This window comes from Ipomoea triloba, chromosome 6 (genome assembly GCF_003576645.1).
Source record: "Ipomoea triloba cultivar NCNSP0323 chromosome 6, ASM357664v1".
In the NCBI taxonomy this organism is placed as follows: domain Eukaryota; kingdom Viridiplantae; phylum Streptophyta; class Magnoliopsida; order Solanales; family Convolvulaceae; genus Ipomoea; species Ipomoea triloba.
In genome coordinates this window covers 6,420,296-6,491,229 of record NC_044921.1, presented here as the reverse complement: position 1 = coordinate 6,491,229, position 70,934 = coordinate 6,420,296, and the positions used below count along the sequence as shown (strand labels likewise).

The 70,934-nt window shown below is 34.9% G+C and overlaps 7 protein-coding genes and 1 non-coding gene across 19 annotated transcripts in view; 4 read left to right on the top strand and 4 right to left on the bottom strand.

The window, feature by feature from the left end:
• The first annotated feature begins 761 nt into the window (after positions 1–761).
• LOC116023409 lies at positions 762–3,151 on the top strand. The gene is made up of 5 exons (XM_031264409.1): positions 762–955; positions 1,021–1,144; positions 1,228–1,527; positions 1,603–1,707; positions 2,867–3,151. Exons 1-5 carry the CDS (start codon positions 762–764, stop codon positions 3,149–3,151), a joined length of 1,008 nt encoding a protein of 335 aa, XP_031120269.1.
• Positions 3,152–8,155: 5,004 nt separating this feature from the next.
• On the top strand, positions 8,156–10,160 carry LOC116022734 (S-adenosylmethionine synthase 3-like). 2 transcript variants are annotated; one of them, XM_031263583.1, is made up of 2 exons: positions 8,156–8,288; positions 8,681–10,160. In XM_031263583.1, the coding sequence occupies exon 2, from the start codon at positions 8,689–8,691 to the stop codon at positions 9,859–9,861; it is 1,173 nt and encodes a 390-aa protein (XP_031119443.1). In that variant the 5' UTR covers positions 8,156–8,288; positions 8,681–8,688; the 3' UTR covers positions 9,862–10,160. The 2 variants fall into 2 exon arrangements, with proteins under 2 accessions (XP_031119443.1, XP_031119444.1); XM_031263584.1 differs by having other exon boundaries at positions 8,183–8,288; positions 8,686–10,160.
• A 1,291-nt stretch (positions 10,161–11,451) lies between these two features.
• On the bottom strand, positions 11,452–15,047 carry LOC116021532 (thioredoxin-like 3-3). 5 transcript variants are annotated; one of them, XM_031261953.1, is made up of 5 exons: positions 14,793–15,047; positions 14,034–14,221; positions 13,130–13,361; positions 12,966–12,991; positions 11,452–11,905 (listed from the first exon to the last, which is right to left on the bottom strand). In XM_031261953.1, the coding sequence occupies exons 3-5, from the start codon at positions 13,253–13,255 to the stop codon at positions 11,686–11,688; spliced, it is 372 nt and encodes a 123-aa protein (XP_031117813.1). In that variant the 5' UTR covers positions 13,256–13,361; positions 14,034–14,221; positions 14,793–15,047; the 3' UTR covers positions 11,452–11,685. The 5 variants fall into 5 exon arrangements, with proteins under 5 accessions (XP_031117813.1, XP_031117812.1, XP_031117814.1 ...); XM_031261952.1 differs by having other exon boundaries at positions 14,034–14,137; XM_031261954.1 differs by having other exon boundaries at positions 14,034–14,127.
• A 1,890-nt stretch (positions 15,048–16,937) lies between these two features.
• Positions 16,938–23,907, bottom strand: LOC116022330 (FAD synthase-like). 5 transcript variants are annotated; one of them, XM_031262984.1, is made up of 17 exons: positions 23,680–23,907; positions 23,231–23,362; positions 22,803–22,848; positions 22,534–22,703; positions 22,263–22,380; positions 22,070–22,152; positions 21,454–21,513; positions 20,970–21,227; positions 19,848–19,944; positions 19,525–19,575; positions 19,337–19,417; positions 18,798–18,869; positions 18,411–18,473; positions 17,945–18,097; positions 17,618–17,675; positions 17,475–17,527; positions 16,938–17,388 (listed from the first exon to the last, which is right to left on the bottom strand). In XM_031262984.1, the coding sequence occupies exons 2-17, from the start codon at positions 23,329–23,331 to the stop codon at positions 17,305–17,307; spliced, it is 1,548 nt and encodes a 515-aa protein (XP_031118844.1). In that variant the 5' UTR covers positions 23,332–23,362; positions 23,680–23,907; the 3' UTR covers positions 16,938–17,304. The 5 variants fall into 5 exon arrangements, with proteins under 5 accessions (XP_031118844.1, XP_031118845.1, XP_031118846.1 ...); XM_031262985.1 differs by lacking the exon at positions 23,680–23,907 and adding an exon at positions 23,468–23,672; XM_031262986.1 differs by lacking the exon at positions 23,680–23,907 and adding an exon at positions 23,479–23,672.
• Positions 23,908–37,432: 13,525 nt separating this feature from the next.
• TRNAY-GUA lies at positions 37,433–37,523 on the top strand. Its single transcript is given in 2 exon segments — positions 37,433–37,469; positions 37,488–37,523. It is a non-coding gene; the product is annotated as a tRNA-Tyr (tRNA).
• Positions 37,524–40,766: 3,243 nt separating this feature from the next.
• On the bottom strand, positions 40,767–47,499 carry LOC116021965 (E3 ubiquitin-protein ligase RFWD3). The gene is made up of 14 exons (XM_031262501.1): positions 46,935–47,499; positions 46,600–46,675; positions 46,408–46,497; positions 46,247–46,291; positions 45,559–45,639; positions 45,030–45,096; positions 44,879–44,931; positions 44,629–44,739; positions 44,401–44,537; positions 44,274–44,313; positions 43,102–43,164; positions 42,828–43,024; positions 41,503–41,998; positions 40,767–41,021 (listed from the first exon to the last, which is right to left on the bottom strand). Exons 1-13 carry the CDS (start codon positions 47,399–47,401, stop codon positions 41,509–41,511), a joined length of 1,917 nt encoding a protein of 638 aa, XP_031118361.1. The 5' UTR covers positions 47,402–47,499; the 3' UTR covers positions 40,767–41,021; positions 41,503–41,508.
• A 16,371-nt stretch (positions 47,500–63,870) lies between these two features.
• Positions 63,871–67,775, top strand: LOC116021581 (probable disease resistance protein At4g27220). 3 transcript variants are annotated; one of them, XM_031262016.1, is made up of 3 exons: positions 63,871–65,121; positions 65,212–66,908; positions 67,557–67,775. In XM_031262016.1, the coding sequence occupies exons 1-2, from the start codon at positions 63,924–63,926 to the stop codon at positions 66,831–66,833; spliced, it is 2,820 nt and encodes a 939-aa protein (XP_031117876.1). In that variant the 5' UTR covers positions 63,871–63,923; the 3' UTR covers positions 66,834–66,908; positions 67,557–67,775. The 3 variants fall into 3 exon arrangements, with proteins under 3 accessions (XP_031117876.1, XP_031117875.1, XP_031117874.1); XM_031262015.1 differs by having other exon boundaries at positions 63,871–66,908; positions 67,564–67,775; XM_031262014.1 differs by having other exon boundaries at positions 63,871–66,908.
• Positions 67,776–68,331: 556 nt separating this feature from the next.
• Positions 68,332–70,934, bottom strand: part of LOC116023322 (heparan-alpha-glucosaminide N-acetyltransferase-like) — a 12,882-nt gene continuing 10,279 nt past the window's right edge. Inside the window, exon 13 of the mRNA XM_031264311.1 lies at positions 68,332–68,710. Coding sequence (XP_031120171.1) covers positions 68,564–68,710 — 147 coding nt within the window. The 3' untranslated portion in view covers positions 68,332–68,563. The remainder of the gene's footprint in view (positions 68,711–70,934) is intronic.

The window sequence follows — 70,934 nt, the reverse complement described above, 5'->3', positions numbered from 1 at the left end:
ATATAGATGTATATATGGTGCTACTGAGCTTACATTTTTTTTTTTGTTTTTTTTTTGAAAGTCAACTTTTCAAGGTTTTCATACTATTATTAGTTCCTTTCCAACTCCCCTTGTTATCACTAGATTTCCAACCACCAGCATCACTGCCTGACCCATTGCCTTTCTCACTGCCACCCCAACTCCCCTTATTATCATCACTAGCTTTCGAACCTCCAGCATCACTGCCTGATCCAGACTTCATGTTTTTGTTTTGGGGATGAAATCCAATGGAAAAAAGAAGTACATATTGTTTTGCCTCCATGATCTGTCACTTTTTCAGTTCAATGCAAATGCATGTTATTTTTTTAGGGTCTTCTGCTCTTGTAGGGTTGATATAATGTCTGAAATGTGAAAACAGATTTGAGGTTTCTTAGTGAATGATTATGTCCACTGGAATATACTAATGCTTATAATGATGATCCTCATATTAAAATTGAGCAGGTTGATACTATGAAATGTGAAAACAGATTTGAGGTTTCTTAGTGAATGATTATGTTCATTGGAATATACTAATGCTTATAATGATGATCCTCATATTTAAAATTGAGCAAAGACACAGAAAAATTCCTATCCAATTCATATCTTAGAATTTTGAAACAAATATTCTGCTCCTAACTCATAATATGATTAAGATGTACTTGATTTATCACTATTTTCACTTTGTTTTATTACAGTGAGACAAAATGCCACAACGCAATGCAAAACAAAAGAGTAAAAGACCGATGTCCCAACCTCCAATACTTCCTAATTCCAGCTCACTACCTAGTCCTACGCCACAGTCCAACTCACCACCACCTCGAGAGCTGCATGATAGTGACTCACCAAGTTCAGATCGCACTGTCTCGGAGTCAACAACTTCTAATTCTAATTCATCATCAAGTCAGAAAAGGATCACAATACGCCCAGTAGGCACATCGTAAGTCTTATATTGATAATTGTACTATCTTTACCTTTATTTCTAACATTTATACGTTGTTGCAGGTTTGAACCATTCGGAGCGCATAGGGGAATTATCAAAGCCATTACTCGGATATTCCCCGATGCTATAAAAACATATAGGGTTGCCCCTACACATATGAAGAACGTGTGGTTTAACGAATTCAAGGTATAATACTTTATAATTACTATTGGGACAATCTTACTTACGTTTACTAATTTCAATTTGTTTTCTTTTTAATTTTATAAAAGAAATTTTATGAGTGGAATCCTGAAGACGAGGCAACTATTGAGAGTATATTTCACAAAAGAGCTCCTAGAAGATTGTCTGACACGTTGCTAGAGGTGCGCAAGAACTTGGAAGAAGGTAAGGCAAAACCAGATTGGATGAATGATCATGTTTTGGCTCAATACCGCATCATTTGGGATTCAGAGGGTTTCAAGAAGAATGCTATGAAGAATAAAATAAATAGAAATTCAGATTGCGGGGGGTTGGGACCGTCACTACACACTGCAGGTTCAATCCCCATTACTGAGCACAGGAGAAGATTGGTAAGTCTTTAAGTGATTACTATTTAAACTAGTTAAAGAAACAACATTAACATTTGGTTTATTGTTCTTGAATAGAAAGAAAAGTTAGGAGTGGAGCCATCTCATGCAGCGTTGTTCCAGGCCACACACAAACGCAAAAAGACAGATGAGTTTGTGTGCAAAAAGGCTCAACAAGTAATGGTAAGATATTAAAACTTTTCCTAGACACTTGTAATATTGCTTTTACTATTTTTCAGATTGATACCCCTAAACTTACTAGCTACTAAAGCCATCTAGCTAAATTAGAGTGAGAGGGGTGAGGCAGAGAGGATTCTATATAATATTTGATGAGAATATGAAAATAATGAGGGAAAAATGGTGAGTGGAAATATGATGAGGAAATTAGGATAATTTGTTTGTTTTGCAGCTGCAGGTGCATACAGATTACAGAGTTGAGGAATTGAGGCAGTAAACTAGCAAGATAGGCTGAGGTTTGCTCCTATGAAGCAAATTGGCTGAGGAGGGAGCCTTGGCTTTATTTTTTTATGAATGCAGCAGTGATACTCAAGATGGGTTGAGCTGGTTTGAGTTTTGTTGGAGTTAGTTGATAAATTGATTTTGTTAGATGGTTTAGCAGTAAGTAGTTGATTGTTTAATGAGCTGAACTTGTGTTGAGGGACTTGGGGGGTTATTGCATAAAGGGGCTTTTACTTGCATACATCTTTAGTCTCCCTTAGCTTGTCCATTTTTTAATCGGCTGAGTGCTCCTCTTGTTTTTGTATAGCATACAGTGAGGTGGGAGTACTCTAGAGTAGATATTGATTTATTATGATTGAAAGCAGTGTTGAAAGTTGATGAGGTTGATGGTGGTATAAGGACTAAAGTCATCTAGCATGCTACAATTTGTTTTAGTTCCTAGTGTTGACTAGCATGCACCCATAACCCCCACCAAACAGCTAAGCCCTTTTTATATTTTATTTTGTCATAACATTTGAGTAGACCAAATTGTTAAAGTGAAGAAATAGGGAGAACAGATTATGATAGAAAAGGGAATGGTATAATGCTGTCTTAGAAATGAAATGAATTGCTTTTGTTGATTTTTAAATTAAATGATGTCTTTCTATGGAAGCAAGCTATTGATTCATATTTCGAAATATTTGTATGCTTTTGTCTGCTTTTGCCAATCAAGTGTAATGCTTTCTTACATATTATAAGTCTAAAAAAATGCTTATCAATATAGGAGACTGTAATTCAAATACAACAAACTCAACCTGAGCTTGAAGACTCGGTTGCATGGTATGAGGCTGCCGGTGGTCTCAAGAAAGGATGATCAGTTTTTGGATTCGGATCAGATTCCCAGCACTACTTCCCGGAGGCTGCGAAACAAAAGAACTCAAAATCTGGAGAACCATCTACAGATTCAGCTCGTGATGAACAACTTATGCAATTAAAGGAAGAGAATAAGTATATCTTGGAGAAAGTTCAAATGCTCGAAGCTCAACTTGCTGCACTTAGAGGTATAAATCTGCCATCGTTCCAATCTTCTCCTAATTTGCATGGGGCCGGTAGTCATGAAAGCAGTGGTGTTGCGTTAGATGACATCGGATTGAATGATGATACACAATTTCCTTTGCAAGAGGAATAGATCAAAGATTCTAACCTTTTTTTTGTGATGCTACTTGTTATTATAAATGTATGAAGACTTTGATCTGTAAAGTAGCATTTAGAATCTAAAACTAGTATTTTGAAGGTGAATATTAGAATCAAAACATTGTATAACTAAATTTGCTATTTGAATGTATAATTTTTGTAGCGATATTGTATGGTTTTGTAATTCTTACTTGTTTTAAAATTGATAAAGCAGTGTATAATTTATATAAAAATGCATACTGAAATTGATAAAGCAGTGTATAATTTATATAAAAATGCATATTAAAAATGCTACAGTCAGGCTGGAATTTTCCGACCACCAAGTGAGCGGTAATTCCGACCATAATTCGAAAGTGGTCGGAGTGAAAACGATCATCACAAAATATGATGGTCCAAATTTCCGACCACCAGATGGTCGGAAATACCGCAAATGGTGGTCGGAACGTCTGGACCACCGTATTTTGTGGTGGTCGTTTTCACGCCGACCACTTTCGTTTTGTGGTCGGAAATACCGACCACCTCTCCGCATGGTCGGTATTTCCGACCAAGGTTTTTCCGGATACCCATTTTGGTCGGAAAGTGGTCGGAAAGTGGTGATTCCGACCGGGTTTAGGGTGTTTCCGACCACATTTTGGTGGTCGGAAACAACGTGATTTCCAGCAGTGGTGCCCCGTGGACAGAATAGAGGTCGTACAATTGGACGGTTTTTGGATTTGCATCTGTCAAAGCACACTTTAAAGGTAAAAACATTCTAACTCTCTCTTTAAACGTAGAATCTAGAAAAAAAACATTTGATACTTCCGCTGCGCATATATGAATTTTCCTAACAATTAGCTCGTCATTTACCTGTCTCGAAAAATTATTGTGTGGACCATAATAAAAAGTACATTTTTAATATATTAAAAGTACATTATTTATGTACTAAATATACATTATACAAAATAATGTACTTTCAATACTCAAATATGTAATTTTCCTGAATACAATGTACATTTTTAATATATTAAAATTACATAATACACACAATAATGATTCACCCGACTCAGATTGGGTATATTTACTCCAGATTCGGATATCCATTAAACAAAGCAATTTGAATTTTGATTTTGTCAGGTTGTCAAGTTGGGCGAATTCTGCTCAGTATGATATATAAGAGCAACCTTAGGTACATGCCAAGAAATCTTCTAGGGAACCAAGTCACCTAAGGAAGCAATGGGTGATAAGTGCCAAAGATACTAACTTTTGTGGGGTATTTAAGAGACATATTATGCTATAAATGGAGTCCCTTGAGTGTAATACATGTTTAGAATAGCTTATTTTGACTAAAGATATGTGCAAGGACTAATTGTGGTTGCATTTGTGAAAGATAGGGAAAGTTGTAATTTTCAGGTTATTTCGGCGACAATTCGGTAATTTGAGCATATCTTGAGCTAGAAGAGTCTAAATGTGGTGATTTAAGCGGCCATAGAATGGTAACTTAAAGTGGTACAACTTTGATGAAGATCGAAAAGGCAAAATCAGGTTGTGGCACGGTTCACGAATGGTCCACGTTCGTTGATCGCGCGTGAAGAAATTCCAGAAAGTTCTATGAACCCGTCCACGAACGTGGACGGGCTCGTGGACTAACTCCAGCGCGAGTTTTAAAAAGAATGCTTTGGAGGGAAGGAAGTTAGGTTTAGACATTTGGTAGGCATCTTAGCACTTAGAATTTAATTTACATTCAGATTTCATCTCTCATTTGAGAGCTTAGAGTAGATTTCTTTCTCTCTCTAAGAGATATCAACTAGCTACAAGTGATGTACTTTGGGAGATTCAATTGAAGACTTCAATTTGGTAATTCATCTCTATTTCCATATTCATTTCATTCCATTTGTGCTAGATTGAATTCTTTGCAATTGCTATTTCAAACTCATCATGATTTGTGGCTAGATTAACCTAGGAGTTGGATTTGATGATCTAGAACTGATGCATGTTGATCCTTAATTGTTGAATCGATGATATTCTTGCTATTATGTCTTAAATTGCTTTTGTGTGGATGATGAGATGCTTTGATCCTTTGTTCATTAATGGCCATAATGAGTGAGGAGTGAGAGAGAGTGGTTGTAGCAAGAGATTGTCCCTCCACGTAGTCTTACCCATACACATTCCCGCCCTAAGTCCGCAAGGACTAGGCCCGAAAGGATTGGTACACAAAGTGTTTGATAAAATACCCCAACCGAATGAGGGAATGGGAGTCCAAGTTTGACATAGCTTGCTGTTTGTGCCTTGCAATCCCTTAAGTCTAGACATGATTGTTATGAAATATTACTACGAAAATAATATTTCTGGAAATTAACAAGCACAAATACGAAAGGAATTTTTTGGAAAGTAGTTAGCTTGAGTCATGTACTCACTACACTATCCTTAAAACCTTATTTGCTACCTCCCTTGGTGCTAGGAGCGTTGTAGCCTAGGTTTCACAGGATAAAACAAGCTACGATTTCGAGTTTGAGCACTCAAACTACGAAATCCGGCGAACAAGAACAAGAGCGTGAAACAGTAGGCTAAGAAATGAGTAGAAGCAGTGTTTCGACAGAGAAAACAATATTTCTTGTTATGTAAATCTGCTGCTTCTACACTCAACTTATATAGGAGTTGAAGGATTAAATAGCATTTAATCATGGCACTTAATCTGATAATAAACCCAGACTTGTAACCCCTGTAATTGTAGACCACTACTTGAGAATTGATTCAGATAATAAAAGTTGGAATTAACCCGGCCAGAAGGCTGAACTGTTAACGACTCTGGTTCACAATTAAGGCCGAGACCACGAGTCCATGGCCGAAAAAGCCGACTCTGGTTCACGATTAAGGCCGAGACCACGAGTCCATGGCCGAATCGTTAGTGTCTCTGTATTAGAAAAAGTTTCAAAAATTGACGCCAATGTTCTGAACGACATTCATGCCAGCACACACAAGTCAAGCCTTTTCAGGCTCATTTTGGGATTTGATTTGCCTCCTCTGCGCGAGAGAGAGAGTCTTTATGCTATACAATTCACTAAGCATAAGAAAGACTCTTGTATAAATAGTGGTGCAAACCCACTTCCCAAACCAATGTGGGACAAAGCCTTATTCTAAAACTTTTCTCACCATTTTACACATGAACTTAAATTGAGACCTTATAAATTTGAAATATGAACTAAAAATAAACCATTAAAAAATGATTTTTTTTTTTAATCAGGAAGAGAGGAAGATTCCCCACTCAATCTAAACGCATTTCAAGTGCAGAACATCCCCCTTATTCATCAGGCAAAAGTTACACAGATGAGTGAGGTAGAACCTGCATAGTCCACAATCTTTATTCATGACAGAGAGAAACTAACACCTACAAAGTAATTCGTTACCCGACCATCATAAGTGGATCTCCTTTAAACTAATAATCAATTAATAGTCAACTATTATTTAGTGTGATGACAATATGACACCAGCCTCTGTTACCAATCTAAATTAGTGGTTACAAGATCGAACCTCAGTGGTAAAGGCATGGATTCTTTGGGTTGAAAAAGATGGAGAAAATATAGAATAAATATTACCTTATAAAAGATCATGAGTGTTTAAAAAAAAAACAATTAATACCTCAAAAAGTTAAAAATTAACGGGAAATGTTAAAAACCCATCCAAGATAATACTCCTACCTCCCATGGAGATTGGGCGGGAATAGAAGGAAAAAAAAAAAAAGATAAATAAAATGTTACATTTTAACATCATAGACAGATACTACATTGTAATAAAGCCAATAGTACTGAAAAATATCAATTAATGATCAATCATCATATTAAGGAGATTAAATGATGTTGATTGCTAAATAGACTTTCAATTTAAAATACATTAATTAATTGGGTCACACTTGTGTGAGACCGTCTCACGGATCCTTATTCGTGAGACGGGTCGGGTCAAAGCACCATGCAAATATCATACTTATATGTGCAAATGTCATACTTATATGCTCAAATATAACACTAATCAAGAATACAGTTTTTGTTACTTATAAGAGAAAAAGTAATACATTTTTCATAATAAGTAATGTTGACAAGTGCCCCTTACTTATAAGGGCAAATATAATACTTTTAAGAAAAAATGTAATACTTTTAAATCGAAATGTAAAAGTATTGTATTTTCCCTTTAAAGTATTACATTTACCATTATAAGTAACAAAAATTTTATTGTTGATTAGTATTGCATTTGAGCATATAAGTATGACATTTGTGTATATAAGTGTCACATTTGTATCTTTACCCAATCCGACCCGACCCGTCTCATGGTGAGACAGTCTCACACAAGTTTTTGCCTAATTAATTTAATCAAGATCTTATAATTTTTTTTTAATTTTAAATTAAAACTAAATAATCATTTAATTTCAAACCTAAACATGTGCAGGCCAAAATTGCACATGCATCCTAATAATAATAATAGTAACCTTGCCTACACGCATTCCTAAGAAAATACTAATACGGCATTAGCAACAAGGCCTATTGTTCCCACTATGAAGGAAAATGAGTTTGACCAAACAAATAACAACATGAAATTTGTGTATAAAATTCCACAAAAGGACAGATCCAACAACCCCCACCAATCACGTACACCCATCAAGGCATGAAGTACTGACCCATAACAGCACAGAACAATCTACCTACTCCAACGGATAACCATATGTCCACGTCCCACACCCATAGCCAATAGCTATTAACTACTCCCGAGAATTAATGTAGTTGGTTCGTTTCTAACCCAAATGTAGATTAAATTTCTTGTATAGTTATGTATACATAAAAATCAAAATTTAACTAGTGGGCTTATTGTACGATTCACAATTTATTTTTATAGTGGCTCTAGAAGCAAAGTCTTGTAGATTTAAGATTAGTTCAGCAAAAATGGGATCTTTAAAGTTTTTTTTTTTTAATTTAAAAAAAAAAAAGAAAAAGGAAAAAAAAATCTATGAAGTATAAACCACCAACTCTTTTATGGTGCAGAGTGAGTTCCTCAATCTCGCTGTATATATATACCCCAAACATCCCCGCTTATGCCATAACCTTCTCTCCCTCACCTTTCTTTAAGTGGTTTTCTCTTGGGCCAGATCCAAACTTCATTCAACTCAGGTATGTTAAGATCTAGAACTTGGCATTACTTTTTCGTGTTCATAGAAATGTTTTCTTTAGTGGGTTGTTTCTATATGAATTCAAAGGTGTAAAGATCGAACCTTTGATGGGTGGCTTAGGTAGTTTGTATTGATTAATGCTAATGTTTTGTAGGTTCATGCGAAATTAGATCTGATGGGTCTATTTATTGAAATGTCAAAGATAGGCTTAAGTTTAGTGTGTGTGGATTTAGGTTTTTGAAAGAAATGAAATGAAATGAATTGAATGTGAATTAGGATGTATTAGGATCTTGAATCCAATTTTGGGGAAAGAGATTATGCATGAAATTTTGTGATGTGTTTTAAATTTGATGAGATAAGAAACTGATAAATTTGTTTCTTATTTGTGAATAGAGAAGAAAATGGATTCCTTCTTGTTCACCTCAGAGTCTGTGAATGAAGGTCACCCAGACAAGCTGTGTGACCAAGTCTCAGATGCCATTCTTGATGCTTGTCTGGAGCAAGATCCAGACAGCAAGGTGGCCTGTGAGACCTGTTCCAAGACGAATATGGTTATGGTGTTTGGAGAGATCACGACGAAGGCGAAGGTGGACTACGAGAAGATAGTTCGTGACACCTGCCGAGGGATTGGGTTTATCTCGCCAGATGTTGGTCTTGACGCTGATAACTGCAAGGTCCTTGTTAACATTGAGCAACAGAGCCCTGACATTGCCCAGGGAGTTCATGGGCATTTCACCAAGAAGCCCGAGGAAATCGGAGCTGGTGATCAAGGCCACATGTTTGGTTATGCCACTGATGAAACCCCCGAGCTTATGCCTCTTACTCATGTCCTTGCTACCAAGCTCGGTGCCAAACTCACCGAGGTGAGAAAGAACAAAACTTGCGCGTGGCTCAGGCCTGATGGCAAGACCCAAGTTACAGTTGAGTACAGAAACGAAAATGGTGCTATGGTCCCGGTTAGGGTTCACACTGTTCTCATCTCGACCCAACACGACGAGACTGTTACCAACGATCAAATCGCCAAGGATTTGAAGGAACACGTGATCAAGCCTGTGATCCCGGCTAAGTATCTTGATGACAAGACCATCTTCCACCTTAATCCATCAGGCCGGTTTGTGATTGGTGGTCCACACGGAGATGCTGGACTAACTGGCCGCAAGATTATTATTGACACATACGGAGGGTGGGGAGCTCATGGTGGAGGCGCTTTCTCGGGGAAGGATCCAACGAAGGTGGACAGAAGTGGTGCCTACATTGTTAGGCAAGCAGCCAAGAGTGTGGTGGCCTCGGGACTTGCTCGTAGATGTCTTGTGCAGGTTTCATACGCCATTGGTGTGGCAGAACCTCTTTCGGTGTTTGTTGACACTTACAAGACAGGGAAGATTCCAGACAAGGATATATTGGTTCTGATTAAGGAGAACTTCGACTTTAGGCCCGGAATGATCACAATCAACCTCGATTTGAAGAGAGGGGGTAAGTTCAGGTACCAGAAGACTGCTGCATATGGTCACTTTGGCCGCGAAGATGCTGACTTCACCTGGGAAACCGTCAAGATCCTCAAGCCCAAAGCTTGAACTTTTCTGCAGACAGATTGATTAGATTATCCTGCACCCATTGTTCTGGTTGCACACGAATAAACGAACACATTTGATAAATGTTTGCATCCAAGCCTCCACTATGGCAGGAAGAAGAAGGGGCTATCGGGTTGTTAGAGGATTTTAAGATTTCTCAGTAGTTTTTTTTACCTTTCCAGTGTTTATTTTTGAGGCAACAATCACTGTGTTTTTGGATTGTTTCATTTTAATTAGGTTGAGTTTGTGAAAATGATTTCCTCTATTGTTGAGTTTGTGAAAATGCATTCGGTTTGAAGTAATCTTTCTGTCCTTTTTTTTTTCATTTTCTTTTTCCTTGCTATTTTTCATGCATGAAGCAGATAAATCAGGGCATGGAATCAGTTCCTTCACAGATCAATTTATATATAGGCCATGTTTAGATAACATAGCTAAGTTAATTTTGGCTGATTTAATTAAGTTTGGCTAATTTGATTCGTTAATAAGCTACATTGATGGACTGTTTGGTGGATATGAATTGCATTGCAATTCCACCATAATTTTTTAGCCACCCCAATTATTTAGTTGGAGAAATTGACACTACTACCCTGGGTTGTTATTATTATTATTGTTATTATTATTATTATTATTATACTAGGACATTTTACTCTTTATACCACTTCCTTTCTCAATTTTAATAATTCTATTAATCTATACCGAACAACGTAATTTGAATTTCCGGCTTTTAATTATGAAACAATTTGAAAAGCTAAAAAGAGTAGTCTTTATTTACCTTGCCCCTTTTTCTTTTTGTTTTCATAACAACATTAATAATGTTTTTGTTTATTTTTTATTTCACTCATCATCCTTTATGTTAGTATAATAAAGCCCCACAACTTTTGTAAAGATATAAGTAGTTTTGATTAATTTATACAACATTAAATTGTAGGTGTGAATTGTTTTCACATTTACTGCAACAGACAAAGCATGTTTACAAATTTCAATAATTATATGTTTTAAAATGCAAATGTCTTTTATAATCTCCAAGACTAATATTAATTGATTGGAGAGGAATTTAAAATTCAAACTTCAAAATCAGAATTTACACCAACCTCTACATTTAATTCAGCATTATAAATAAGTTAGTATACCACAACGTGAATTAGATGCCGAATCAAAGCCTACTCCACAGCCGAACCATGGAACTATGAAAGGAGGAGATATGTGATTTAAATCATAATAACGTAAGATATTAAATGTATTTTGTAATCTTATCAAGACTCCATCAATCAGTTAAATTAGTCAAATTCTATAAGATTTAAATACCAGTTTTTGTGTTTTCAAAAAAAAATACCAGTTTTTGTATGCAAAAATTAAAAAATTAAGATATTAATTAATTTGATCAAATTATATAATGTATCATATCCATAATATTTGTAATATCTTGGCTACAGGGAAGATTTTTTATATTATATCTATATCATACAAAATTTAAAATTACTTATTATGTGTAAACTAATTTAATTATGTAAATTTTATTTATAAATTATCTAAATATGCAAATGATTATTAGGGACTATATTAGCACAATATGTGTCTGACCCTTATAGCTCATTTTACCTACAGTACCTAAAAGTAAATAATTAAATTATCAAACACTTTTTTACAACCCACTGATACTAACCGTCAAACCAATTAACCCAACTAACTTAATCAGCTATTAGCCATTTGGCAATCACCTTCATAGACTGCAGATTTTGCTTTTAAATTTTGATTAGAGAGAAAACATGGCGGATTACAGTAGTCTATGATGTTTTTGTAACACTGAATGACACACTGCTTTCCCCTCTAAGAGTGCAACCACAGCCTGTCATGTAGTCTCTCTTCTCCTGCACCAAACATCTCATCAACCCTCTCGCCATCTCGATAGAAATGAAAAGTTGGCGTGTACCGGATGTTCAGAGTAGTCTCTGGACAAGCGTCGATATCAGCATACACGAACGAGAGTTTAGAGAACTTGTTACTCAACTCAGAGAATGCGGGAAGCATCTGGCTGCAAACACCACACCTGAAAATGATCAAGTGCCTTATTTCAGTGCAGATAATTAGCAGACAATCAGCTTAAAATTGTTTCCTTTTCTTTTAAAGCTGTCTGTACTTTTGAAACAAAGGGGGGGGGGAGTTTGGGATCACTATAAACATAAGAAGAAATTCAAACAGGATATCTGTGTTCAAAGATTTATATCCTGAATATAGCGGGATGTGCTATCAATGTTAAACTCCTAACATATTTTGGGAGTCTAGTTTAACCAGGCCGCATCACTCGTTCACTCCTCAAACCACCACAAGACTAGGAGGTGAGGAGCAAGCTCATAATACTCCATTGCAAATCAGTAACCATCAGAAGAATTTTTCAAATTGAGAGAAAAAATCCAGATTGCAGACAGCCCATATTCAAGTGTTTTCTTTTTTTTTTTTGAGTGACGAGAGAAACCCACAACCACAATAGAGGGTGTGCACTAGGTAAACGCCACATTGTGACCTTAGCCGGCAAAAGATCACAAGGAAGTAAACTAGCTTAGATTGCCCATAGCTGATTAGCTCAAACCAAGAAAGCCAACCACCTCACCAAACTCCTAATACATTTTGAAGGTCATGGTTGAGGCCATATCACTCCACTCTCCACAGCGGCACAACCCACCACAGACCAGGTGGTGGAGATGCAAATTCAATGGATATACTAACTCCAAGGCAGAATCATTAAGCATAAGAAGAATTTCCCAATTTCAGACATAAAATTCAGATTGGATATCCATATTCAAGGAATTATCCCAAGAGGACAGAGCAATTAGCACTTTTAAATTGAGCTTATAGCATATTTACACAACAAAAAATTGTGAAAAAAAAAAAAAAAAAAAAAAAAAAAAAAAAAAACCTACCTTCAACAAATCAGGTCAAGGCCAGTATAAACATTGTTCTAAAGAAGAGAACGAACAAATTACCTTCCCTTTCCTCTATACAAACTTCATTTTAGCAGAATTCATCTAAATTCAAGTTCAACTGAAGATTTGATTTTAGCATTGAAAGCAAAGCACATATAATAAGCTTTATAGAAGTTCAGAACATACCAAGATGCGCCATAGTTAATAACGGCCTGCAAGAACAGTTTTCGAAATTGGAATTCAGCACATTTATGCATCTAGGGTTATCTGAATCTGGCAGACACATACATATGCAGATATACAAGAAGATGGATAAAATTCAAAAGTTGAGGGGAAGAATATATACTGACTGGGGTTTTGGAAGTTCTGATTTGGTGAAAGATGTCCTTTAGGTTATCATCACCCGTGGCTATAACAATGTTTCCAGGTTGAGTACTGCGTTGATTTTCCTTGTGTTCTTTGCCATTCTGCTCCATTTTTGCTCCCCCTTCTGTGTTCTAATCTTTTTATCTTCTCTACAGCAGTTAGGGTTGCTCAACAAGCCAAGAACTATCCCTCAACCCCCAGCTTATGTTATGACCACTACAAATTTGGTGAAAAAAAATATATGGACAAAATTTGTTAGGATGCTCAAAACATGAAAAAGGTAGATACTTCTAGATTTTCATAAAATTTTCTATAACTTCAGTCTAATTTTATATGAGAGATATGATAAAAATATCCAAGGTACCCCAAATTGTCCTAATTCAACGAGACTAGTTGCAACTTGCATAACCCTGCTACAAATTCTACCTGGGAGTAGCAGGTTGCTCCATGCTACTTTCAGAAGTAATTTTTTAGATTTTTAAACGGACCCTAAATCTTGAAAAACTGAAAATATGAAAGTTGTATATGGTTCTTCTTTTAGTTTTTCATAAGATCTTGAATAACTTCAATCCAATTTTATATAAGAGAAGCAACACAAAATACTGAAAATTTCCCAAATTGTCCTAATTCAAGACGAGACTAGTTGCGACTTGCATCACCATTCACCCTGCCACTAAACCTATTACTCCTACCAGAATTCTACCTAAGAGTAGCAAGTTGCTCCATAAGACTTCCAAGAAATCATTTTTCAGGTTTCCAAACATACCTTAAATCTTAAAAAACTCAAAACATAAAAGTTGTAAATGTTCTTCTTTTAGCTTTCCATAAAATCTTGAATAACTTCAATCCGATTTCATATGAGAGATACGACAAAAATACTAAAGATACCCCAAATTGTCATGGTTCAATGAGATTAGTTGCAACTTGCATCACCCGCCACTAAACCCGTTGCTCCGTGAGACTTCCACAACTCACCACAAGTCTTGTTGTACCTCCAAAAACAATTCAAAATGCTACTTCAATTTTGGCCTCAGACCATTACCCTTTTGAATTGTTACATGATATTGTAGTTGTGTCTATGCATCAAGAGTGAAGCCAAACAAATTATTAGTGTCACACATCAACAGTCAGTCGGTTACATAACCGACCGAAAAACCAATTGAAATTTTTTACCATCATAACAGACCGAAGGTTCTGGTCAGTTATCGAAAAACCGAAAAAATAACAAATAATTTCACAATTAATAATTAAAAACTCTAATGTTTGCAATACGACATAATTCCAAATCCAAAATAAGTAAGTAGACAAAATGCTTTCAATCCAGTGTCCAGTACATTAATATGTTTTGAATTGAAATTTACAATGAATCAATGATGATAGAAACATTGTCCAGTACCTAGGATTAGAAACAATGTAGAACTTTCATGGATTTAAATTTACAGTGATGATAGTTTTAAGATCAATTATGTTTTAACAATGCTAAAAATAAAGAAAATGGAGCAAAATTAGTAGTAGAAGGCTAGCAGCAGAAACAGAAATAGTAGTAAAATAAAAAAAATAAAAAAAATTAAACTAAACATGAACAGAGAATCAGAGACTTGATTGTTAAAGAAAAATAATTAACTAACCAAATATGTACAAATTTACCTTGACTCCTTGAGGACGACTGGACGAGGAAACGGTCGCTGAGTGGGTAGGGTCGTAGTGAGGTCTGACCGTTTGGCGTCTGCGGATGTGAGGAGCGAGGGCAGAGGGAGTGACCGGAGTATCGCCGTCGCCGAGGGCGGAGGGATTGTGAGGCGGTGAGAGATGAGAGATGAGAGCGGAATCCGGCGGAACAGTGGAGAAGCTGAGAATCGGGGAAAGATAGTCAAATTATACCATGTGGACTTTGATCCAAAATATTACATTTTGTACATGTAATTAATAATTGTTGTACTTATAAATAAATTGAAAACACATAATACGAAAAATTACATATACATATAACATAATAATTATGGACAGTCAAATTGAATATGCTAATCGCAAATACATAAAATGTTACAAGCATTTCATGCGTCTACGGTTAAAATAAATTCTGTATTTACAATTAACAATTTAAATTTATTTACCTACAATTATCATGCTATGTGTTTGTAATTATCATGTGATGTGTCTTTAATTTGTTTACAGAAACAATTAATTGCAAGTATAAAATATGTCAACTGCAAACATATAATTTTTAGATTATGATTTACAACGTAATATGAACCCAGATCCATAGTATTACAATTCAGAAGGCAATTTATATCATGGAACATAGTTCACATAACATTATGGACCATGAATTGAAACAACGAAGTACATAATTCATACTCATAAGGTGTATAATTTCATAACACAAAACACAAAAAATCACAACACAAGACGTAACATGCATTATGGACCCAATTAAATTGAAAAGACAAGACACAAAATTCATACTCGTAAGGTACATAATTTCATAACACAAAACACAAAAAATCATAACACAAACACATACACATGTTATATATTTACTTATTTTTCAAATCTTATTTAAGTATATAATTTGTTTTCATAAGGACAAAATTTCACAAGACATATAAATTCATAACATAAGACACAATTACTAATTTGTACCAAGTACAAAATTCATTCTCATAAAGTACAAAATTTCATAACACAAGATACAAAAAATTATAACACAAACACAAATATATAAATCAGGGTCATAGTATAACCAAAAAATACATAAAAATAAAAATAAAAATCCCCAAATTTGGGGAACCAGTCTACGGTCTACCCACTGGTTTCAGAAATCAATGGGTAGACTAGTTTGCGAAACCAGTCTGTCGGACTTGCTTGAAACCAATATGTGGACTGATTTGCGAAACCAGTCTGACTTGGTTTCGCAATTCAGTCGAAATTAGTCCCACTTTGCTCTGAAATTAGGAAAATATTTTCAAATCTAAGAAAATAATTCATATAAATTACAAGTGTAAGAAGAAAAGAAAGATGACAATGGCAAGAGAAAAAGAAAAGGAGCTGCTTTGGAAGCCAAAAGCAGAGGAGAGGCGGAGAGGGCGAGAGCAAGAATGTGCTCTGAAGAGTTTGAAAAATGACTTCTCGAAAAAAAAGGAGAAGTCATTTTCTCCCAAAAGAAACTCATTTTCCATTGACCATTGTGTTGTTTTTCAGTTTTTCTTTAACCATATTTTTCATGCACTTTCCAAACACCAAAAACCCGGTTTTTCAGGTTTCCAAACACACCCTAAAGTTCAATCATTATTCGATGGATTATGGTCCACACATTTGTGTGAACTATAAATAAAAAATATATTTTTAATATACTAAAAATACATTATTTGTATTCATAAAATACATTATTGAAAGTATATGATTTTTTATATATTATCAAATAATATACATTCAGTACACAAATAATATATTTTTAGTATATTAAAGATGCATATTCATCCATGGTCTACACAACTATGTCGATTACAGCCCACACAATAATTTGCCTATTAAGTTTTGTTGGGCTATTAGATTGCTAAATATTATGGAGTATTTTTGGCAAACTGCAGCACTATTGTTTTGAGCTGTGTGTGTGTGTGTGTCAGTTATCGATAATTAAAAGTCAATAATCACCTAATAATCAATTTTCTTTTAACTTCAATAACCGAAAATTGAATTTTTTGATCGATTATCGATTTCTTGATCACTTCGGTTACCAATTATCGGAACCGTGTGCTCGTGCATGTTTTTCAAACAAAATGCAGGTGAAACTTTTCAGGTATTTCATGCTTTATATATATAGTAGCTATAAATAAATGAAAACCATTGTTTCAACAAATTAAAGCTGTCAGATACTTGTTGTCAGACAATAATATATTTGAACCTCCCTCTTTCAGTTGCAATAAAGTAAAACTACATTTCAATTATAATGGATATTAATGGTTTCTCTATTTCTCTTCTTCTAATCTTTCCCCCATCATCCTCCATAGTCACATGAGATTAGATACTATCATCAACAGTTTCCCCCGAGACGTCTGACTTGCAGATATACAAGTCGCTTTTGGTTGCATATTTGGCCCCATCGGGAAGCTCAGTGTATTGGGATGGCGATAAGGAAGGAGTGGTGGGGATGTAATACTCAGGCTCGGTCCACGTTAGAGAACGCACCTGGATGGAAGCTCTTGCATAATGCTTCTACAGCTGCTTCTACCCGTGATAGATCCTGCAGAAACAAAAAAACTGCATTATCCCGAGCAGTTGCAAACTCCATAACCAATATCATATCATATCCCGAGCCATAATACTTGCCTTTCCTTCAAATCTGATCATGAGATGGCCATGCCTAGATTCTCGATAGCCACCTGGTTGCCCACACAATAGGGGAATCGATTAAATAGTTTATTCTAATTGTTTATTTTCAGTTTTCAATAACGCTATAGAAACGTCCTTACCAATGTAAATGTCAGGAAATTGAAGACACAGCTTCGATAGAGGTTGAGCAACTTCCACCTGCATTATATTGCGGGTTAACTTCAAAAGTGGGCTGTTGCATTATTAACTTATTACTCGCAGAACCATTTGTTAAACACTAAAGTTATGAATATAACTACAAAAACTCGAAGCCTTTTTAGGAGAAAATAGTCATTTATAGGTGGATACTGACAGTAGCGTATTTGAGTATTTTACAAAATCGGGAAACTACATATAAATACCAAGCACTGATTCATGAAAGAAACAAGGAATTTTACTAAGTATAGGACATTTTTGCTATAACTCACATCAAAAAGAGTCGTTTCCAAGCACTTCGATACAAATGGCTCGGCCAATTCAAGGAGACCTTGAGATTTTGTCAATTTAATTAAACAATCCCATTGCTTGTCCAGTTCAGTAACATTTGTTGCATTCAGAATGATCACATTATGGCACTTGATCTGCACGAGAGGATGAAATAACTTGATGATATCGAACTTTACGGTAAGAAACAACACAACATTGAAGGCACACAATTACAAAGAAAAACTGCAAAACCAACCACAGATGATCCACACAGGAGATGGGAAAACTAGTTAGAGAAAATTCAACCAGGAAGAGACCTAAGTACCCTATAAATTTTTTTTTAAAATAAAATAATTAAAAAAAAAAAAACACACACACACACACACACACACAACATTGCTGGGTAAAAAATATCATGTGCAACTAAACCGTAATGAACACCAATATCAGAAACGGTGGCCTACATACCAAAGGCACCTCCAGCTGTTCATGATGCAACAATTCTGTAATACCCTCTGGCAACTGTGCCATCTGGAAAAGAAATAAAATTTAAAAACAAAAAAAGCATTTCAGGTACTCAAAGTAATCATCATGCCACCAACTTCAAATCCCGTAAAATCCTATGTGGTAGATCTATCCCATAAGTTTCATCTCTTACATAAGCATACATTCCTATAATGTGTTAATATTTCCCTATCTGCATGATTATAACTAACTTTTTATTATAATGGGTTACAAAGACAAAAATAAAGTATCGGTAAATTCAATATTTGGCATAGAGATGATATGAAGTAGATATGAAGAGTGCATTAAAATAGAATTTGAAGATCATTTCAAGCCTTCATTTGGTGCAACCTCATTCTTATCCCCAGTGCATTTTCCACCAATTATGCGCCTGAGATACTCTTCAAATTCTTCATCAGGAGCCTGCAACCAGAGTATGGAATAGGATAATAAATAAATAAATAAATATATATATATATATATATATATATATATATTCCCATGAAAACCATACCCCAGGTGAGAACCTGTGGATAAATATCCAAACAATCAATCTAGTAGATCTAACGGTTGAAAATAAAGAAAAAAATGATGGGGTCGTTTTTATAAATATTACAAAATTAAAAAATTTCTAATATTTATGAAAATGACGCCGCTCCTTTTTTACTTAATTTCCTATCCATAAGATCTTGCAGATCGACTGTTTGGATTTGTCCATAGGTTCTCACCTACGGATTGGTTCTCATATGAACCGGATTCTATATATATATGTATGTATGCATGCATGCATGTTAGGTCAGTGAATTCTACAACCAATATGTAAATGCCAAAAGTGAATTCCTGAAATTCTGACTCGGGCTGGTTATGAAAACAAAAGAAATATTACTAACCAAGCGGACACCAAAAGCTTTTGCAACTCCTGCTACAGTGACATCTGAGTGCAAGGGCCCAACCCCTCCGTATATAAACACCTGCAATGACAAGAATGAAGCAGATAGGAAATATAAGTCTAGGACAGTCAAATAAACCGAATAGAAACAACCAAATAAGAAGTAAAGAAAAGAAAATTTAAAGAAACCATATCGTTCGTAGACTTTCGTCTCTCCACTTCCTCAGCTACCGAATCTACCTGAATTCAGAAAGGAACTGATTGAGAGTTGAAACTAATAAGGAAACTAATCTTCAAGTATTTAATATCTTCTCAAAAATTACTATATGCTCACAAATATCAAACAATACTCACAACATGTAACTGCATTACACTAAATAGCTTGAAATTAGAAGATCATGGAACCAAATATCGTTTGTGAGTAAATAGATCTCTGGAGACTTCTACACAATTGGCCACAAAAATTACCAAAATCTAAAAACTATTCAAGCATACTCCTATAACCTACTTACATCATTCCGAGTGACAGCAAGATGAGATACAGCCCAGCCTATTGAATGGAGCTTTTTGCACAATGAAGAACCCAAGTTATCCTCAACAGTGCCAAATCTGAGCTATGGAGCCAAGAGAAATATATAGAATAAGTAAGCCATCACAAATCGTAGTAATTTAAACTGCAGGAGGCACTTTAAATATGAAACTTGTACATATTTTTGTGCATATGAGCTTGCAGTCAATAAGCCATACACCATTGACTGTAAGAAGTGGGGCAAACAATACACTCTAAATAGCTAAGGCATACTTCCAATGTACATAGACAACCCGCTACCAATTTCCCATAGATGTAATTATGTAAACACATTGAAGATGGTACTAGACAAAATATATCAAAGATGCCGCTACCAATGTTGTCAAGGCGCATTTTTGGGCGAAGTGCCACCCGCCCGCCTAGTCGCCTAGGCGATGAGTTTTATATATATATATATATATATAGAAGTATAACAAGTTTCCATAGATGTAAACACATTGAAGATGGTACTAGACAACATATATCAAAGGTGCCCCTACCACATGCCAGACTAAAGAAAGCATTCCCAAGTTTTTTGAATCACCTAATCACATTTCAAATGTGAAAAATATATCAATGTCTATGCCGTAACCACATTGGATCATAAGTCCCATAGAAAGAGAAATTGAACACAAACAACTAAAAACCCCAAGCACAGGGATCCCCCGCCCCTGGTTCTTCCTCGAGTAAGGAAATAGTTGGAATAGTGTTGAACGACTATTTTTTCATGCCATAAAGAAATATCTAGGACTCCAGAAACAACAGAATTAGAATATTATTGACAGAAGTTGTTCCCACCACTTCAGAATTTGGAAGATTACATTTGCCCAAATTAATGAGAAGAATGAAGCCTTTTAGAAAATTTTTGAAGCCACAATAAACTTAAAACTCAAACTCACACTAGACTGAGCCAAAAAGTAGTACAGCATCCAATAGTAATAGAAGAAAAAGTGACAAGAAAATTACACAGAAGACCATTCTACAGCAATGTAAGGACCATTACACATGTTGCCCAAGGATGGTAAGAAAGATATTTGATTGAAACAGTCTAGCAACAATAACTTACAAAATCTCATCACCAACAGCAATAATTGAGGCTGTTAGCATGCTTTTCCTGTGCAAATTTTCACTTTTCAAACCATTGCTAAGGGTGTGCAACTTTGCAGATGCTGAAGAAGAATATTTCTTCGCTCTTCCAGCTCTTTCCAACCTTCCATCTTGGAGTAAATATGCAGGTCTGAATTTTTCTCCAGTATTAGTGGAATCGTTGACACACAGCAATTCATTGGGTACAGTGTCATGGATGCTCCCTATTGAAGTATACCTGCAATATAACGAGTTTAAAAGAATGTTTGAATTAATATGCCACCTATGTGATAGATCCCCAAAAACAAAAAACAACTACAGAATCTGACTGCAATTATAAAACATGATGAATACCAAGATAGATCATAGTGGCAGGATCAAGTTTCAGTCCTAGTGCTAGGAAATGATGACTTAACTTCAGTAGAACCCAAAGCAACATAAATAAATAAATAAATAAAAATTACCCTTGGTCATAAAGGCTGCAATACTGAACTTTGCAAGTCAAAAGGAAAGCCCATACATCTCTGCCATGTCAACATAAACGTGTTATTTACCAGTTATCAAAATCTGAAATAAAACCAAATCTGAAAGCTGCGATGAAATGGATAAATAGAACACTTTGAAAAGAAGTTTCATTCATCCAGGGAAAGGAAACTATTCATTAGGAAAGATGCACTTAAGGAAACATAGTCAAACGGCACAATTTTGGCTGCTATTGAATTTCAAAGATTTCATACAATTCTAAAAGGTTGCAGTAAGATGGCTGCTATTTCAACAAGGACAAGTGGAACATGGCTAGTACTTCAATCACTTTTTTCCTGACACATGGAAAATCTTGTATAATGTCTGGAATATTTAAAAAAGGGAATGTATACTCTTCACCAACTTGATATGCAATTAAACAAGAATGAGTGAGCATTTCATAATTCATGGTAAACTATACTTTCATTTGCAAATTTTGGGGTTCTAGCCATTAATCTAATTAGTTAACTGAAGTTTCAAATTAATATCTCATACAATACTTTTATAAACCTGAAACTTTTACCAGCTTCTCTTTCAGATGCATGGAGAGTCTATTACCTATATGACCAATCCAAAATTGGATTCACCCTCATGAAAGGTGGCCAACCAGGTGAGCTAGGCGAGAATTGTTCTTGACCTACCTGAAAGGTAGATACAATAGATAGTATGTTAACACCTGCAGTGATAATTAGTTTTCATGGAAGATTTAAAGATAATTGCATGGATATAAATCTAGAAGGAATTTTTATACCGCAGTAGGATCACCAATTCGAACACCAAGAAAAATAGCTTTAATTGGATTAGCCTTAAGCAGAGACTCTAAACCAGATTTAAAGTCAAGGCGAATAATATCCATTTGCAAATTGTACCTGCTCAGACAAGAGGTATCAAGTCAAGATAATTACAACCTTGATATGATAATCAAAGAATAAATCCTTATGATTACAACACAAACATATTGCATACATTGAGGTGGGGAAAGGGGGAAAGGTAAAATAGTAATACAGCATTTTCTCACGTACATTGCAGCAACTTCATAGGTAAATGAATTTATTTCCGGAAAAGCAGACAAGCTTTCAAAATATATTGTGCGTATTGGAAATGGTATTTCACCATAACCAAGATCCCCATTGGAATGACGCTTCTCACTTTCATGCAAGTAATAGCCTGCCCTAAGCAGGTGAAACAAAACCTACATGGAAAAATTCATTGGTAAAACAAACCATAATGTGCCAAATGTTAGTATAGGAAATACACACAAAGAAAGATGAAGAGCTTAAAAAGAACATACAGTAGAATCTTTCCCTCCATTGAAGCTCAATGCAACCTCTTCTATACTGTTTATATATCCAAAGAACAACAATGAGAACCTCACAAACTCAGTCAAAGTGTAAATCGTAAGTTTACGGTTTTGAATTTAAAAAATGACATGCAATTATGACTATATATAATGTTTCAGACAATGACCTAAAACTATTAAGTTGACAAAATGGATATGAATTCATCCAACTTGACCTAAATCAATTAGTCAGTTCATCCCTGATAAGAAACACATAGGGGCAATTACAGTAGAAAATTATAAATCAGAAACCAATTATAATGAACCCTTCAAACACTTAAGTTCCATAGCTAATATGCACTAATTCAATATCAGAAAATAACCAATAAATAGGAATAACAAAAGAACCAATTCAAAGAGATCTCAGAAATAAAGCTTACGTATATAGAGCAAGAGCTCTTTTGATCACATAAATGGCATTGTTGTACTTTGTTTTAAGTCTTCGATCATCACATTCTCTGATTGCTTTATCAATCTCCATGTCTCGCTTCCTGTCTACAAACTGAACCCTTCTGCACAAAAGTACATCCATAAATCCCAGAGATCAATTGCATCCAAATTCCAGAAAACAACATATGCAAATATATAACTATTAATTAGTGAACGACAAGAATTGCCTCCCACAAACATCAACAAAACTGGCACTGGACTCACTCCACAACAGCAGATTCAATCCGAAGTCCACGAAAATTGGAACAAATATGCAAGAAAATCAGTTGATTTGATCAATTAGACATAGAAAGAGCAAGCTTTAAACCAAGACAACAAAGTGGGCACACGTAAATTGCAGAGCAGATGAAATGTTTGAAGAGTTTAACACGGAAAATACAGCTGATTTTGAAGGGTTCAAACACCGAGGGAGGAGACTTTGACGGCTGAGAAATGTATTCTATTTACACGAGGAAGGTTTCCTGGTGTGGACTACACGATAGTTATGTACCACAGACCGCCTATCTTCTTTCCTTCTGAGGAAAAACACAATCCGAAACGCGAAATGGACAAACAGAATTTATTAACGTTTTTGGATTTCCTTTTCCTAACGCAACAATTGAGGTCGGAGGAAGATGCTGAAAAATATGGTAATATTCTCTGCTTATCCGGGCTTCGGACTGGGCCTTTTTACTCGCTTCCCGGAAGTGAGGGGTAAATCAGTCAAAACTTCTCCTAAATTACTCCATTTTTTTTTTTTAGAACAGAAAGATATATCAATTCAAATCCAAAGTGAGAGCATTACAAATGATAGTGGGAGGGGTTGAGAACCACTCCATACGATCAGACATAGAAACAGACTGCTTAGCTAACAAATGAGCTGCCTGATTCGCAGATCGCCTAGAGAACGATAAACTAATATGAGCAAACCTGCTCATTAAGTTTTTAATATCAGCTAAAACTAAATGAAAAGAGGAGTCACCCAAGGTCGACTTGAGACCTTGCACAACTAAAAGAGAGTCAGTCTCAACATTGATATTGTCAAAGTTGTTGGATTTAAGCCAACTGAGTGATTCCCTAATCGCTACTGCCTCAGCTTCCTTAGCATTATAAATTCCTCTCCAGCGGAGTCCACGTGCTGCTACAAATTGACCGTGATTATTCCTCAAGACACACCCAAACCCCATGTTTCCAGTATGCTTATCGATTGCTGCATCAACATTCAACTTTAGAAATCCTTCCTGAGGTTTAGTCCATTTGACAGGCTCAGTAATATCTTTCTTCACCTCAACATGGTCCTTAGTAACCACGTCTGTCCAATCTTTGTAGTAGGTCCGAGCACTTCGGACTGTGGCTTCTACAGAATCAAGAGCTTGATTGTTCCAGATGATATTGTTTCTCATAGACCAGATTTTCCAACATATAATGTAAACAATGCAGACTTAGTAGTTGGTTATGGAAGAAGCAAGGTGAATTAACCAATCATTGAAGCAGTTAATGTTTCTGGGCAGGGGCCGGACACCTACGAGATTCCAGCATGCCTTTGCATATTTGCAGCTCACGAAAATATAGAAGATTGATTCTTCTCCATCTGAAAAAAGCGAGCATCTGTCACTGCAATTCACCTTTCTCTGGATTAACAAATCCTTTGTCGGAAGACTATTTGTGCATGCTTGCCATAGAAAAGTTTTCACCTTTGGAGGGAGTTTACACTGCCAGAAATTACTCCACAGCTGAATATCTTCATCTCTTAAATGTTGACTGATGACTTTGTAACAGCTTTTAACTAAGAATTTACCATCAGACTCAGGGCCCCAAGTGATCTTGTCTTGAGCTTGCGACTTGGGCAAGGGAATCCTTAATATCAAGTCTGCATCCCTCTGGTTAAACACCAATCTAATCGCTTCATCGTCCCAATTCAGATCATTTGGGTCAATAAGGTCTGCCACCTTTGCATTCTCCATAAGGGGGAAGGGATGAGATGTCATTTTCGAATTATTTGGATCGGGAAGCCAATTATCCTTCCACACACGAACTTGATTACCATTTCCAATCCTCCACCTAACATGCTTACGTATGATTTCCTGGGTTGAACACAAGCTGCTCCAAATATAAGAAGGGTTAGTACCAAGTTTAGCTTGAAGAAAATTGGTATTTGGGTAGTACCTAGCCTTGTAGATTTTTGTGACAAGGGCATCAGGATTCTGCATTAGTTTCCATGCCTGTTTGGAGAGTAAAGCTAGGTTAAAGTCATAAAGGTTCCTGAAACCGAGACCACCCCACTTCTTGGGTATACAAAGAGTATTCCAAGCCTTCCAATTTATGCCTCTATTGACTCTCCCACCACCCTTCCACCAATAAGAGTTCATCACGGTCTCCACTTCTTTAATCAGCCCCTTTGGTAGTAAGAAAACCCCCATAGCATACGTAGGAAGAGCTTGAAGAACTGTTTTCAAAAGGATTTCCCGACCAGCTCTAGATAGGAACCTTTGGTTCCATCCCTGAATGCGATTGACAATCTTTGATTTTATGAAATTCAGAATCTGCTTCTTGTTTTTCCCCATTATCATAGGTAGGCCAAGGTAGTTACTAGAGCTAGAGTTGCATTGAACACCCATGATGTCACACACTCTGCCCTTAACACTCTCTTCCACATTTGCACTGAAAACCATAGCAGATTTATCCCTATTGATACTTTGTCCCGATGCCTTTTCATAAGCTTGGAGAAGATGCTTCAAATTATTAGCTTCATGAGCATTAGCTTTGAAGAAAATATAGCTATCATCTGCAAAAAATAGGTGGCTGACGGATGGTGCATTCCTTGCAACTGAGATGCCATGAATCTTCCCTCCTTTCTCATATTCCCGCAACATTGCGCTGAAGCCCTCTACCACAAGGATAAACAAGTAAGGGGATATGGGGTCCCCTTGTCGAAGTCCCCTTTCTGGTTTTATGGGGCCTATTCCATCCCCATTGTTTAAGACAAAATATTCCACAGAAGATACACATTCCATCACCAATGAGACCCATCGCTCCTCAAAACCAAACTTAAGCAAGATATTACGGAGTAATGGTCATTCCAGTCTGTCGTATGCTTTACTCATGTCCAATTTTAGAGCTGCATATCCATCCTTGCCCTATGTTTTCCTTTTCAAATAATGTTGCATTTCAAACGCAATCATTATGTTGTCAGTAATTAACCTGCCAGGCACAAAAGCACTTTGGGTGTCACAAATAATACTGTCAAGTAGGACTTTCAACCTATTTGCAAGGGCCTTTGCAAGGATTTTATAAGCAACAGTGCACAAGGCAATAGGTCTGAGATCAGCCAAATTTTCTGGATTCTGTTTTTTGGGAATTAGAACAATTTGGGTTGTATTGATACCTTTTGGCAACTTTCCAGATTCTAAAAATTCATTGCAGTAAAGGACCAAGCTTTCACCGAGAATATCCCAATAGCTTTGAAAAAAACCAGGGTTAAATACATCAAACCCCGGCTTTTATCAGGATGCATTCCAAACACTGCCTTCTTGATTTCACTACTAGAGAATTTCCTCATCAAGTTTCTGTTTTGGGCAATGGTAACTTTCTGCTCAATACAATTAAGGACAGGAATTTGATTTCCAGCCAAACTAGTGAATAAAGTAGTGAAATAGTTCCTAACCAAGGTATTGAGTTCAGGACCTTGCATAATCCAATCACCACTTTGATTTCGGAGCCTTTGAATCGTGTTGTTCCTCCTCCTCTGCTTGACTGCATTATGGAAGAACTTTGTGTTGTTATCACCTCCTTTATACCAGAACACCTTGGCCCTTTGTTTCCAGAATTGATTTTGTTTGTCAAGTAGGTTAATGAATGATTTCTGAGCTTGTAGAACTCCCATATGCCACAACCATCAGTCCTATTTCTGAGATAGCACATTTGCCTTCTGAAGTGTTCGATTTGGGGTTGCAAATTTTTATTGTAATCCTTGCCCCACTTCCAAATAGCATGGCTACAAACCTCAAATCTAGAGCATAAATTGAGGCCTTCAGAGAGATTCCAGGATTGAATAACAATCTCTCTGCACTGATTTTCCTTTAGCCAATAATTCTCAAATTTAAATCTCCTGCAATGTCTAGCCTGAAGTGATGGTGAAGGCCAGATGACAAGAGGTAAGTGATCACTACATGGGGCTTCCAAGGATACAGCCTTAGATTCTCCGAAACAATCAATCCAATCACCATTAACTAGTATCCTGTCAAGTTTCTCTCTAATCCAGTTTGGTCCACCTCTGCCTTTTTCCCATGTATATTGGTATCCTTCAAATTCAAAGTTTGTGAGTCCACTAGCATTGATCGCCTCATGGAATCCATTGATTAGACGGTCTGGATGGCGAACACCCCCTATCTTTTCGTCCTGGGAGATTAAATCATTGAAATCCCCCATCAAGATCCATGGGAGGGAGTTTTGGGTTGAAAGTTGTTTAAGTAGGTTCCAAGATATCTCACGCCGATTTCTTTCTGGACAGCCGTAAAAACCTGTAAAACGCCACAATGAAGAAGAATGTGCAGCCTTGATAGTAGTATCAATATGATTCCTAGAATGGCTTAGAATACTTAGCTGCAAATCCTTTTTCCAGATAATAGATAATCCTCCACTAAAACCCAAGCAATCCACAGTGAAAATATTGTCAAAGCCCAGTTTAGACCTTATAGTGTCCATCCTATCAGAACACAGTCTGGTTTCCATCAAAAAAATTAACAGTGGCCTCTTTGTGTGGACTATGTCCGTAAGGACTTGAACCGTCATGGCGTTGCCTAGCCCTCGACAATTCCAAGATATATAACTCATTGGTTAAACAAGGATAGAAACTTGTCACAAGAACAAGAAGGATGAAGCTTGTCACAAGAACAAGAAGGAGAAAGCTTGTCATAAAGACAAGAAGGAAACATAAAAATGTAGAGGAAACCAGGTAAAACTCATTCAGTAATTTCAACAAACAGGTAATGGGCAACCCCAAATGTCATAGCAGATAGCATCATTTTAAGGCCAATATCTCAGAAGACAAACCAAAGTTCAGCAGACCCAGACTAAACACAATCCCAACACCAGAACTGAAACCACCCAAGAAACGAAGTNCACAATCCCAACACCAGAACTGAAACCACCCAAGAAACGAAGTTGGAAGCCTACCCCATGATAAGAGAGTCAAGGATCACGCTTTGTTCGAAACGAAAGGTTCTTCACTCCGCGCAGAACAGTGTAGCAGCTTCAATGCATTCTAAAAATTACTCCATTTTAATTTCATAAATTTTCAAATTTAATGTTGCATTATACGGAGTAATATGTTGTGATCATAGCCTTTAGCTTGTACTTGTAGTCATCTCGGGAGAAACGGACTATTCTTTGTAATGAACATCATATAAAGTAATGGGTTGTTTGGTTCACGGAATAGGTAGGGAATGACATAGCATTTGCAGTAATAACCTATTCCGTTGTTTGGTTCGCATTTGTATTCCCAGGAACATTGTTCCTGGGGAATGAACTATTACCTTTCTATTACCCTTGCAAGGGTAATAGCTATTACCATTGCAAGGGTAATAGCAACCTATTTCTGACCTCTCAGGAATAGGTATTTTATTATAATTTCTTTTTTACCCTTTTTAAACCTCCAGGAATAGGTATTTTATTATAATTTCTTTTTTACCCTTTTTAAACCTCCGCTATTGCACTTCTTTGTCTTTACGAATTTTTATTTTATTATATAATAATTATTGCGGCTACGGCACCACGCCGCCGCAACAGCGCATGCATATATATATATATATATATATATATATATATATATATATATACTATATTATTTATATAAAAAAATTTGTAACTAAGAGCAATTAAAGCTCCTTAAATGATGGAGCTTTTGGCTCTTTAAGGCATCATCATCCTGTTGTTAATTTTAAAATAGAAGCAATGATTATCTTATATAGAGAAGCTCAAATGAGTTTCCCTTCTTAAGTTACCAATGTGGGATCAAAAACTCTCATTTGTGTGTTTTTTTTTTAAATAATTATTTTATATATAATTTTGTTTTTGTATTATTATTATTATTGTTATTATTATTATTATTATTATTATTATTATTATTATTATTATTCCTTTTTTCTTATTATTGTTATTAATATTATTATAAGTTTTATTTTATTATTACATAATAATAATATTAATATTAATAATAACATTATTATTATTATTATTATTATTATTATTATTATTATTATTACTACTACTACTACTACATAAGGGTATTTATGTCTTTTAAAACATATTTCATTTCTATTCCTTAAACCAACCAAACACTGTAATATAATTTCTAAAGTCTATTCCTTCCGCGAACCAAACAACAGAATACAATTTCTATTCTATTCCTTGCCTATTCCATTCCTTATGGAATAGCATTCCTATTACCTCAAAATTCATTCCGTGAACCAAACATACTGTAAATGAAGAAAACAAAGTAGAGAGAAAGTGGTAGAAACTCTTCATTCATCATCTAACCAACATATGTACATATAATACATGGGAAATATATATAATTCTAAACCATAACGGAAAACATAATGGAGTGGAGACATAAATATGTATGTTACATAATAATGCCTAATAATGTCCACTAAATAATAATATTTATAACACCCCCTTGGACATTATTTATCTACGATCTTGCCTCGTTAAAAACTTGCTAGGAAAATCTTGTGGGAAAAAATCTAAACAAGAAAAGAGTATAAGGTATATGAATAGTATATTCATATACTTTCATGTCTTGTTAAAAACTTCACTAGGAAAATCACATGGGAAAAACCTAGTTGAAGAAAAGAGTACATGATATTTGTAAAGTCATATATTGTATTTGGTTGCCTTATTAAAAACCTTAACTTAAGAAAACTCAGTGGAAAAACTTAGTTAAGGAAAATGAGTACAACCATAAGCCTTCAGTGCATAATTTTTAGGATTTCGGGATTCATCTATTTAAGTATTTATTTACAACTTTCTCTCAGTTTATTATATAACACTCATGCCTCGTTAAAAACTACACTAGAAAAACCTAGTGAGAAAAAGAATACATGGTATATATGTATTCATATGTTGCTAAAGTACAACTGTTAGTCTTTTAAGACCCAATTTACAGGATTGATTCGATAGTTGTACTTTTCGTCTCCCCCTGAAGATAACAATCTTCAAGTTCTACATGGTTTAAAGTAAAGTCATTGTCTCAACAAGTGTAGAGAAAGGATATCATACAATCTTCAAGATTGTCACTATAAATTACTACCTCCGTCCCATTTTGTTTGTCTGATTCGGTTAACGAGGCTTGACTAGAGTTATTTTTAATTCAATTTTTCATAATATTAAATTTAGTATTAGTATATAAAATTTATATATTTAGAAACTACATTAAAAGTACTATTAAACACAAAAAAAATCAAATTTAAAAATAATTAAAATTACTATATCAAATTTAAAAATAATTAAAATTACTAAAGAAAATAAGTAATGAAATGATAATCACTATTTTTATATTTAATTTGTATTAAATTTTTAGCTTTATTTGTTTAATATAATATTTATTTTAAACTTTAATTTATATTTGTTATTAATATATTAGTTATTTGAATAATTAAGTTTAGTGGTTATTGGGGCATTAGAATTATGCATATCAATATTAGTATTTATAAGTTTTAAGCTAGGTGAAATTAGAGTGGACTCTTTACTTTTCTAATTCATTTTGACCAAATCAAAGTTATTTATTTATTTTATTAATGATCCCAAATCCAAATCCCTTTTTTATTTTCATTGTAATTATGAATTGAACGTAGATCAGCAGAATTGGAGAATGACGCAATCGGCTACGTGCGAGGAATTTTGTCCACAAACATAAAAATTTGTCCGTGAATTGATGTTGTCCAAAGATCACGACCGCAAGTCACTCCTTCAAACGAACGGCTGAATCTAAACCTAAATTAGTATAAATAGGCAAGGAATTATGTAGTAAAATGTCAAAGAATTTCATTTACATTGTAAACACTTCCTACGATGTACTGCTGAGTTCTTATTTTTCCAATTCGAGGATTATTGAAGTTTGATTCTACAAGACCAGTAAGCTTTATTTAGCCTAAATTATTCTTTGCACTTTATTATCTATATATCTTTTGTTATATTTATTTAAATTATTACTTGATTAATTGTTGCAATAGGGCTCATTGTTCAATTGTCAAGTTATTAAATTGCTAGTTAGAACCTTGAATCCGTAATTATTTAAGTGTTCTGATGTTGGTAGCAAATAGCACAATTTGATTATAACTGATTTTCAGTTTGTGTTATGAAGGTATATAGTCTAGCTTAAATGAACCGAGTTTATGAGTTTGTTGGCTAGGATTGATAGTCTTTCTAATTCGATTAATGCTGTTAGTAAATTAAATCCTAAGAGCTTGTTTAGGGTTGTTTATTAGCTAGACAAGTAATTAAAGAGCTTGTTTTGATTACCGACGAAGTAAGGAAAGACAGGTTGTTAGAGCTTGTTAATAACCATAACCAATCTAGTAAAGAGTAAAGTTAGTTTGGCTTGCATATCAATATCTGTCTTGTTAGAATTAAATCGATATTATGCCTTGGGTTGGATACTATTTGCCATTGACATTTATTTGATAATTATTTGCTATTTGATATTATTTTTCATTTTATTGTTGCTATTTAAGTTTCTATTCCCATTTCATTATTTATTAAATCTATTGCTAAAGATAAGTCTAACCAATCTCTATGGGTACGACCTTACTCATCACTATTACAATTCTTAAGAGTAAGCATTTATTATTTGTTGGTTTTGACACCCATCATGAAAACAGAGTTGGTTTGACCAATGAATAGTAAAGAGGACAGGTAAAATGGGACAGAGGAAGTAACATTTTATACAATGATCCCGTGGCTCTTCTGAAGTTTATGTGGGTTGAATGTTTTCATAACATGTCTAATATTCCTTAACCATACCCACTAAAAAAACACACTTTCATTATCCTCTCATAAGGCAGTGGAGGTAAAAACAAACATAACTACTTTAGAATTTAGCATCATGGAGATCAAAAGGAGTCAATACCAAGTAATCTATAAGAAATACACATTGGTTTATTGCATAAATTTATAAATTGAAGATACTAGAGGATATTTGGAGCACATAAGTGATTTCATTGTAAGGATAATGTTAGTCTTAATGCGATCATGGAACTTCCGATTCTACAGTAGTGCTCCAATAGTAATGAAGTAATGGACTTCAAGTCTCAAAATGTCCTTATTATAATTTTTGAGCATAAATGGACAACCATCAATGTGATAAGTCAATGGTACTTATTCATATACAAAATGTGTCAAAGTCATTTTTTCAAAATAGACTAACTGGTGTCTAAAATTCCTTTCAAGGAAATACTCGATTTGCAGGTCGAGGTAATACTTGGTTTTCCAAGTCCTTTTTATTTCTAAAATTCGTCTTTAGAGCTAATATCATTAAGCTCTTTACGATGTTTATAACACCAACATAGGTTGAGATAACGATTTGTAGCCCATCAATAAGTACTAACGGTATATTTTGATTTTTACATTTTCCTACTTCAGGAGGAAATTACTCAATTAATTGCTTTACTATTTAAAGTTAAGTAAAACCATTTGTACTTCAACAACAAATATGTTGTAATATTTATTTTGAGAATTATAAATCCATCAAGGATTTCTCAAATTTAGCAATTCTACGCTCATTTACAACTCAATAAAGAACATTTATGGTACATATTATCCCTTCTAAATGAGGGTAATAACTCCATTCGCAATCCTTTAAAGAATTTCTGCTAGGTCATATAAAGGCCATATCATCCAATGACTCATTATCATGTGGTCATGACATTTATTAGCTACATATCTAAGTTTATTCTGACAATGATATTGAGTAGCGTAACTTAATGTCATCTTACATGGGAGATTGTACTTGATTAAAATCAATCAAGGGTCTCTGCGTGAACCCATATGCTACAAAAGCTCGCTACTATACCGCCTCATCATTTTCATTTCTCTTTCGTACAAACACTCATTTGTAACCAACTGGGTTAACATTCAATGGTGTACGCGTTATGAAGAGAATCTATTTTAGCGAGTCGAGATATGCCTTAATTGCTTCTTTAAATATTAAACAATGAGGATGCTTCTGCCATCTCACCTAGATCCAGTTTATTTAAATGAGCGATTATATAGACAATTGTGTTGTCGACAACTACTATAATTTTCTCCCATATTTATAAAATTCATGATAACTTTTAAATTAATCAGATCGTTGACGTTTCTCAAAAATATTAAGATCTGGTCGTTCCGCATCCCTAATATTATGTTTGTTTGGTGCACCTTACTAGAGTTTTCGTCATCTGGACAAATGTCGTAACTTTTAAGATTTTTCAAAGAGTGACAAATTCCTTACTAGATCTAGTTGTTGTGGATTCTTATATAATGAATCTCTTTGCACTTCTATGTGTCAAGGAGTATTGATATACATATATATGGTCCGATTGGAGGAATGTGTATGTGACCTAGTCACTCTTTTTATGAAATAAATTTATTTGGCAGATATGTTTGATATCATTACATGGCATGTGTATGTGACCTAATTGGTACGTGGTTTTAATTTTTGAAGATCATTACATGGCATTCCATTTCAATTTGATCATATCTCCCCTAATGCCGTGAACCGATCTTCATGGAGTCAGTGTATCCATTGTATCTCTCTGAGGGCAATATTTGAGACAACAAATGGAGGTACTAATGGTGGGTATGTAATTTGGACTGCTAAAAATATGCAGATTGGGAAATGTGTAATTTCAAACCACGTATTAGACGTAAGGGGGAATAAGGATATGCAATGTGCCGGAGTTTTATAATTACTATCTTTCCCCAACAATTATCCGACACATTGGATTTTGAAATATGAAATTTTCTCGGCATTCTATTAAATTTTGAACTCCAATCTTCCCCTAATGTCGAGGGATGATCTTATAATATATTTTGCAATCAAAATTCCTTTTGATTCCTCATTATGGGTTGTAAGTAGTTGATAGCTCTTAACGATACACTATGGAAGATATATAAGGAAGGAATGACGGCATACTAAAAGGCTTAACAATTTTGAGTTATGATAAGGTATTGGAGGTTTTGGAATACAATCAAACATTAGAAAAGAAAATGTTTTCTAGAAAACAACTCATTTTCAAAAAATCATTTTCCTACTTTTCAAACATACCCAAGAAGAAGTTTGTTGCTATCCACAAGTCAATTGACACACTGATTACCTTTTATATGCATATATCCAAAAGTACAATGTCAATTCTTCATGGAAACTTCTCCAATGTGGCTCCAATTAATTAATTGTTTGCATACATGTAATCCCTAGATCCACGAATTCTTTGGATTGCCAATAAGAAATTACTCTCAACTTCTAGTTAAGAATAATGCATGATTTAAAAAATATTAAGAAGCATTTAATTTGAACATGGACTCAAAATCAAAATTAAAAGCGAATATTCACTAATCAAAATGAATTTCAATAATAAAAGTAATATATTCATTTGGTATAATGAATATAATATTTTCCATTCCTAAACATAAATTCCATATTAGAGTAAATAATCAAATATATCATTGCCTACAATTCCACCATAACAACTAACAAATAGCCCCAATAATATACAAGTACGGTTTGTCACACTACCACCACTAAAAATCTTATTCATCGAGACTAGCGAGTCACTTTCAAACTCCACACCGCTACATCATCGATCCCAACTCAAAGCCAATATATTATATATAGCCCAAAGTTATGCAAAAAGGATCATAGTAACCCTCAACTTAAACTAAAATCTACAAATCCATTCTCCTTGACAATCATGCACAACCCCACCAATAGCAACTACCCCAGTTATCCCCTCACACTCATGTCAAGGTTAACTTTAATGTTTGAGTTATTAACTTACTCTATCTTACTAAAAGATTATGTCTTGATTTCCATTGATAAGATCCAAACAAATAGCTTATTATATACCTCTTTCACCTTCTCAAGACCAATTCTCCTCCCATTCCTAGGCCAACAAAACTCATTATTGTTAAATAAACACTTATCCTCCAACACCACATTAGGCAACTAGCTTTACTAAAGACAATTTTGCAGGAGATAGATGTCATGACACTCTCCCCAGATGACATTGTTGGGGAAACTCACGGCTTAAACTCTCAAGAAAGAATATTGTGTATGCATGCACATTGCACATCTCTAAAATCATTTCATAGCTATCTCATTGCGGTAAAATCTTGCAAAATATGTAACATGGACTCCTCCTCCCTAGCACTTATAGAGCAAGTGGATAGTATGCAGTTTGGGTTGTAAATCTTGGATGCCTCTGGTTGTATGTAATTTATTTTGGGAATATTAGACATTATTAGAGTAGCACAAACACATTTTGTGTAATTCATGTTATCTTTTCGCCTATCCAAAATAAATAAATAAATAAAAGCTATCATTTATAGCCCCTCAAGACTTAAAATCCTTCAACAAATCCAAACCAATTTCTAATGGCTCAGCTCAAATTTGAATGTAGCCTTGATTGTACGGCAAATTATTGCAGGGACCATGGCTGTGTGGACCAAAAATAAAAAGTACATTATTTTTGTACCGGAGGTATATTATTTTTGTACTGTAGGTACATTATTTGATAATATAATGTACCTTCAATACAAAAATAATGTACCCTAAAATAATGTACCTACAGTACAAAAATAATGTACCTTCAATACAAAAATAATGTACTTTTTATTTTTGGTCCACACAGCTGTGTGGACCATGGTCCATGCAATAATGATTGTGATTGTATAGTTGTACGTCATTTATGCAGTCGTTATACAGTGGACCATGGTCCACAAAGTATTGTGGACCATGAGTGATGGTTGATACTGCAGTTGTGTTGAACTGATACTGCAGTTGTGTTGAAAAGATACTGCAATTGTGTTGAAAGGGAATTGCAATTGCGCGGAATAGAGGCCGTGTCATCCATCTGGAACTGCAGTTGTGTTGAAAAGATACTGCAGTTATGTTGAACGGATACTGCAGTTGTGTTGAACGGATGAATGGCCTCTGTTCCGTGCAACTGCAGTTTCCTTTCAACACAACTGCAGTATCTTTTCAACACAACTGCAGTATCCGTTCAACGCAACTGCAGTATCAGCTATGATCATGGTCCACAATGCATTGTGGACCATGGTCCACCATATAATTTGCATCATTTATGATGCATGAAATTATATGGGAAATGTTTCTTCGTTTTACAAATGCTTCCAGTCTTCCACCTTTGAAATTATCTACAATTCATCTATGAAGAACATTTTGATGTCGTTTCATAATAAAAACAAAAGTTAGAAATGTGTTTATAAAGGTAAACATATTGTTTTTTAAACACTTTAGATCAAGATAAAACTCCAAAAAATTAGATTTTAACAAAAATTCCTAACTTTACCAACTCTATTTTATCTCCTCTTTTCACAAGTTGCAATATGTTGTTCAACTTCTTCTATTTTGAAAACTCCAATGAGGCAATTCCTTATTTATACATTTTCCTTTCCATCCTTATACGATAGATTAGGGTTCACAGTGCACTGTGTAACCCTGATGTATGTGTATGTGTCTTATATTGTGAGTGGTTTTGTGTCTTTTATTATGAAATTTTGTACCTTATATAATTGATGTACTTGAAACAAATTAATAATTGTGTCTTATGTGATGAATTTATGTGTCTTGTATTGTGAAATTTTGTGCTTATGAATACAAATTATGTATCTAAATCATATTTAAAAAAACATAAGTAAATATATAGCATGTGTATGTGTCTTGTATTGTGATTTTTTGTGTTTTGTGTTATAAAATTCTGTACCTCATTGTTTCTATCTAGGGTTCATAATACTATGGACCCTGATTCATGGTATAAATTTCCTTTTTTCTTTCGGCTCTTACATTTTATGAGTGTTATTTCCCTTTTCTCATTTCGCCAGTTTGTCTAAATTTAAATACTATTAAATAATTTGGAGGCTTAGAGCACAATCCGGCCTTAGCTCAGTTGGTAGAGCGGAGGACTGTAGTGGGTCTAACCTGAAGCCATCCTTAGGTCGCTGGTTCGAATCCGGCAGGTCGGACATTCCCTATTGAAATAATAGGCGCTTGAGGAGAGTTCTTTTTTTAAAAAAAATTTCCCAAAACTACTCTATCTTTCAACAAAATTCTGCAAATCACTGCAACATTTTTGTTCTGTTTTATTAACAATCACTTCCAAAATCATATTATTTTCAAAGGAACTATTCCAACTAAATAGCTTGCTTTACGCAACACGGGTGACCAAGTGAATGGAATACATAATTTTCTTAATACAATTTATCTTTTATATGTAGGGGCGTATAAATTTTAGCATAAGTTTGGTTAATTGATTAAACCGAAGAATTTCGGTTAACAATTTTTTTAACTAAAATACTTTAGTTCAATTAATGGTTAAATGTTTTAAAAAATGCCTAGTGTCCCTACATTTAATATTCGCAAACTTGTTACTTCATAATGTGGCAAATTTTAATTGGTTTGATTTTCCTTTTTCTTCTTTTTTATTTCATTTCTTAACCAATTACAACTTGCCACATTAGGGAGTGGCAAGTTCGTGAGCGATAGGTGTAGAGGTACTAAGCATGTCCAAGGTTTTATAGAATTTCGATTAATGGTTAATTCTGTTCGAAAATATCAGTTAACTGAATTAATTGATCGGTCAACAGAAATTCTATATATATGGTCAGGTTTTCGTGCAGACAATGCTTTTCGTACGATCGTGCGGTCACTTACCATTAGGTACGCATAAATGCACCACAAAGTGTTCAAAAATGTACCATTAGGTATGGTGCATTTTTTTGACATGTGGTGCATTGGTGCATTTTATTGTGGTGCATTTCCAAACTCTGCGTAGTACATTTTTTGCTTACCTAATGGTGAATTCGCACCGACCGCATAGAAGCATTGTCCGCATTTAAACTATTATTTATATTTACACTTTTTAAATTTGTGCTTTTATACTTGTAGTGTTGTTATTGTATTGTTTTTGTATATTTTCTTGTAGATTTCTGCAACTTACAAACTTAATAAAAGCTAATAAAGTTAGGCCCTTAACAGGAACTAAAAAGTGTTAGTATAATTGTTTATTGAAATGAATGGTTTATATTATTTTGATTTTTCCTATTTTACCATCTATTTAACTATTTATTATTTTAACTTACTCAGTTTGGGCATTGATGAAACGACACATCCAATATAAAGTATATATTCAACACAAATAGTCTAATGACAAATAAGCAACCTTGAAAATTATGTTCTAGCATTTTTTTTAAAAAAAATTTAGGTTAATTTTTTTTTTTTCATTTAATTAATCTTCTTTTAATTGTTCTAGCCGAAGCGGAAACAAGGGTAAGCATAGATCATAATTAATAGGATTTTGTGTTACAAAAGCTATGCTTGGGTACTATCCAGTAAGGATGCTTCCCTCTAAAATTGCTATTGCACCAGTTAATACAATATTTCTATCATTAGTCATAGCTATAAATTTTTATACTTTAATAAATTCTAAAAGACTAATTTGAAAATACACATTAGTGTTGAACTATTATATATATATATATATATATATATATATATATATGTATATATATATATATATATATATTAAGTATTGATGCAATTGGTAGTGTTAATTTTTATTTATAATTTTAAAGATTTAAAAATTAATCAGTTAACCAACTGATTTATCAAAAAAAATTTAATTCGGTTAGTTTAGTAATAAAAAGTTTGATTCAATTAACGGTTAAAACGTTAAAAATTTCAATTAATTCGATTTGATTAACCGAATATACACACCTATTTATATGTGTAATTTGCAAACTATCACATAAAAGCAAAATTTACTAATTGCACATTATCAAGTAATAACAGTAAATTTCTCTCGTCACCAATAAAATAAATAAATAAAATGCTCTCTTTTGTCCAATTTTAAAAGAAACAATCTATACTATATATAAAAGCAATATTCTCCTCCAAAATTTCCCGCCCAAACGTAGGGACATTTTAGTAATATGGTAATTATTATGATAGAATAATATTAATTATAATTGGTTATAATTGTATTCAAAAAAATAATTGGTTATAATTCGTTATTAGTAATTATGGTAATTATTATGATAGAATTTATTATTATTATGATAGAATGATAGAATAAGAATAATATTAATTATAATTTGTTATTAGTAATAGGTAGAAGGGTCAAATAGACTCATCTATTACTTGCAATTGTTCAATTCACACCTCAATCTAAAACATATTGTAATCAAGCACACTTACCTAATAAAATTGTTCGATGAGCTTTTTTCGCAGGTTACTACCCCATTTGCGGTGACCTGGCCCGATTTTGCTTATGTGGAATTAAATACATGGCATTAAAAAAACAAAAACAAAAACAAAAACGAAACCCATTTTGTATATTTTTATCCTAAAAATAAAAAATAATAATAATAATTAGTAGTTCATCGATAATACCCGTATATTTTTCTATTCAACGTACCTATGTCATTCATATGTATTATTATGTTAATAATATTATATTATGTATGCTAATCTATACTATCTATACTATATATAAAAGTAAAATCCTCCTAAATGCGATATGGTGAAAATGAATATACAGATATACTTAAGGTATAAAAATATAATTGCACATATATTAGTGTAATTGACTAATAATAATTGCCTATTAATTATTATGGTACGTTGAATTTATTTGTATAATAATTATAATTAAATTATTTCTCATTTTTTTCATATTTATTTTAGTAATAATATAATTACATAAGTCATATTACATATCAATCTTTTTAATATAATTGTAAAAAAACAAGTCATATATTATTCAATTAATTGAGTAATACTTTTGCACTAATCTTATAATCAAATAAATGTCCATGTTCAATATTAAAATTTTTTATAATTTCATATTTATTTTTATTATTTAAAATATATAATAAAAAATGTCTCTGTGCATCGCATTGGTAGTTGGACAATTATTTGCTCTAATTCAAGCAAGGAAAACATCAAAAAACATAATCGATCCAACAAATTTCATCAATTGCGCTATATAATATTCGATATTATAATTTATATAATTGTATATCGACCCAAATATTCCTAAAATATTATTAAAAAATCCATTCCGTGCAAACGCACGGGCGAAAGTACTAATATTTTCTAAAAGCATTTTATAAATGTCATACATTTTATAAAGTTTCAATGTTCAAACTTCTAATATGTTACCTGTAAAAAGAATTACTCCGTAAAAATTTAAATAAAAGGAGAAACAATAACCATAATAGATGCAGCTGAGTACTATAATTTCCAAAGGCAAATTACAAATAAATACAACCTCTCAACCTTAAAGTATACCATTATACAGGTAATTTAAAATAAAATAAAATAAAAGAGAGAGAGAGCGAGAGTTAAAGGCAACCACCTCATAGCTTGCGCAGAAGAGAGATAAGCACCCAAAATCCTAATCTATTCAGTGAAGATGATGAATGTACAACCAGCTTCATTTGTTATTTTAGAATGTTCACAGCCTGCAACAAAATTCAAAAAATGGTCAGACAGATAAAGACTTCTACTACTTGTACTTCCAAATTTGCTCCCTCACTTTTACTCCATGATGTGACAAACAAGTATAAGATATTTTCATCATGTAGGTCTCAGAAAAAGTGTCTACATCCAAGATTTGTGAGAGTGAGTAGAAGTTGAGAGTAAGAAGTGGAAGTCCTTGTAGTATTTACCACTGCCCTTTTCTCAAGGAAAACTCACAAGAAAGAGCAAACTATGTAGTAGATAGAGTGTGACCATGTATGACTAAACAATCATGCTAAGCCATAGGTGTGACTGGAACCTTTTTTTTTGGGTTTACCAGGATTTCCATAGTCGGACATAGTGACTAATTTCCTCATTAAATTGTAAGCACCTCTAATGGGGAGGACAACTGACCTGGAGATTTAAGCCTTTGATTGGAACATGAATGAAAAAACACATGAGAAGCAGTGACATGCAAATTACCTTTCTTCATGAACCATTAACGGTAAAAAGCTGCATTGTATCCTGGCGCAAACAACTCAGCAGTCCGGAATTTAAGGCATGTGTATACTTCACATCACGGATGGGATTTCTAGGAGCTTGGAGCCGCATAACATCCTTCAGAGATGGCAACTCTTGCAACACCAGCTCACAGGATGCTTCATCCCCGTAAGCAAATATAGGCTTTGTACCGTCTCTTTCTATGATCGTAGACTTGGGGAACCGGATACCACTCACATTTGCGCAAGAAGATCCCACCTTGTGATAGCCACTACCCGCTACCCTGTAGACAACATGAGAGCCTTGTACTGCCTGTTCCATGAGAGAAGCAGACGGAGAAAGCATTGTTTGAGTAGCAGTGAAGTCGCCTGGCATTTCCACTTTAGGGCGGAATGAGGCAACAATGTCACTGGTTCTTGATGCATAAGCTAGAGAAATACAAACTCCTTGATCCTCTGATTCAGGAATTAGGTGCGGCCTTCAGTAAAAGATTACAAGTCATCAATACAATGATATAATAAAGAGATCATTGTTTTTATGCAACTTGCAATTCTTAGTACAGGATATATGGCAACTTTATATTTAAATCTTAAGAACAGTAGAAAAAACATATTCTGCTAACCAACTATAAAATAAAAGAGAAAAGGGTCAAATAGACCCCTAAACTTTACTCGAAAAGTCAATGAAGCCCCTAAGCTTTCAAAATGTGCAATTAAACTCATCAACATGTTATTTTGGTGCATTGAAGTCCAAAAACCAGTTAGTAACCTGTAATAGCACACAACTAGGGTTCCGGCGACCCTCCGATTAACTCCAGTGAGATTCCGGGGACAAACACCGGCGACTGTCGAGCGGTCGCCTTTGAAGAAGGAGACCAACACTGGGTCACCTTCTTCAACTCCGGAAGAAGGCAACCATATTTGGTTGCCTTCTGCTCCCTGGAAGTTGGTCGGATGGTCGCCGGAACCCTAGTGTCCTCTGCTATTACAGGTCACTAACCGGTTTTTGGGCTTCAATGCACCAAAATAAGATGGGTTTAATTGCTCCTTTTAAAAGTTTAAGGACCTGATTGACTTTTCCAGTAAAGTTCCTATTTGACCCTTTTCCCTAAAATAATTCTGGTCTCGGGTTTTCAAGCTTCAGCAGCTTGCAATGAATATACCAATTCAAATGCCAAAATTATCTATACAACCACTACCAAATATAACATCCTAAGCACATTAAAGCTAACATGAAAAAGGGAATCAAGTGCAAGAAAGAAAACATTTAAATTAATTTTTATTTTTTTTAAAAAAAAAAGAAGTTACCTTTCCTCACTACAACCAAAGTTCCAATGACACAAGCCTACTGAAGACGCAGTTAGAATGCTTCTTCTCAAAGCAGAACCAGTTACTGGATTATTTAAAACGGAGTGCACAGTATGAATAGGCTTGGCTGCTAATCCATTCATGGATTCCACCGGTTTCACAGTTTGACGCCTATCAAACTCCATTACCATACCATTCTGCAAGAATTTACACCTTCAGTAAGTAAAAAAATCACAAAATTTTAAAAGCTTTCTCTGAGAAAATAAGTTAGGACCTGTAAACCAGCATAAACATAATAGGAATTGTTAACATCCCATGAACAAGACCAAGCAGCAGCCTGCACAACAAAGGTCATTGAAGAATATACTTAACAATTGGGAAAGCCATACTAAGTATTAAGAATGCTGCCTCATAAAATACATTATGCTAGCAAACTACTGATAACATCATAACAGTACAAGTAATACAACAGCTTGCAAACAGTAACCAGAGTCCTTGAATCTTAAATTCTTAACAGAAAAGAAATCCACATAAAAAAGCTTAGCAAAATTGAACATATGTACTCGTGTTTAAGAAGGATCAGGATGGGAAAATGCTAAAACAGAATCAAGGTATAGTACTGAATATCATACTAGAGATTGAGGACCACAATCAGCTGCTCTAGTGAATGTTGAAGAGTAGTACACTAGCTTAGAACAAGAAGCTTAGCAACTATAACCAAATACTCCCTCTGTCCCATTTTACCTATCTGTTTACTATTAATTAGCATGGTTGAAAAAATCGTTAGGCGCTCGGGGAGTACCTAGTGCCTAGGATGCCTAGGCACCCGTGTATTTTTTTATTTTTTATTTTTTTTAAATTTGTTTAAGTATTTTTAATTTTTTAAAGACTAATAATTATAAATTATATAATAGTTTAATAGTTAATACCAAAATATTAAATATTAACCTAAAAAAATATCTAGAGTTTGTACAATTTAGGGTTATTTTGCTCAAAACGATGTTGTTTTGAGTGAAATAACCCATTAAAAAAAAAAAAAGTTAATTGGCCGACTAGGCGGCGTAGTCGGTGCCTAGGAGGCCTAGGCGGTCAGCGCCTAAGCGGCCTAGGCGGTCGCCTAGATCACCATTGAAGGTGATACGCTAGGCGGTCGACCGGCGTTTAGCGCCTAGGTGGGGATTAATCGGCGCCTAAGCGGGATTTTTGCAACACTATTAATTAGTCAAACTGACATTTTCTTCTTTGCTTTTAGTTTCTAAATATATAAATTTTATATACTAATAATAAACTTAACATTATGAAAAATTGAATTAAAATAACTTCAGTCAAGCCTCGTTAACTAAACCAGACATAAAAATGGGACAGAGGGAGTACCAAATTGTATAAGCCATAACACTTAAACAACCAAACTTGTTCTACAACCAAATAAAAGGCAAGAGATAGTACCGGTAAATCATACGTCAGAACTGTATTGTTGCTTTCTGTACTGAAACAAAAAAACAAATAAGCAAAAGTAAGTCCATATATATTCTTTTAAGCTAGACATTTAAAGCTGAATGGGGGGATCACCTACCTAAGAACCGACAACTTCTTCCCCAAAGAAGCCACAAGCACAAGTCTGTCGTATGGTGATATGTGAAGGTCTTTGATAGCTTTTATGTTCAAAGGAAGTTGAATGTCTTCTTTTTCATGATGAGATAACAAGCTCATCTGTCAAAATCATGTTGAAGAAACCTGTTTACATATATTAGGATAAAAAACTGAAGAGGTTTCCATTTACAATCAAAAGGTGATGATTTACTTTTGTAAGCACATGAATTCCCCCCATTCCAGGAAGCCTTCTGGCAATTATGAGAATTTGACCAGAAACATCGACGTCAAAGAACCGAGCACCTTCAATCCTCATCTCTTCCTGTAAAAGATGGAGCCATAATGTGAGAAACTGAACAAGTCAACAAACATAATAAGAATAAATGCATTCCAGCTTCCAATAACAAAGACACATGCACGACACAAGTACCAAAAATCATATAAGAGGAAGAATGGCAGACCTTCAAGGAAAACCCATTGAAATATCCACGCCAAGCATAGTTGCAACTATGCCCTACACATCACTACAAGCATTAGAACTCTGCTAAAATCTAGTCAAATGTTTGTCATAAAATGACTAAAAGAAAAAGTATTCCCAACAGATCCTTTTACCAGAAGTGTACAATTCTGATGGCCCGCTTTGCTTGTCTCTAGGCAAATAATCGGAATTAGTTCTCCTCTGTGAAGTCAAATTTGCAAATAAGAAATCTGCTAATCCTTTTCAAATTTTCTCTAACCAAATTGATAAAGATGCACTATAAATCATTACAAAATATGTTCATAGTGTTGCATTAGCAATAGAAATGTAAATAACATTTGTATTTCAGGATCCAAATAATTGAATTCCATGAAAACCAATGTACTCCATAGATTTTTATTTTTTTTATGATGGAAAAGTACAAGTAGAAAAAGGTTGATAAAATAGGCTTAACGATGTGAAGAATCACTAAACATATAAATCAGGTTCTGCATGCCTAAAAATACTGTACCCAAGTGAGGAAGATTTTAGGGTGCTAAGGAGCAAGCAAAAACACATCTAATGATGGTAAACCACACCTTGAACAACCTGTGCCAACACAAAGGTACTCCTCCTACGAGTAAAAAAGAAGAATATTGTAAATTTACTGGACAAAAAACATGCCTCCTTTAATTCGCACAGTTGCAATTGTAAATTTGCTTCCTTCCTTTCCCACTCAACTTCTTTCTTGCACCAATCTGAACACTGTAGCAAAGAGATTCAGTAACTTAAGATCTAACCAAATACAGAAAAAAGTGAAGACTTAAGACTGGATTATAACAGTACTTATATTTATGGCACTATTAACTGAAAAGCAACACTATGCTTCACTCAAGTTGACCTGACACACAAATAAGATGCAGTGAAAGGCAACTATAAAAGTGTAAACAAGAACCAGAAAATATGTAGAAAACTTAAAAGTGTAGGTTGAGTTTGTTATGCCAGCGAACTGTAGCAGATGCCATGCCAGACATCGAAACCAGAGTAGAGTTTTGATATGGATTACTCTATTAGATACTGAAGTTATCAGAAGTAAAGATGACCCAAAGAACTTTTAGAAAGGAAAGACCAAATTCATTCAAGTCAAAATATTTAGTGATTTATAAGTGATAGCCTCAAATCCTCACAGAATTCATAGCGTATGCTACCAGAAACAACTATACATAGTAAGAAATTTTATAAGGTTGAGTTGATTACATCAATTTGTAGCATAGAGCTATTATTATAGAATATAAATCCATACGCATTAGAAACAAATTAGACCATCTCCACCAAATGATAAGTATAAGTTCTAAGCTTTAATTTTTCTCACCTTCTTCTCCAGTGAAGCACATTGAGCTTCAAGTGATTGAATTTTCTGAAAATTAAAAATAAATAAACAAATAAATAAAAGAGTTTGGATCAATTGTATATTATAAATCTCATCTGGTATTGTTATAAACTTATTAAGAAGTTCATCCTATCAGATATCACCTTTTGTAGCTCTTCATCTACAACATGAAGTTGAGATGCATAAAGCAGTCGGACATCCTTCATTGTACATTTTTTATTGCATTGAGGACACTACAAAAAGGGAAAAGATGGGATGAAGTTGATGAACATAACAAAGAAGGATTTATTTACAGACTCCACCAAGAAAAAGGAAATAATCAATATGAACACAACCTTTCCGGAACTTTTTCTCTGTTGTAACCATTTCTTGATGCAAGATATACCATATATGTGGCCACAAGGAAGACAACTGCAAATGAATCCATAAAACCAACATTAAAAATAAAATTTTAAAATTTAAGAGGATAGGGCATCTTAGACATGAGACATCAAGATTGAACTTCAATAGTAAAATAATTTGTTAAGAAAAGGCACAACTAGTTCACAGAGGATAAGCTGAATGTCTTCATTAATAACTCATTGTACAAAACGAGATTCTTTTGCACTTTATACAAACAATTTAAGCAATATAAGTAAATAAAGTTGGAGAAACAAAGTATAGAACGGACCAGATTTGATGGTTACCACCGTTAGACCAAGCCTCCATACAAATTGGACAAAACAAGCCATCAATGTCACTCCTACTCCACTCCTCTCCCCCACCGCCACTGCCGTCCACCATCTCACTGTTAATCACTGCCAATCTCTCGACCGATTTCGCCCCTTGAGCTCCTCCATCCTCGGCCATCGTCTCCGTTATACTCTCGGAACCTTGAACATTAACAACCGCATCTTGTGACGACGTCGTAGCCCCTCCATCGCCTTGTAAAACCCTACGCGGCATCAATGTCGAAGTATCCTGCTCTTCCTCCTCTCCTCCGTCGGTTTCTTCTTCAGAATCTTCCTCCTCTTCCTCTTCTTCTTCTTCATCATCATCATCTTCTTCGTCGTGATAGAGAACACGTTCATCTTCCTCGTAGAGGTCGTCGAATCCGGCTATAAAGGCCGGATCGAAACCGACCAACCTTCGGGGCATGGAACAAATGTGGATTGAAGCGCTTCACGAATCACACAGGTAAATGCATCGATTATCCCTGCGGGGCTGCCGGGAATTTTAGAGTTGGCGGGCTAACCCGGATTTCAACTTTCGATAAATCACAGCACACGTCATCATCACTCGTCACTCATCACTAACCACTCAATCATAAAAAAAAAATTAAAAAATAAAAATAAAAATAAAAGTGATTTTTAGCAAAAGAAAATACAACGTGTACTCCCAAATTCTATTCTCACAAGGCATTTGGTTGGAAGAAAAGAATTATGCAAAAAAAATTATAATTCGGTGAGAAAATAATAAAATGGAATAAGATTTGATGGTAGTAGTGCATTTCATCTATTTCTTTTCCTTTTCCTACAACCATTGAATTGCAATTCATGGAGTATCCCATGAATTACAATTCAACAAAATGAGGGAATTGTAATTCCCTCCAACCAAACATTGTAATTGGAGTGACTAAAGAATTGTGGTGGAATTGCAATGCAATTCATGTCTACCAAATAACCCATTAATTTTTATTTCTTCTCACAAATCTTGGATGTAGAAAACTTTTTCTAGACCCACAAGATGAAAAAGTCTTATCCATACTTGTTACATTGGGGAGCATAATTGATGGAGTAGAATTTAGGAATTTCCTTAGTAGAATTCTTTGCAAATTATATTCGGAACATGTTTACTTTGTATTGTGTACCTTAGTTCAAAATAACAGGTTTATTATTAATATATTATATGAAAGTTTGTATTTTTTATCCTTTAGTTATATCTGTGGTACAGACTTAGTCCCTAAATTATATACTAACTTGGGCACCTGAGTGGTAGTCCTCCACGCCGAGGTCGGCTAGATAGATTCTCCCCTCTTTGGAAGCCAGCCACTTCTAAGCCAATTCTTTTAGGCGCCTATCCGCCTCTCTTGTGAAGTTCTGCTCGAAGGTAGCCGACCTCCTGTATTCGACCACAATAACTTGACACATTGCAGCCGCCTCCGCTGTCAGTTGCTCCACCTTCTTGCGCTCAACCTCCAACATGGACTCCAATTGATCAACACAGAGGTTTAGCTCATCCGTCTACTTAGCGTGGTCACCTCGAAGCATCTTGATGGCTTCCACATTCGCCAAAAGAAGCTTCAACTTCTATCGAAGCTTAGACTGGAGAGTGAGAGTATGCTAAGAGATAAGAGTTAGTAAAAAGTGGAAATATCAACCCTGAGAAAGGGTCAGATGCTCACCGGGTATGTGTAGTAGGAGAACTCCTCCAGAAGCTGGTCAGCGTCAACAAACTCGTAGGCTGCCTGATTTTTTGGGAAGATCACCTTCTCCAAACAGTCATATATGGGGAACTTTCCCTTGATGGTCCCCTCCTCGGAACCCACTTCGAGACCTAGATTGATCTTCTTCCCGAAAGGAGGCGAATCAGCAGATTGCTCGGTAGGACGTTTGGAGCCAACGGTGGCGCAGTGGGGGGTGCAGTTCATCGTTCTCTTTCGCCTGAACTCAGCGACAGTAGCAGTTGGCGAGCCCCTAATGATTATGGGGGTGTTAGCTTGAGCAGTGGGAGCTAGTGGAGCTGAGTCAAAGCTGGTTGGGGCCTTGTTTTCATTAGTCCAGCTCTTAAGACGAGCTTGCAGCATGGTATGCCAGTCAGCCATTTCAGCTGGTTGATTGGTGGACAAGAAGGAGGAAAAAACAAGTACCGGCTCGTCTTACAGCTCGACAGGCCCCTCATCGCCGGAGGACTCAATATCATCGTTGCCTATAAGAATTAAGGTTAATCAGTGGGCAAACTTTAAAAAATGAGGTTTTAGGCGGACTCTTCACCTATGGTGGCGGCCCTAGCAGGCAAGAGGCCGACACTCTTTAGGACTATCAGCCGAAACCAGTGGCTAGTAGAAATGACTAGGGGTGGGCAATTCGGTTCAGTTTATTCGAACCGAACCGGACCGATCAGATCCGAACTAATAATACAAAATCGAACGGTTCAGTTAAAAACTGAACCGAACCGAACGGTTTAGTGAAAACCGAACTGAACCGAACTTTGTTAGGTTTTAATAATAATAATAATAATAATATAATAATAATAATAATAATAATAATAATGACAACAACAACAACAATAAAAATAATAATAATAAGTAAATCTAAGTCCCTTGATGCCTGTTCCGTCATTTAATCCCTATTCTCACTGGTATCTCTTAAATTTGTTATTTGATTTCTTTATGGCTTGTTCTCTACTTTGCACTTTTATTGTTTACTGCAATTGTTCTTTACCTCACAATTAGTACTTAATAGTATGTTTGGACTTTGAATTGCTATTTTGATATATAATGTTTAGATTTTAGATACGAATAATGTGATAGTATGTTCAGAAAATTAGGAAACACTCAAATTTGGGGACTTAAACCGAACCAAATTAAATTCGAACCGAAACCGAACCGTTTCAAACCGAACCGAACCGAACTATAATGTTAAACCGAATTGTTTAAAATTTTTTAAAACCGAAACCGAAACTGAAAAAAACCGAACCGAAACCCAAAATGCCAACCCCTAGAAATGACCCCATATCGAGGAGAATAGCTGCCGTCTATGAGGTGTCGGTGTTGCAAGGAGGCTTCCAGGCACACTTGAAAAAAGTGGTCCCCTAATAAGATAGAAATTGAAAGGGTCAAGTGGAAGAACCGATCGAACTAAGAAAAACTCCAACTTCCACTTTTTATGGGAGTTGGCTAATCCTTCTAACACCCGGCAGCCGCCTCATTGAGAAATTTAGAGGTAGCCAAGAGCAGTGGTGCCGACTTAGTTGACTACAAAAAGTTGGTGAAAAAGAGACATCGTGGGAAAGAAGCTGAGTGCGTGGCAGCCGGTCAGGAAACATGAGAGGAGTTAGTGCGATTTAGGAACAAGTTGGGGTGAATGCCAAAGTAGCAGAAAAAAGGTAATAATGAAGGGATGAAGGGGGACTCGGAATCTATACCTAACAGACCGCTAATGTATCCCAATATAACCACTGGGAGGAGGGTAAAAAATGTAACGCTCTCCGGCGACAAGTATGAGGGCAGAAGGCCCAAGGGGAGACCTTGGATCCCCACTAGGAGTATGTGAGCAGTTTGTGGGAGAGTAGGGTTTAAGGGGGCAGTCGACGTAGCACCCGTTCAGGCAATTGACTCAAAGGTGGAGGTGTTGGGGGTTGGACGTGACCCCTTCACGATAACCAGAAGGAGAAGACGAAGACATCGTAGAGAAATTAAAAGACGAAGGAAGAAGAGAGGAATACCAACCTAGGTGGAAGGGAGATGAGAGGATGGTAGAAGAAACGGGGAAGAAAGCTACGGAGGAGACAATCGGAGACTGGCCGGAGACTCGTCGGAGGTTGAATGGAGATCAAAAGAAAAATTCTCGACGAAAAATAGTGAAAGTGAAAAGTAAATATGAGGGGCGAAAGACGTGAGTATTTATAGGAGAAGGAGGACATGGAGATGGTGACATCGTAACAAAGATCGGATGGTGTGGGTGAAAGTGAAATAGGTGAGGTGACGGTTGATGTGACGTGAAATGTACGCGGGAAGAAATAGGTGAATGATTTGAAAGAAATTAAATGCGCAAGGATATGAAAAGCTTTGTTGACTGGGATTTTTATCGGCTTGGTAATGGAGTAGACAGACGAGAAGGGCCGTGTTAGGTTGGTTGGAGGCCTGTAATAGGAGTCATGGCATAGTTAATATTGCTTCTTTGTAAAAGGAGTCAGGAAAAAGATACTTCGGTGTTAAGGTTAGCTAGAGGCCTATAAAAATAGTCGGCGCTTAGTCAAGTGCGAAGGAGTCGGGAAAAAGATGATTCGGTGTTAGGGTTGGTTAGAGGCCTGTAAAAGGAGGCAACGCTCAATCAACCGCGCCTCATTGTGAAAGGAGTCATGAAAAAAATGCTTTGATGGTAGGGTTGGATGGAGGCCTATAAAAAGAGTTGGTGTTCATTCAACCATGCTTCCTTGTACAAGGAGTTGGGGAAAAGTACAGATATTAAGGTTGGACAGAGGCTTTGTGAAATGAGTTGACGCTCAGTCTATTGCACCTCCTTATAAAAAAGAGTCAGGAAAAAGTGCAGTTATTAGTATGAGGAGTTGAGGGAAAGATTGTTAAATAGGATGGTTAGATTAAAGCTATAGTAAGGAATGAGGGCCAAAGTGAAAGATGATTGAGATAATCCACACAGTCTGGATGTAGGCGAGTGCCCACATAGGGAGATTTGGCAGAAGCAGTGCGATCTAGGGTTGTAGATAGTACTTTTCCGCACTAAGCTTCGCTAGATGATGGGATATGGACTTGACCACAAAAGGTTGAGGTTGGCGGGCGGCTCAATAAATAAGACGGATGAAGAAATCGAGCGGAGTATGGTAGAGAAACAACCAAGACAGTTGAAGAGACGTATGAAAGACTAACTGAAGGAGTCTGTCAGGCCCACACTAGACTCAACTGAGTATAGGTGGCACTCGGGATGGAATGACAAACGAAGGCTTAGTCAGTCAACAAGATGGAGTTGAATGACTAAGTTAATCGGAAAGACATAACAAGTTGGAAGGGTGGTGAGACCAGTTATGTAGAAGTAAGAAGAACAGATGCGCCAACCAATCTTAAAAGAGCCATGGAGGACTAACTGAGTAAAGGAGGGAATCATCCTCGGTGAGAGAGAAGAGTAATATGAGCACTTGGCAAGAGAGAAAGATTAATATGAGCACTCGGTGAGAGAGAAGAGTAATACGAGCATTTAGTTAGAGAGAAAGAGTAATATGAGAAGAGTAATACGGGCACTCGGCGTGGAAAAAGCAAGAAGGGTAATCAATGCGAAATCAATGGCAATAATGAGATCAACCGTTGGGGAAAGCGGTTCGACGCGAAGGAGGCGTGAAACTAGCACGAACCCTAATGATTGAGCATTTAAGGCATTTATAGCTACATTTATAGTATTAATGATAGACTAGCCGTTTTACCCTTCCTGAACATGTATAAAAGGCCTGTGAAGGCTCTATAAAAATGGTTAAGCAATTTGAGTATACACGAGTGATTGAGAGCAAAAGATCCTTTTCCAGCATGTACATTTAATTTCTTGGTAGTATTGGTTTGCCGGCTGACTACTTCGGTGGTTACAAAACCAACATACATATATAATAAAAGTAGGCTGACAACATGAATACTATGAATAAATAAAGAAAATACATTCATTAGAATTCATTGCTTTAGAAAAGAAGGCACAATTAACAGTTCGTCAGTTACTATCAATGTGCATGGTATTCTATCCCTCCATTTTTAATTTGAGTATTTATGCTACAAGGCATTAAAGTGAAGTTGGAAATTTCTGCGTTTACAAGTCTAACTTCTCTTGGTTGTAATAGGCTAATTTGGTTTGGTTCATCATTACATTTTTTGTTGGCATAACATTACTGTAGCTAGTAAAGTTCTCTCAAGCCGACTTGCTTCAGTAGCCATCCATTCTAAAATGGATTAATCTATAAGACTATATAGGAGTTGCATGATTTATCATTCTTTCTCCCTTTGATTTTGGCTCAATATTTACATGTTGTGTATAATAAATGGAAATTTCAAGGGGAAGAAATAAACCAAGAAGAAAGGAAATTTATCATCATCATCCAAAATAATGATACATAGTTGTAAGGCAGGGAAGATACTCAATCTGGATAAGGCATCCGATCTTTGCTATTTTTTTTTTTAAAAATAGATTGAATTCAATTTTTGGCAATCAGCGGGAGCATGGGATAAAATTGGTAAGAGGAGTACTGGATGATTAATTGGAGCACGTGATGGATTTGATAACTCGAATGTTCTCAAAAAATATTTTGGCGGAGAGGAGTGTTGGATGGATAATTTGGAGTACTTGACGGATAATTCGGAGTATTGGATGAATAATTTTGATTACTGGATAGATAATCCGGAGTATTGGAGAGATAATTTGATAACTAAAATGTTCTCAACAAATTTTTGACAAAGAAAATACTGGATGGATAATTTGGAGTACTGCACGGATAATTCAAAGTATTGGAGGGATGACTTGAGAACTGAAACATTATCAAAATTTTTGGTAGAGAGAAGTATTGTATGGCTAATTGGAGTATCAGATGGTTAATTTGAGAACTCGAAATGTGCTCAAAAATTTTGACGAAAAGGAGTACTGGATGGTTAATCGAAGTACTGGATGGATAATTGGAGTATTGGATGGTTAATCGGAGTATGGAGTGTATGTTGGTTGAATTTTTCTAGTTTTCTTTGAATCCTTGCAGGTTAGGACATATGAAGCAGGATGCTAATTTTTACTAGTTTTACTATTTTTACTAGGAGTCGTCAACTAACTTAGGATAGATAGACTAATTAACTGGTCCGGACTATACCCACTTAGTGGGGTGTATCTCACGAAGATATTTTTCACTGAATTGCATAGTTGAAAAAATCGCTAGGCGTTCATCGGGCGCTCGGGGAGCGCCTAGCGCCTAGGACGCCTAGTCGGGGATTAATAGGAGCCTAGGCGCCCGTGTATTTTTTATTTTATTTTCTATTTTTTAAAAATTTGTTTAAGTATTTTTAATTTTTTTAAAGACTAATAATTAGAAATTATATAATACTTTAATAGTTAATACTAAAATATTAAACATTAACCTAAAAATATCTAGAGTTTGTACAATTTAAGGTTATTTCGCTCAAAACGATGTTATTTTGAGTGAAATAACCCATTAAAAAAAAGAACAATAGTTAATCGGCCGACTAGGCGGCCTAGTCGGTGCCTAGGAGGTCTAGTTAGCGCCTAGGAAGCCTAGGCGGCCAGCGCCTAAACGGTCGCTAGCCGGCCAGCCGCCTAGACCACCATTTATATATGGTGATACACTAGGCGGTCGACCAGCGCCTAGCGCCTAGGCGCGAATTAATCGACGCCTAGGCGGGATTTTTTCAATACTGCTGAATTGGTCCTTAAATTTTGCAGGACGTTGAAATGCTAGGTTGTCAGTCGGAGGGCTCGCATTCTACCTTTTTTTTTTTTTTTTTTTTTTTTTTTTCTCCAAAGCTTCAAAGATTAGAGCTCATAAGGAAGGTACACACCTTGTGTGTTTCCTTTTTATAACTTAACTAGTTTTCGAATTTTGTAGGATGATAAAAGTGCTCAGTGGTCGGCCTACAACTTCAGCGATCGGCTTTGAATCTTAGTGAGGTAGTCAAATTTTATACGGAGGTGGTCGAAATTCTCGCACTAGCTAAATAATATTGCGCTTATCGTTGTACTTTTTTTCCCTTACCTAAGTTTTTTCCCATTGGGTTTTTCTTAGTCTAAGGTTTTTAATAAGGAAACCAAGGTAATCTTTGGCCCCTATACTCAGCACTGACCGCTCACCTGGATACCACTCAGTTTAACAGTGGTGTCCAAAAGGACCACTACCTGAACGGTCACACCCATTCAATGATGCGTTGGATGAGGAGTAATTGTTAGAAAGAAGACTTGAATTTTAGGAGCGGTGAACTGGTCAGAGAATATTTTTTAGATACTTTCCTGAAACAACGACTTCGCGAAATCTCAAGAAAGTAGAGGATTGGATGAAGGATGGTATATTGGGCTAGGGCCGCATAAACTGCCCCAAGACAGTAATTAGATCAAGGAAACCCAAGAATGATACACAGTACGAAGCAACTTAGGAGTTTAATAAAGATTTTGTTTAGTATTCATAATGTAATAATGGTTGGGCTCATTATTCCTAATGTAGTAGGACTAGGATTTATTACCTCCAAGGCTCCAATGTAATAATGACTCCCAATATGAGGCAGTCTAGGATTCTTATTCCATGTATGGCTCTAGGCGCAAAATATGTATAAATAGACACCCCATATATGGCGAGAGGACAAATAATATTCAGCAATACAATACATATATTGTCTCCATATGTTTTTGCTATACTCGATATTTTAATGATTGTGTTGGCCAACCGTTAACTGCTTAAAAGTCATAAAACCAATAGAAGCAATCAACAGGATTTTATGGGTATGAACATAGATTGCGCCTCAATGTTTAAACGTAACCACGGTTGCCTTACTTTCTTTCAAATTTTTAATCTATAGGTAAATTTATTTATATTTTTATTAATTTCATAGGATTAGTTGCTGGTTGGTTGAATTGGGGGTTGGCTCTGATTCTCTGATTTCATATTGATATGTTGCTACCCTGTTAAAAAATAAACCAACCCATTGTGATGATTATGCCTACAATTAAGCATTTTTTTCATTTATCTCCATTTACTTTATTTTGTTATGGAAGATTGTTTGATGTTAGGAAGCCTGTAGCTATTTAAAGACTCTATTGTATAGTGAAGTCACCACATAATAATTGCAGATTCTATTTCATTTTTCTCTAAATTTAACTTGTTTCTCCTCGCAAAAGATTTTTGAAAGGTTTGTTTTTCTAAAAAATCTTAAATCTTTTCAGTGAGAACCTTGTTTCAATGGTAGTGTTGATTTTATTATTTTCATCTTCAAATGTATATGTATGTGATGATTGAATAAATTTTATTTTTTTTTCAATTTGAGTTGAAAATTCAAAATGATAGGAAGTGTGGAAATAGATAAAATATTTTCGAAATATGTGTAGTCTATGAGCATATATGTGAGAATTATTACTTTCTAACTCATTTTCTTAGATTTTTTTTTGTGCTATAGTTTTCATGATTTTGCTCAATATCTTCGATGTATGAACTGTAGAATGATGAATTCACAAATGGAAGGAATCTTATCATTTTAACTTTCCTTTTATTGTTTGTTAAAAAAAACTTCTTTATCTTATTCTATTTATTTATTTATTTATTTGCTTTTGGTTTTTTGATTGAATTTTCTATATTGCACGTGAGTATTTTGCAGGAAAGTGTTATTATTAAGAGTGGTTGAATAATTGGTCTATTGTATTCGATCTTCCAGTTGTTTTTTTTAATACTACTAACTCTATTACAATGCAGTATCTGTTCATAACTACTTTCTCAACAACCTATTGAAGGTTCTCGAACCCACCACCTCCCATATAAAGGGAAGGGTTTGATGCCACCGGACCACAAGGTCTTTGGCCGATCTTCCAGTTGTTAAATTTAAACTTTGCTTATTCTTTCGCTTATTTGGCTAATGAATTCGTGAGTGATTCAATATTACCCATCCTAGAATTTTACGCACACACTCACACAGTATACATACACAATGAAGTGTATTTAATGTGTAAGTTAAACTTTAATTCCTAATCTTGCAATGTATTAATTGTAGTTTAATCAATTCATGTTTGAATACCTTATAATGACTTGCTTCTTATTTCACTTTGAACAGACTATTAGCGGGATGTTACATTCTTTAAAAATGAATTTTTGGTGGACATAGAATATGAGATCAATGTTTCTCTTCGTTCAATTATAACCTTGTTGTAATTCATGGATATATCACTCACAAGTATTTGCTTTTTGTTATACAATCATGATGATTATTTATCTTCTCTCCCCCCTAATATGTAGTTCATGTGAGAAGGTGATGTTTATTATTTTTTTTTGTCATATCATAATTGTCAAAATGAAACCTTAATCGCTTCATTTCTGATTCAAGTCAATGTCCTGCATAAACCATTGAAAACAAATTAATTATTTGGCTTTATCCACATCAATATAGACTTGTGCAAACAACACGTGTGTTGTGAATTACTTCAAATGAATTTGTGAATCTTAACTATCCACTCAAGAAAATTTTGTATGTTAGGCGACATTGTTAGATATAAAACCAACTATTTATATTACATTAGTCAGAGATTCTATAAACTATATACAATAAGCTAATACCATAAATCCATTTATGTATATACTACCTTTCCATGTGGAGCATTTTCAGCAACAAAAACTCAAATTCCTTCTAAACCTCAAACCACCCTAGATATTACTTTGCTTACTATATGTGAATACTGCATTTCCATAACATTTTCCCCCATTCTTCATAAATGGAAAATCACCATTTATTCCTTAAAATCACAATTGAGATAAGACACGAAGTTGTAAAGTTTGCATTATTGAAAAGTTGAACACAAGAGAGTCAAATAGCAAATCTGGAACCTTGTACAAACATGTAACATTACAAGATGAAGTGGTTACTCATTTTATAATTTTTGAATTTTAAAAATTATATTTTACATATGTTATGATTATGATCATTTTTATTAACTATTAACTATATCTTGTAATAGTTATTGACATAATCTTCTTTGAAATAATTATAGGGCAACAAAGTTAGTTCAAAGAATGACTTATCAAAGTGATATTGAATTACTGGATGATCAAGTTATACTCAACATATATTGTCTCTAATGCATTAGTCTCTCGTGCTAATGAATTTTTCAATGTTCCATATGAAAGATATATGTTTATTTGGTCACTTGGAGAACTCTTATACAAGATGTCAATGATGACATCCAATTGAATTTGTAACCTCCTTCTACCATGAATACAAAACCATTTGGACAATTATATGCCTACAAATCCAAAAGACAATAAATAAGTGAGCTTAGATTCTTTCAATATGTTTTTTATTTGTGAACATTTATTCATATTTATAACATATTGTGTCTAACCTAATTGTACTGTTGTTTGTAAATATCATTGGTATTGTGATTTCTAAACTACCTAGAGAATTTATTGTCACCAAGAAGACATGACAACAAAAAGCTAATGACTTTGCGATTGTTGATGGAGAGTATGTTCTTTAATTTATTTTAACTTTGAACATTTTAAACCTAGGTCTACATATCCTTCTCAAGCCTCCATCTAACCTACAAACTCCAAAATGTCTAACGACTCCTTTTTCAAGGAGACGTAGTTGACTGAGCGTCGACTCCTTTTTTAGGCCTCCATCGACCTTCAAACTCCGGAACATCTAACAACTCCTTTTTTCAAGGATGCGTGGTTGACTGAGCACCAACTTCTTTTTCAAGCCTCTAGCCAACCTGGGTTCGACCTCTTTGGTTTCAACCGCTTCACTTTCCCGCCATTGATTTTATTTAAAACCCATAATAGTTTCCTAAATACGCCTCACGCCACTTCACTTGTTGCTTCATCTGCCTACGCCTCTAATCTCTGCCACGTGTCAACATCTCCTCACCCCTCTTCTCCTATAAATATCCCCTTCGTTCACTGCTCATTTTCACCCATTGATAGTGATTGAGGGCCCTTCGTTCACTGCTCATTTTCACCCATTGATAGTGATTGAGGAACGTCGCCAATGTTGGTTTTATGCCTTTGCTTGGCTACTCTAACTTTTTCCCTTCCTTCGCTGATTCCTCCACTTGTCCTTCCAAACCCGTTTGTCTATCTTTCGACGGTTTGCTTGTTTTGGGCAACCCTACTCCTTCCTCTCACCCCTCTCCCGATTCTCCCTGGCTACTCGCCTGGCTATCGTATCTGGTCGGGTATATATCCTTCTCTATCATGTATGTTCTTCAATTTATTTAACTTTGAACGCTTTTAGTTTTCCATTACAGTTTGGGATGAAGCATGCTAATTTTATTTATATTTTATGTTTTATTTTTAGATTATTTTTATGTGTTGTGTATCAACTAAAATGTTATTGTCAACTCAACTTGCCATGATATATTTCTAAGTTCCTTATTAATCTCCCAAGCTTAAACCTATCATTTTCACAATGTGGGAAAATTTACGATTTACTAAGGAGTTGAAATTGACAAAGAACTCCAATTAGGTGATTATCCAATTGTTCTGGGAAGAAGGATTGTTGTCACCCAATATCAATGTTTGTATGCATACTTAATATTCATTTCGATAATTTAATTATGGAAGAGTGAGTATTAGTAACATGATCAATTGTTACATCTACTTGTTTGAAAGGCTAATCTTTTGTGGCATGATTCTCATCAATTAATTGTAATTCATATTTATTATCTTCAATCAATATCAATAAGAAAAACCACATAGTTTAACATGTTAAATGAGAATTTTCTTATCTACAATAATTGATTGACTCTAGTGTAGAAGTGAATCTGTTGGGTAAACGTGCCGAGACTCTTAAAAGAATGGTAATCTAAACTCATCTTTTGTCATTCAAAAGCTCCATTTGTTTGTATCATAAATGGTCGGTTTCTATGATGTTGATAGGGTGAAAACTAATTCTTTAGTTATTGAAAGATTAATTGTTCAAAAAGCACACAACAATGCTATAATTGCTTTGACAAATCCTCTTGATCAACAAATTAAATATCACCAATTTCAAATTTAAAAAAATCATTTAATGAGGTTCCCCTCTAATGCCACACCCTTTAATTGTTTTCATTATCTTTTTAACTTCTTTTACTCACTTTTATTTTGTTATTTTTTTGCATGTGTTAAAAATATCAAGTCAAAAGTAGTATGGGTAAAATCAAAGATCACACTCATAGACAACAAAAATCCTACCTACTACATTGTTGCAACTATCACTACTACAGAAATAACATATAACATCTAACATATATCGCTGGTTATTTCCAAACCGACGTTAAATGTCAATAAATTAAATAAAAAATAATATATATTATTTTTTATGTCGATTTAAATAACCAACGTTATATGTTTAATTTTCTTTTAAAAAAATAGAGCATTTAACGTCAGTTCCATTGAAACCCAACGTTAATGCTCTTTTATTTAAAATAAAAAAAGAATTAAACATATAATATCCATTCCTATAGGAACCGATGTTATATATTTAATTTTAAAAAATAAACATATCACTTATGCTTATTTATTAAAAAAATCGATTTGTATACATATAATGTCGGTTCCGTATGTTTATATAAAGTTTTCATATACTTTAGCTTCCTTACAAACCCAAAACACTTCGAAATTTTTTTCTCTGCTTATCTAGTTTTTTATGCGTTGCAGGCTTTGGTGGGGAGAAGTTTACGGGAGTAGCTTACGGTGATGGTAGAAGCGGTGGGGAGCAACGGTGGAAGTGGCTCAGTCTCAGCTCGCACCCTCTATCTTCAAGCGGCGGTGGATCGGATTTTTCGATCAAATCTTTGTTCAAGCTCAGCGGCAGCGGTTGCATCCCCTTTTTCTTCAAGCGACAGCAGCGACGACGGATCAAATTAAAGGGTGTTATTTGAATTCATACTACTTTTGGTAATAAAAATTTATACATTTTAAATCATATTAATAAAAAAATACGATTTATATTTTAAATCATACTACTTGAATTTATTGAGTTATTTGAATGTCTTCTTTGTCAACAAATCCTCCCCAAGTAGTTAAAATGATTTGCTTCAAATTATTATTTAAAATTTTTTTTCTATATTATTAATAGAATACTTGGTAAATAAATATTTAACACTATTTTGTATTATAACTTTTATACAGAGTATTTAATTACAAGATAGTGTAAAAAGAAGAGAATGAATAACGTAATGAATATAATTAATTAACGAATTTGAAGGTAATAAATCTTTGCACGGTAGAAAATAAAGACAATATAACTAATAAATTTATATCTCTTTTTTAATTCTTTTAATAATGAATAATTTTTATTGTAGAAAATAAAAACATATAACTAATGAAATTATATATCTTTTTAAAATTTTTGATAATGAATAATTTTTATTGTAGAAAATAATGACAATATAACTAATGAAATTATATCTCTTTTTTAATTTTTTGATAATGAATAATTTCTATTGTAGAAAATAAAGACAATATAACTAATGAAGAGTTAATTACCGTTTTGGTCCCTCGACTATAGCGAAAGTATCAAATTGGTCCTCGAACTTCATTTTTGGCCGATTAAGTCCTTAAGTATTGATATTTTGTTCGATTTGGTCCTCCGTTTGTTGGGGGTGTTAAGTGGCCGTCTACTTTGAGGGCATAATAGTCCTTTCAGTTGAGACTTTAACTCCATTGTCACCACCACTCATTTTCTTTTATCTCACTCTGCCTCCAAGCTTGGCTTTTCCTTCCAAGACCACAACTAAACCCTAGAAAAATCAATTGCCTCGCAACAACTAAATCAAAGATCCCTGCGCCAACAACGATTGCAGTACACTTCGAGACGCCATCTGGCGGCTTTAATTTGGTTTCTTTGACCGCCAGAGCGAGGCCAAAGTTGATGTAACCATGGTGGAGGAGTAAGTTGTAAGCGGAGTTGACAATGTTTTTGTATTCGCCTCGAATTGACTCTAATGCGTGGTCCTTAGTGACCCAGACGAAGACATTGGAGCACCACCGTGCGAGTATGTGGTTGTGGACGACGATGTAATTGGCTTGCTCATCACCGTCAATCAAGGACGATGTAATTGGCTTGCGAGAATGTGATAATGAATATTTTTTTTTTAATAAAGGCATTGTAAACATTGAATTCTAAATTAAAGAAATGCATATGTATTCTTTTTTTGTTATAGCTATTAATTTATTTAATTTAATAGGAGTAATATAGTGGTACTTACTTTTCAATAATATACTCTAACATATTCATAGTATACATTTAACAATTATGTCAACTCTAATTGGAATGTGGTTCGAACCTAAGATCTTTCTTATAGAAATTAATGGGTAAGTTAAAAGTTAACGGAATATTCCGTTACTAAAGTTTATACTAACGGAATGTAGAGTTATTTTAGGGAAAATAATAATATAATAGAGGGTAAAGAAGGAAAATCATAAAAAATTTCTAAAATCAAAATAATATGAACCATTCGTTTAAGTAAATAATTACTACCAACATTTTTTTCTTTCTGTTAGAGCCCTAACTTTATTGGCTTTTATTAAGATTGTAGATGTAGATAATCATGACCAAATGTGAACTAAGTTACGTTTCTCGTGATAAGTATGGACTAATTTCATCCATCCATCAAGATTCATCAATGTCAAAAAATGACGGGGTCAGATTTATAACTATTATATAAAGAAATCAACTTTTATATATATATATATATATATATATATATATATATATATATAATCATGACCAAATGTTAACTAGGTTACGTTTCTCATGATAAGTGTGGGCGGACTAATTAATTTCATCCATCCATCAAGGATGGTCAATGTCAAAATATGACGGGGTCAAATTTATAAATATTATATAAGGAAATCAACTTAGGAATTTCATGCATCCATTTCTTTATTATAACAAAACTAATTAGACCAAATTTGTTCTTTTTATAACCAGCACGAATAACTCAATTACGTACGCATGAGACACTACCAACCAAAGAAAAAAGTGCACAAGCAATATGAAGACGAAAACAATGACAAACCTATCGAAAAACGAATTAACAAAACTTAGGGTGTGTTTGGAAAGTAGGAAAATGACTCCTGGAAAATATTTTATGGAAAATTAGTCATTTTCCAGAAAATATTTTCAATTCCAGTGTTTGGTTGCATTCTAGAAATTTGTCTTAATGTGTTTGGTTCATTTTCTGGAAAATGAGCATAATTATTTATAATTTTAAATATTTAAAATATACAATGGTGGTGGTGGTGAAGGTGGGTGGGTGGGTGGGTGGTGGTGGTGGTGGTGGTGAAGGGTGGTGAGGGGGTGGTGGGAGTGATTGACTGCTCCATTGCTGCAAATGGAAAATGACTTCCCAAAAAAAAGAAGTCATTTTTTCAGAAAATCACCTCTATATTTCAATGGCCACACCCATATTTTCCATTGACTTTCATTTTCCTACTCTAGCCAAACACTGAAAATTCGGAAAATGATTTTCAGAAATCATTTTCCAAGTTTCCAAACGCACCCTTAGAGTAATTCAAACCAAAAGTAATATCTACTCATTAATAGCATATCAACTGCAAATAAATATTTAGATAATTATTTTTAGAAAAGTGCAAATTAAACATTAATTTTAATGCAAATTAAATATTTAATTTAAATTTTTTTAGAAAAGTGCAAATAAATATTTCTGTTTGGTTCATTTTAAAAAAAATGAATATATTATTTTTTATAATAATAATAATAATATGTGGTGATGTTGGTGGTGTTGTAGTGGTGGTGGCGGCGATGATTTTGGTGGTGGCAAGTAGCGGCGTGGTAGTAGTGGTCGTGGTTGTAATAATAATAATTCAGAAACAAATTTAAAAGAGAAGAGAGGGAAAAGAGATATAGAGTAAAAAATAAAGAATCCGAAAAATGTCTTTCGACTAAAAATTGAAGAAGACATTTTTCACTAGGACTTACTAACAAATCAAATAGGGAAGTACTTAAAAAAAAAAAAAAAAAAAAAAAGCATTCGTTGTTTCACTTGTTTGCCGTTCGTACTAATTTTCGGACCCACACTTTAGCTGTCATCCACCATTCTCATTACAATAAAATAAAATTAAATGATTACACTAGGACTTACTAATCTTCTATTGCTCATTAATCATCCCTCATTATTATTAGTTCGAAAGAAAAAAAAAAAAACACTCAAATTTTGTCACAAAATCTTGAATTTCTTCATTCCTGTGTACTCAATAATACATTGCCATGGAAGCTATGGCGGAGATCATCGGTTCAGCTCTAATAGAACCTTTTAAACTTGTATCTGGATCCATCTATTGTACAATCAAGAATCGTTTAAAGATCCATTCAAATTACAATCATCTGGAGAGAGACATAACACTTGTATTGGGTCTCAAGTCTCGCTTAAGAAGTGGGGTAGATGATGATGAGCTGCAGCATCTGTTACCGACAACTCAAGTGCAAGATTGGTTAAGCAGAGTTGAAGAATTGGAGAAGAATTTCAATAATTGTGTGCGTTCAATTACTAGTGATGCCGCCTCTTGTTGCTCACTTTCACTGCACTGCAAATTGAGCAACAACATAGCCAAACAGATTGTGAAAGCAAAACAACTCATCGAAGAAGGCAAACCCTTTGAGAACATGATTGTGGGTGTTGTTCCTGTGGCAAGGCCTGTTCAGTATATTGAGGTGACATCAATCAAAAATCAACCCACAGCATCAAGAAATTTGGCCAAGATGATGGATCTGTTGAACAGTGAAGAGTATAAGAGGATTGGTGTTTGGGGCATGGGAGGTGTGGGCAAGACTACTCTTGTCAAGAATTTGAATAATGAACTCACCAAACATCATCAAACCTTCAACATCATAATATGGGTTGTAGTATCTCAAAACGCAACAGTGGAAAGCGTTCAATCAAAAATTGGTGAGCGATTGGGATTGCCTATGATGAATAAAGAAGTGAGTAAAGAAAGTATGGGCAGTCATTTGTACAACAGACTTAAAGGCCAAAGATTTCTTCTAATTCTCGATGATATATGGGAAGGAATCAATCTGGATGTTGTGGGGATTCCTAATGAACATAGTGGCAGCAAAATCATACTAACCACCAGAGATTTTAATGTTTGTCAACAAATGTTGACTAACATTGACTTTCAAGTGGGTCGCTTGCATCCCGAAGAAGCATGGAATTTGTTTCGTGAAACTGTGGAGGAGGAAGTGGTGGATGATGACCAAATTAAGCCCATAGCAGAGGCCATTGTTGAAGAATGCGATGGATTACCCCTTGCAATAATTATGGTAGGGGCATCATTGAGGAAAAAGAGAAAGGTTGGGCTGTGGGAATGTGCATTACATGCCTTGAAAAAATCAGAGCCCTCTCGTATTAGAGGTGTTGAAGAAAAGGTTTACAAACCCCTCAAGTGGAGCTATGATTCCTTACAAGGTCAGCAATTGAAATCTTGCTTTTTGTTTTTCTGCCTATTCCCAGAGGATTTTGAAATTGATACTTATAAACTAGTTCAATATTGGGTAGCTGAAGGTTTAGTTGACGAGCACCAAAACTTTGAGCAACTACAAAATGAAGTTCTACGTATTGTTCACTGTTTAAAAGACTGTTGTTTGCTGGAAGAAGGTCAACTTGCAAATCATGTAAAGATGCATGATGTAGTTCGTGATGTTGGGGTATGGATAGCAAAATCCTTAGAGGAAGGGTGTAAATCTATTAACAAAACTGGAATTAGCGGGACGAGAGTAATGAAGAGAGTGTTGTTTATGGAGAGCAGTATAGAATTTCTCCCAAACAGCAACACACAATGTCCCGAAGCATCCACTTTAGTTTTGCAAGGTAATTGGAGACTTTTGGAAGTACCAAACTCATTTTTACAAGGATTCCAAATGCTAAGAATTTTGGACTTGAGTGACACCAAAATAAAATTCCTGCCACACTCACTTCTTCAACTTGGCGAACTTCGAGCTCTCCTTTTAGAGCGTTGTAATGAACTGTTTGAGTTACCATCCTTGGCCACACTTGGAATGTTGCAAGTGCTTAATTGCTCTGCCTCTGCGATCACTAAATTGCCAGAAGACCTTGAAAAGCTAACGAACCTACGCCAGTTAGACTTATCTCACACCTATAAGTTGCGCCAAATTTCTAGTCAGAAACTTTCTAACTTGTGTAGTTTGGAGTTTCTAAACATGATGGGCAGTGCTACCAAATGGGGAATGAGGAAAGCAAATGACGAAAATGTGCCATTCGAGAAGTTGCTCTGTTTAGATCAATTAATTTCGTTTCACATTGACTTGGAAGACATTTCTGATGGGAGTGCTGAACATGTTTCTTGGCTTGGGAGAATTAACAGCTTCTTTGTTAATGTCACTCATGATCATAACAGATCATATGGAACGTATGCACCCAATACAAAAAGTGTGTTCTTCTCTGGCTTTCTTTTCTCTGGAAATGAATCGATTGGATGGCTGTTAGTACATGCATTTTGCTGCGAAATTAGGCACTGTAAGGGAGTTCATCTCATGCTTCACAACATGGTTAGGAGTGGTCCATTTCTTAACTTGAAGCGCTTAGTAATAGGCGGCTGTTGCATCTCTGTCAAGCCTTCGTCTCAAGGTTGTGTTAGTATTACCCAATGTGACTTGCTTCCTAATTTGGAGGAACTTTATTTGAATAAGTTGACAGAATTAGAAAGCATTTCAGACTTGAGCAATTTTCTTGGACGACTGAGTTTCACCAAGCTTAGATCCATATGCGTTTTTGATTGTTATCAATTGGAAAATCTGTTCGCAATGGATGGAACTCTTCAAGAACTTGCAAAACTGAAATCAATCACGATACGTAGATGTAAGAAGTTGTCACAAGTGTTCAAAAACGCGTCCACTAACAACTTTGTGCCAATGTTGAAATCCTTGCATTTGGACCGACTTCCTGAACTGGAAGAAATATGCAAAGCAGATGAGTCATGGAATAGTCTAAAGCAGCTTAGTGTGAGGGAATGCAGTATGTTGGTGAAGTTGCCTCTTAGTGTACAAAGTGCAGTGAATATTGAGTCAATAAGGGGAGAGCAAAAATGGTGGAATCAACTGCAATGGGATAATCAAAATCTCAAAATGCACTTACACCCACTTTTTAAACCACGTGGTTAAACTTAAAGGGGGTGAAATTCAACAACTTAGAGATGCAAGTGCTTCAAATTAAATAATGTCTTCAGCATGGCTCAAGTAAGGTTTTATATATTCAATTACTTAATTGATTTTCAGATTTATCTATCAATCTATCATTTTTCACTTAGCAAGGCTCTTTATTGATTGTTAGTTTTATTTTTATTTGTATTTTACTCACTTAATAAGGACTTGCTAGAGCGCAGCATGACACAAGCTAATTGCATTGTAGTCGAAATTAAAACCATAATTAAGAAACCAATTAGGTTTATACACACACAGATCCTCCCTAAATGCTTCCTTCTATTGGATACAGTCTCATTTTCCTTATCGCTTTATTTGATGAAAAAAAAAAAAAAAAAAAAAAAGAAGAAGAAGAAGAAGAACTAAATCTAAGTACTCCTACTCTGAAGGTGTATATATATATATATTTATCTCCTCTAATGTCTATTTTTACAAGATCAAACCCAAAAGTTTATTATGTTTCGATCTCTTGAACCACATGTAGTTGGCATAATGATGATGTTTGACATCCAGTGCATTCTTAATCGCCAAGTAAATGTCATACAAATTAAAAACAAACCTTCATATGTGGGACTGATATTATTTTTTTAAACTTGTGGATACATAAATCATTATATTGATGATATTTACAGTGTTAGGCACTCTAACAAATAGATTTTTTTTTTTTTTTTTTTTTTTAACAAGAGTGCAGGTTGAATTGGGTTGCAATTGCTAAGTCTGATCCAATCATCAAAGTCGACAAGTGTATAAGATTTGGATAAGTGTTTGATTTGTTTATAGTTGGTGTTTTTATTTTTCAAATTTTATGTTTATGTTTATGTATATGTGGTGTATTGTATCAGGGCAAAAACTAGTGTGAGACCGTCTCACCATGAGACGGGTCGGGTCGAGTCAATATGCAAATGTAACACTTATATGCACAAATGTCATACTTATATGCTCAAATGTAATACTAATCAGGAATAAAATTTTTGTTACTTATTAGGGTAAATGTAATACTTTTAAGGAAAAATACAATACTTTTACATTTCGATTTAAAAGTATTACATTTTTCCTCAAAAGTATTATATTTGCCCTTATAAGTGAGAGGCACTTGTCAACATTACTTATTATGAAAAATGTATTGCTTTTTTTCTTATAAGTAACAAAAATTGTATTTTTGATTAGTGTTATATTTAAACATATAAGTATGAGATTTGCACATATAAATATGACATTTGCATGATGCTTTGACCCGACCCGACCCGTCTCACGAATAAGGATCCGTGAGACGGTCTCACACAAGTGTGACCATATATATATATATATATATATATATATATATATATATATAATTGTTTGTCACTGTTCTCTTTTAAGTTCCCGTTAAAGAGCTTTTTGGATCTAACTTTGTGAGCATAGAACAATGTTATTTTACCATTTCGACATGAAAAACACTGATTTTTTGTCCAAACACTGCTTTACCAAACAAGTCCATTGAATTACAATTTAACTTGCTCAATCAACACATAGTATGAACGTTTAAACGAATCAATGACTTTTTACCCAAAACCACAAGTTTGTATCACTCGTCGACAATATTTTTGACAACTAATGTAAAGAACACGAACTCATTAAGAACTCGAATCATAACAATTATAGATACAAACATCACATAATCCACCTTGAAACCTGGTTGGCTTTCTGATTTCTTAAAGTTTCCAGTATATGCCCAGTCTATGCAACACCCCAGCAACCACTGCCCAGAAAGTAATCTCTGCAAAGATTACATACAACAGTGTTCCCACTCTTTCAGACTTCCATACATCAAAAAATACATGTTTTTGAATCCAGTGCACCTGAACAAGAATCATCATCATCATAGAATAATAAAGATCAATATAACAGCTTAAATATGCCAATAATCAAAAAGACATTTGATAAGCCGTTAATTAACATATAAATATGCTTTAATTGTACTAATTTCTAAGTGAATATTTTGAGTTTGTGCAAAAAAAAAAAGAAGTGTATTTCAAGTATTTACGGCTCAATCATTCGGAACCGGGACCTAGGCATAAGGAAGCGTAAAATGAAGACGAATCGGGATGAATTCAAGACAAAAATGGGTCAAGAATGAAGGGTCAAAACCATAGCAAGTTCAACGGAGAATTGGAGCAAAGGAGAAGCCAGAAAACACCACCGGGAGGGTGACACGCTGGAGGTCACGGTGTGACCTGCAACGTGACACCGTGGTTGTCTTTCAGATGGTGTGTGTCACACTGCAGGTCACGCCGTGACCCGCAGCGTGACCAGCACCATCTGAAAGTGGCCTGTGTGGTCACGATGAAGGTCACGCCGTGACCTCCATCGTGACCTGTAGGCCACTTTGCGGATTCAAGGCGTCACGCTGCAGGTCACGCAGTGACATGCAGCGTGACGACCTGGAATCCGCGAGGCTCAAGTCTGGTCACGCCGTGACCTCCATCGTGACCAGGCATCCTGGAGGTAGTTTTTTTGGCGCAATTTCATTAGTATAAATAGGGTTAGACTTTATTTTGAACTTATCTTTCAGTTTTTCTAAGTCTTCTTTTAGGTTTTCTCTCTATAAACACTTTAGAACATAAATCACTACAATTCCATTAGTTTTGAAGAAGATTTAGAGAAGAATTCTCCATTGTAATCACACATTAAACTTCAATTTCATATTTGCTTTTTACAAATTCATTCAAGTAAGAATTCTAATTTCTTCTCCTTTTAATTCTCCAATATCTTTTGTATTTAAATTCATTGTTTATTATTCCAATTGTTTTAGTTTGCAATTTCATTATGAATAATTAAATCCTTTAGGGATTTAGATTGAATTGCTATGTATGAATGCTTATATGAATTAAATTGCTTATTCTAGATTTTTTCATTGCTTTTACCATGAATGTCATTGCTTCATTGTTTGGCGTTGTTAAGCCTAGAACCTTAGAACATTATAGAAGCATTTGTGCATTGCTATTTGATTTAAATCCTCCTCTTTATCATTGTTTATTTCTCAATTTAATTACTTGTTTTTATCATTATCTCATGCAATCAAATATATCAGTTCGGTTAGCTTTCAAACACTTGATGATGTTGTGCTTGACCCCTTGCTACTCAAATCCTTCCTAGCCATTCCTAGAGGACGACAATCACTAAATTCAACCACTAAAATTACAACTTTCAAATGGCGCCGTTGCCGGGGAATGACATCGGTTTTGAGTAGCATGTTTATTTGGGTTAACATGAGCCATCATCTAAGTTAGAGAGTCTAACCACATCTTGTTGTTTATTGTTCTCAAAAAGTACCTTCTTGATTTTTATTTATTTTTTATTTATTTTTTATTTATTTTAGTTGCAAAATCGTTGTTGTTGTTTTTGTGCTTACAGGTGAATAGCTAGTTGCATGCAAACCCGTTCCAAAGGTGTACAAGGATTTCTAGCAATTGACCACGAGATCAACGCTATAGTGAGAAGACGGAACAGAGCAGCCCGTAATCAAGAACATATTATTAAAGAAATGGCTTCACCAAGCAGGGTTGAACATCCAGACGGGGTCACTGTTGAAACATTAAGGAGTGCAGGATTAAGTGCACCTCAGAACATATCCTCGCTGAGAGAAGTAGATGAAAATGAGGGACAACCTCTTCAGGGGAAAGGGATCACCTATTGATACCACCACCCCATGTTGGACAGTATCAGGAAAGGGATCCCTACTATGAGCAGCCCAATGGTAGAGCTGGATTCTATGAAAGGGAAGATCAGTTTGAGCCAAGAAGGAGAAATGGACCGAGGGAGAACTTCTTTGATCAAAGAGGAAGAGAAGTTCCTAGAAATGATTACTATGAACCAAGGAGGATGAATGCTCCACGGGAGAACTACCGGGGTTATATGAGAGAGGAAAGAAGAGAAGAAAGAAGAACTATAGCAGATTTCAGGACCCCGGAGTTCAATATGCACAACTCTATTTACATACCACTCGTGGAAGCAAACAACTTTGACATCAAGCCTTCGGTTATAACTTTGGTTCAGAATGCTCCATTTAGTGGTTTACCTTCA

What these genes read in the sequence shown, in the direction of transcription:
- LOC116021581 (XM_031262015.1), top strand. Translation starts at nt 63,924, where the DNA reads ATGGAAGCTATGGCGGAGATCATCGGTTCAGCTCTAATAGAACCTTTT.
- LOC116021532 (XM_031261953.1), bottom strand. Translation starts at nt 13,255, where the DNA reads ATGGAGCAGAATGGCAAAGAACACAAGGAAAATCAACGCAGTACTCAA. An exon ending in TCAGAACTTCCAAAACCCCA is followed by an intron (nt 12,992 to 13,129) that starts GTCAGTATATAT and finishes CTGTTCTTGCAG; the next exon opens with GCCGTTATTAACTATGGCGC. An exon ending in ATTAACTATGGCGCATCTTG is followed by an intron (nt 11,906 to 12,965) that starts GTATGTTCTGAA and finishes GATCATTTTCAG; the next exon opens with GTGTGGTGTTTGCAGCCAGA.
- LOC116022734 (XM_031263583.1), top strand. Translation starts at nt 8,689, where the DNA reads ATGGATTCCTTCTTGTTCACCTCAGAGTCTGTGAATGAAGGTCACCCA.
- LOC116021965 (XM_031262501.1), bottom strand. Translation starts at nt 47,401, where the DNA reads ATGCCCCGAAGGTTGGTCGGTTTCGATCCGGCCTTTATAGCCGGATTC. An exon ending in GGTGGTAACCATCAAATCTG is followed by an intron (nt 46,676 to 46,934) that starts GTCCGTTCTATA and finishes ATTCATTTGCAG; the next exon opens with TTGTCTTCCTTGTGGCCACA. An exon ending in AAGAAGTTGTCGGTTCTTAG is followed by an intron (nt 44,314 to 44,400) that starts GTAGGTGATCCC and finishes TTTTTGTTTCAG; the next exon opens with TACAGAAAGCAACAATACAG.
- LOC116023409 (XM_031264409.1), top strand. Translation starts at nt 762, where the DNA reads ATGTCCCAACCTCCAATACTTCCTAATTCCAGCTCACTACCTAGTCCT. An exon ending in ATACGCCCAGTAGGCACATC is followed by an intron (nt 956 to 1,020) that starts GTAAGTCTTATA and finishes ACGTTGTTGCAG; the next exon opens with GTTTGAACCATTCGGAGCGC. An exon ending in AAAAGGCTCAACAAGTAATG is followed by an intron (nt 1,708 to 2,866) that starts GTAAGATATTAA and finishes TCAGATTCCCAG; the next exon opens with CACTACTTCCCGGAGGCTGC.
- LOC116022330 (XM_031262984.1), bottom strand. Translation starts at nt 23,331, where the DNA reads ATGGAGATTGATAAAGCAATCAGAGAATGTGATGATCGAAGACTTAAA. An exon ending in ATGGAGGGAAAGATTCTACT is followed by an intron (nt 22,704 to 22,802) that starts GTATGTTCTTTT and finishes TTTTCCATGTAG; the next exon opens with GTTTTGTTTCACCTGCTTAG. An exon ending in ACCTATGAAGTTGCTGCAAT is followed by an intron (nt 22,381 to 22,533) that starts GTACGTGAGAAA and finishes TTGTCTGAGCAG; the next exon opens with GTACAATTTGCAAATGGATA.